The sequence below is a fragment of the Serinus canaria genome, chromosome 4 (assembly GCF_022539315.1).
Source record: "Serinus canaria isolate serCan28SL12 chromosome 4, serCan2020, whole genome shotgun sequence".
NCBI lineage: Eukaryota > Metazoa > Chordata > Aves > Passeriformes > Fringillidae > Serinus > Serinus canaria.
In genome coordinates, this window is record NC_066317.1 from 38,602,033 (window position 1) to 38,674,121 (window position 72,089).

The following is a 72,089-nucleotide window of genomic DNA, read 5'->3' on the forward strand; positions in this document are numbered from 1 at the left end:
AGCTTGTGAAGGTATGTCCGGTGTTTTGACAGCATTCCTGAGGGGCTATTCTTTTATTCTGTTAATTTTCTTTCATAGAATGTGATAAACCAAACCATTAGTGTGGTTTTAGCAGATTAGACTGTGATTTGCCCCTTGATTTTCCAAATACATTTAAGATTCAATGTGAATATTTTGCAGTACACAAAAGATGAATTGATGTCTAATTTATGTTACTGGATGGATAATTCAATTTTAAACCAGCATCATCTCACACTCTAAGAGTCAATAAACTATAAAGACTGTTCAAAATAGGATTATGTACAAATTTATGATAGTGAAAATATCCCTGTATTACTTTAAAGTAGTACAAATATGGAGTGTTGTAAAGGTTTCTGGGCTTCTTCAGAAATTAAAACTTGGCTTTTGATAGCAATTCTTCAAAAAAAGCACAGAATTCAGTGATAAAAAATACTAAACAGTGAAGAATCAATCCCTGATTCAAAGGATTTGGTTGAAAATAAGAAATTTCAACTTTACTTTGGATATTCTTAAAATAACTTGATCTTACTTCTCATTCTTAGGCATTTACTTGAAGAATGCCATAGAATGCGATCTGTTTTTAAAGTAGTTTATCAGTTATGTATCACAATATCAAGTTGATATATATGGTCTAAATTATTTTATGTCATGGAATGAAATTATATTCAAAGTGATTGCAAGGAATTCTAAAATATTTTCCTGAAGGGAATCTTAAAGAATACAGAAACATATTTTTTTATCCTTATTATAGTAGTGTATTGGTAACATATTGCATTAACATAATTATTCATAATTCATCCAGAGTATTTTCTTTCATTGAGTCTATGCCTTCTCCTACAGGAAACAAGTTAATTAGGTTTCAGACTACTGAATTATAAACCTATCCTACATGTCGTTTTTCAGAAGGTATTTTTACTTTGCTGTCCTGAGTTGAACTTTGCTTGAAAAATTTGTCACTTTCTTGGAGGAAAAAATAATTAATCATATTGAGAATACTCAATAACTTGTTGATCAACATAAAAAACCATAAATATTGAATTGGAGACACATTTTATGTTCTTATATTAATAACAAAAATCAGCAGAACTTCAGCTGGTAATTTTCATGGCTGAAGTTCTTTCTTTCTAATGAAATTGAAGTCGAAACATTGTTGAACTGAAGGTGAAAAAACTTTTAACATAGAGTAAGTCAGGATAAAACCATCCTATATACTGTGCATGCATTTCTGTGTATGTGTGAGTTTTCATTGTGCTATAAAAATCTGGTATTAAACTCTATAATACATGTACTTTTGGAATTCTGCTTTGAAGGTATTTTTCAATGTAACTATTTTTGGTAATAATGGATAAGAAGAAATATAAATTAATACACTTACCCTAAAACCATAAGTGTAAGACTGACAGTTCAGACAGTTCAGATTTGCCATGATGAATTTGGTGTCTGATTTTGCAGAAATACCTTTCCAAAACCACTCTCTGTAGAAATTGTATAGTAAGAATACAAGAACAGAGCAAGTGTGTACAGCCAATTCCATGAAATAAATCAGAATTTTTGAGAGTAGCACCTGAGCCCTCCCTTGTTCTCGCAAAAAGTTTTGGGGAGACTTTCACAATTTGTAGGTAACAGGCAAATGACATACCAATTTTATGTCTTCTGTCTCTCAGTGATCTGTAATTCATTTAGACTTCTGCATCTAATATTTATTGAATAAAATCACTTGTCTTAATGGAATCAATAGTTGAAAGGGATGATATTGAAAAACAAATTATTGTTAGAAAATAAGTCTTGGGACTTCCTCATGAAAGCAAAAGCATTCCAAGGCAAATGGCATAAGGAGCCGTAAGTATTCCAGATGGTAAATTATTTCCTATATGACATTCAGATTTATCTCTAAAAGATCAGCATGTTTTATACATTCATAAGATCTGCCTTGTCTTTAGATTTTCAGTATTGAAAAATACTTTTTTCAGGGACAGAAGTGTGTTACGACCTAAGAAATATTTCTCAGATTTGTATGCTGATTATATGAGCAAAGGGTACCTGGGTTATTGATGACATTAGAGGTCATGATTTTGCAATTTAAATTTAGAAAATTTCAGGATAAAACAGAGAACTGAAAGTATAAGTCAAAAAGATGAAGAATTTATTAGCCTTTACTGTTCTATTAGCTTTTACTGTGTTACAGCAAGGTGTATGGTTGTCTTGAAATCAACCATTATAATTGATTTTTCTCAGTTGTTTCCAGATGTTAAGCTTCCAGTTCTTAATAGAAATATTGTCCTTATTGGTAAACTTCATCCCATTCCTACTACTCCAGTATTCAAGGTCATTCACTCTTTCCTGTATGATCTGACACTCATCTTCTTTCTGTATTGGAGCACCTCTGCTTACATTGTATCATCCATAAATGCCATCAACATGCTCCTACAATTTTTCCTAGCAAGACCACTAATGAAAATATTAAATAAATGAAAAATCAGGCTCTGAGAAACTCATCCATGTCTGGCTTTCACCACTTTGTCAGCTATCTTGCCTTCAGACAATTCCTTACCTATCCAACCTCTATTACGATGAACTCAGTTAATGTGGCATCCTATCAGTTTACTAATGGTGATGAATGAGGGCTACTGCATTTCCTATTTCCAGAAAGAAAACAGGTATTTTATTAAATAGAGGGGCAGGTTAGTCTAGCTTTTGATGCATGAGATACAAACACATTGGGTAGAAAAAGAGACTTCTAAAGAAAGAGTACATAAACATATCCAGGCAGGCAGTGGCTTGGAGCTCTGTTGTGTCAGAGGTCAGACTCAGGTTGTGCTCAATACGTATTAATGACTCCACTAGACCTTTTGAGTTGTTATTCATGCTTTTGAAATGTGTTGTCTTGTGATGGTGACTTGCACAATTTAATTATGTTTTCTCTTTAGGAAACCATTGTTTTTGTTTGTCAGAACCTCTCTAGTAGTATTAGAATTGAAAGATTCCAATATCATAGTAATGTTTCATTTTATGTTGTTATATAGGCCTTTATAAAATGCTTCTTGAATTATCTCTCTTTCAAGCTGATGAACTCTGGTCCATCTACTTATATGGAATGACTTCAAAATCCCTCTATATTCTTCCTGCTTTTTCTTTTTTGCCTCTTTCCTAAACCTTATGGGGTTTTTTAGTTTGCTTGTTTTGGGCTTTTTTGAGATATAGTGATCAGAAATTCAGTGTTGAATGTTAAGACAAAGTATGTAGATTTAGTGCATTAAAAAAAAAAAGTTTCCTGCTCTGTTTTTTGGTTGAGTTGGTTTTTTGCCCCTAATAATTTCTGTTGTTCTAATTCAGCTTGCAACCCCAGTCAAAAAAGCCGGTGTTTTCAGAGAACAAGCCATAATTAGTCTTTTATTGTTTTTCTTGGAGCAGAATTTAGAATCCACTGTTTTGAATGTCTAGAAAGGGGTATTTATTCTCACATAGACTGTGTTGTATTTATTGACACCATTTCACTCCTTCTTCTGTGTACCATTCACATCTGTTTCAAACAAATAGCTGTCCCTCATGAAACAGCTTATCAAAGAGGACTCTTGAATTATGTGGTCCCAGAGAAATCCTGAATACCTCTTTTAATAAAGGAGGGTGCAGTACAGTAATGATGGGCCTTTTAAAGTACCCTTAATCAGTCATGTTGAGGTAAGAAATGGTAAATTGCAGTGATGTAAAATTGCCACCCTGATACTGCCACGCTATGCAGCTGAAATAAGTAACCTTTAATTTCTTGTTCTTTATGAGAGGAAAAGAAAATATCCTTTAAAATCATCATGGTAAGGAAGGATGTGTTTGAGGCTGGGTTGGATGGTGTCCTAAGCAACCTGATCTAGTGAGTGACATCCCTGCCCATGGCAGGGGGTTTGAATTAGTCTTTGAGATCCCTTCCAACCCAAACCATTCTATAATTATGGAATGTAGTTGGGCCCTGGACAGTTAGATAAAATTTTTCCATATTACTATATAGCTGAATGAAAACTTGCCTACAAAATAAACACCTAAACAAAATACAGGAGTGCTCAAATTGAATTGTCTTCATTTTGATCATTCAATTTTTATTCATTCTACTTTCTAGTGTCACCTGTTTCCTAAATCCAAATTTTCAGACTGCAAGTGATATGAGGCAGTATTGGTTTTCTGGGGGTTTTGTTTGGGTTTTAAATTTGGTGAAGTTGTGACGTTTTCAGAACACCTCTGTTAGTCCTACATATTATTATATAGTTATGTCTAAGCAATTAGTTCAGATTAGCAGGAAAAATGTCATTAATATCAATGGACAATCAAACTGATAATGAAAGATATTTTATCTTTCAACATGAAGAAATGAAATCAAGTGCCATGCCAGTTATGCCATGACATAATAATTTTGTTTTCTTTTGAAGATATCGCAAATGCACATGAAAGAATCACCCAGAAATCAAGCTCTATTTCTTCAAATACCCTTCTTTTGGTAGGGTATATATACCTTCTTTTGGGTATATATAGGGTATATATACCCTTCTTTTTGGTATTTTCTTCAAATACCGTATTTTTGGTAAGACTAAAATATAAAGATCAAAAAGTATACTTAATTATGTACCTTTAGTTACAGAAATCTCTATATTGTCTGTAGGAAGATAAAATATATATAAAATATATTATAATATATACTACAAATATATAGTATATGAGATCTTCTGACAGCACTTGACTGTATCCTCCACCAATAGTTCAGTGATGATGAAAGAGTTCTATTTAATTTAGTAGAGATTGCCTCACTGACTGTAATTTCTTTGTTGACAGTGTAGTTTCTGTATACCTCAGTGCACAGACACCTGTATTGGGTTTCTAATGCTGGATGTACACGTAACAAGAAATCTCATCTAAAAATCCTTTGAAACATACTTGTTTTCCTACATTCCAGCTGAACATGCTCATTTTTGCCTGTATTAATTAAATCTGTATTTAAAAAGAGTAATCAGACTTTGCTTTGTTTATAGGAAACATGAATGTTTTTTTAATATTTCAGACCAATAAAAAGACAATTTTGATATAGTCCGTGAGAAGTTTTTCAGAATAGATGAAATTTTGCACTGAAACAGCACTATATTTTTGCTTTATTTTCTGTTGGTATTTTACTCATAAAAATGTGATTTGCCCTAGAGATGTACACAAGGTATATATGCCATTAGGAGAATAGAAATTCTGGCACTAAAAATCATAATTCATAAGCAGAAGCATTAGTACTTTTGTGTAAACAATGAAAGTTGGTCTTCGATGTTCCTGTCACTGCAAACTGCAGGAGGAAGGTGAAGACTCCAGCCTGCTTAATGTGGCAGTGAATGTTGATTTTTTTTACACATAATCTTGTTTTCTGATGAATCACACGCATGCATAACTTGCTGTCAGTTTGCTCTAATTATTGTAGATCATCCTCATGATCTGACACTTGCAACCTAATATATTATGATAGTTGAAGTAATATGTTCTGGTTATAATTGGTTGCCCACTATTGATATGGGTAATAGATCTCTCCTGTGAAATACAAACAGTAACTAGATGCACAGCATGCAGGTGAGTTAAGTACCTACACTACCTAGGAATCAGCAGGTATTCTTCATGACTTAGTCTCCAGACATATTTTTTCTGGAAGCTCAGCATATCTCTAATTGCAATTATATTTTGTGTCCATCTTGTCTCAGATCTTGGAAAAGGGATTTCTGTGTATAAATATTTAAGTATGAAAGTAAAAGGCAATATCAAGCACTTTTCTACAGACTTATAGAAATATAACTGGCATAGGTCTCTTCACAGAATTCCAATTTATAGTGGTAGAGTTGGTCTCAAGGCTCAAGAAAAGAAAGATAAAGAGGAAAATCAAATCTTTAACCTGGAAACTGTGAGCTACATTTTGACGTGGCAGGTCTTCATGTTGCATATTTAGTTCAGTGTAATCAATAGCATTAATAAATGAGTGAATTGGCTGAATTCTGAAAGGATTGTATCTCTCACACAAATAATTGATTTTTGTGTTCTCCATGTGAACACAGAAACACCATAGTTAAGTGCACAGAGAGTGTAATATTGACTTTTTTTTGATATTTAGTCACTAAGTGTCCAAGGTTGACAAAAGCAGTTACATTCCACCGTTTTCTATCAGTAAGCCTATTTGCCTAGAGTATTAGTTTCCTCCAAAGCACTTATTGGATTTAAAGGCCTACCCTCTTTTACATATTTTATTCAAAACTTCCAAAATAATCTGGAGACAATATTTACATCCTTGCAAAGTACTGTTAGAAAGTTTGACTTTAAAAATGTATGCTTGAGGTGTGTGTTATGTCTGGTTTAGACACAGGAGCTGGTGAAATCAATGTACCTCTGAGTAATGCTGGAAGCTGGATTGAGGGGTCATAAAACACTTCATGTTGCATACTTGGGATGGGATCAGCATTGGGGTCTAACCAGGGGTTCTGGTATTGCAAAACATGATTTTCTGCTTCTTGTTGTCTCTTAATAGCACTACTTTTGCTGGGCCAGAATTTAATCTCAAAATTTACTGAAAAAGTAATTATTAATCAGTTGTGGAGTTCCTTTAAAAGCCAGACCCCATTTCATTGACAATTATTTTTGATTTTAGACATTTTCAAGTACTAAAATTCTCTTACAACTGGCTTTCAAATATATTGTCTCAAAACTGCCAAAATTTATTCTGCTAAACATTTGGTGGTAATCTATCATCATATATGCTCATCATATAAATCATTCTATGCCCATTGACTGTTCTTAGCTTCATGTGAATATTCATTATGATCTATAGAATCACAATCAAGGGAAAGGCAGAAAATGTATTTTTACATGGAATAATTATAATTATAAAACTTTAAGTATAGTAAATGTCAAGATGCTACCTTTATATTCCTCAACATTTCCTTCTCATGTGCAGTCCTCTTTTCACTTTTCAAGAATATATATTGAGTTTTGCATGCACAACCTTGCCAGATATTGGCATCAGCAGCAAAAGTATTCGTATTCTATGTAAACAAAAAAAAACATTCTTTTGTTTAAGAAATAAATTTATGTAGAAAAGCTGAGGAACATTTTTGGTTTCTGTTTATTCAGAGCTTTGTTGAAAAGCTAATAAAAGCTTGTAGTCTTGTTCAGGGTAATTTAAGCAATTAAATATCCTCTGTGCTCTTAAATTCTTTTGCATTCATCCTCTTTTTTTCATGCTTTACTCTTTATTTTCTAGTTTAAAAAATCCAGGATATATTTCATAGCAAAAGTATAGTCTGTTTTCCTGTTTGGTTTGGGTAATGGACTTAGTATGGGATAATATGAAAAATTTGCATGGTATGGGTGAACATATAATTGAAGAAAGAGGTCTTACGTTCAAAAGAGCCAGTATTGTTGCATGAACTTCATACTTACAAATAGTTTCAGCTGTGGCAGGTTTGATATGAAGACAAATGCACAGTGCTCTAATTATTACACATTTTTTAACATATGTTTTGCATTATATCACAGAGAGACCTGTTCTTTAATGATGCTTCTTCTTGTGTTACTTTTCCTGTGATACCAATTATTTTAAGCATGTATGACAGGTACCTGGCATCTTCATAGCATCTCAGCAGGTTTTACTAGTAGCACTGTGAACATGAAAATAATATGTTAAGAATCTGTTCTGTGGAAAAGGATATCATAGACGTAGAAAAAGCACTAAACAACCTTTAAGAAAAAAAAACCAGCAGTCATTCAGGAGTGAAGTACATCATTTCTAAGTAATTACGTGTTGAGGTTAAAATGTTGCATATTCCAAGGCTCTGTTTCAAAACTGTTCAAATTTAGTGTCATGAGCTCTAGTGAATGCACATCACTGTTAATAACCAAATTAATTAACAGCATGTTGAAGTTCCATAGAGATCATTCAGATATACTTCTGTTGCAATTAAATAAAAAATGTGGTTTTGTGTAGAAGGTGGTAAATCATAATTAGTAATATACTGCTCTGTTATTGGATTTTTCTATGACAAGGTTATAAAAAAATATGTGGCTACAGAGTGTTTGGTTTTCTTCACACAAACATCAGTTTAAGAATTTTGTACAGAACAATCCTATACATTGTTATATATAATTGAAGACATATAAAACTAGATTTATACAAAATAGACATAAATATCTAGTTATACATAACTGTAGTATTTTGTACATATTTTTCCCTTTATGTTTGTTGTATAAACTATATGGATGATTAAGGTCTTATATATCCATGGATGCATAGATGGGGTGGATAGATATCACAGGCTCCCAGGCTGGAAGAAGCTGCAGTGAGCCATCCGTCCCTGTTTAAGCAGGGTCACCCTAGAGCACCTTGCACAGAACTCTAACTATGTTTTTTAATTTTTGATGTATTTTTTTGTAATTTCTACATTAATTTTACCTGGGCGAATTTTCCTAGATCTCAGGTTACCACTCAGCCTTTCAGTTTTATCAGAGCCTTTCTCACCACTGTGGTCCCTGGTTCCTGGCACCACTGGGATTATGGCAACAGATTATTGCTTACCACAACAGGCTCTTTGGACCATCCAGTCATACTGCATGAGGCTGGTTCTGAGAACCTAGTGTTATTTATTCTCCACAGAACTGCAATTTTTTGGCTATTTATAATTAGTTTGTCACTAAGAACTTTGGATCAATTTGCCAATGATTCAACTCAATAAATTGGTAAATAAAAATGCTCCACATTATCTTTGGCTCAGGACTTTTCCCAGGTGCATCTAGGAATGTGGCTTAAATACAACTTAGAAAAGAGGTCTAGTCACAGATGTAGTCAGGGTGCTTCTTTGGTTTGGTGCTCAGGGTCTAGCCCTATCTATTCTGTTCTGTATAACTTGTTCTATGTGGAGGGCCCCATTTTGTGAGAAGGTACTTACCTGGTTAGTTTCTGTGCTATAGAGTGTTGTTGGTTAGATAACAACACCAAGTCTACATAATGCTAACTCCGCAATTTACAAAAATTTGAGTCATGGTTGCTTTGGGTTTTTAAGAGACCTTATCAACAAAGGCAGAGAAAGAATGTTGATATGGGAAAACTCACCACTCGTTTTTACCATCTAAACATATAACTGAGCAAAACAGAATGAAGTTGCAGTTCAGTGTCCTGAAACTGGAAACTATTTTTCCGATGTGCTAGGTATTCTTCCCCTGTTCAAAACAATATATCTTTCTCTTAGATGTTAGCATAGCAATATAATCACTCAAGTTCCAAGCTGGTAGATCTTTAAAGTTGATAGTCAAACAGATAGGATGTGCTGGACCATTTCAGTGTTTTATCTGACAGACAGCAGTAAAGTTTTATAAGCTTTTTTGAGTCATTTTTTTTACATGAAATAGAATTGATGTTTTCCATCTCTTCTATTTTCCGTTTTCTCCCTGGGATGAAAGGTTCCATCTGAGAATGTGTAATAAATATTCCACTGACGAGTGGTAAGCAAGAATCACTGCCTGGTTGTCTGCTAGAAACCAATGCCATTGCCACGTGTTCTATATGTATTGAGACCTGCTGCTTTCTGGAAAGGCATCTGAGGGGAGGCAACCATATTGCTGCCCTGTTGCTTGAACCAGTGTCATTGTACATTATTTTCTGTTGTCTTCTTCAAGAAACTAGTTAGGAACAATTGGATGCAATTTTAATTTCCTTGTTCAAGATTGGCCAGGTTTTGATAAATACAACTTTGCTTCTTGCCCACCAGTACCCTCTACAGTGCTGGGAGAATTTTCCCACCTCTGTGAGAGCTTGTGCATGAGCTGAGCTACTATGGATTAACTGCCAAAGAGTACATTTCCTTTTAAAAACACCACACTGCTTATTTGGACTGAATCAGGTGAAACTGATGAATTCCACATCTGAGCACCTTAGAGCTGATCAGGGATGAGCCTGTGTTGCTATTTGTTGCATTTTGGCTGCTATTTTAGTTTTCCTTCCCATGTTTCTGAGGGCAGCACTCTTTGATCACACTCCAGTAAATGAAGATCAGAGCATCAAAGGGAGTTAAATATGTTGGCAGTGAGTGTCACCAAGCTTCACTTTCAAGTGTGCAATGCTAAAAATATATTCAGAAATGCTCATTAAGTGAATCAGGACAGTTAAGCACCTAAGAAATGGAATGATGAAGGAAAGAATTTTGAATACAAGATCATCTAAATCTAGAAAAAGAAAATATTCAAGAGAGCAGAGAAAGTTTTCTGCATTTTCTTAAATTAAAATACTTTTATTGACAGTTGTAAAGCCATAGCTTAGAACTTATTCCTGCAAATGATAACATAAATAGAAAACACAAGGATGAGTATTTCAGGTTTGTTTGCCTTCAAGCTCTTTTCTGTCTGGGGTTCAAGTGCAGGCTTTTTTAAGGTCTATGATCCAGGTACTCTGATGACACAAATGCTTAGACACTCAGTTGGGAAATTTTTTTGTTTTGTAGTTGTGTAGTTGAATTTATACCAAACACAAAGTTTCTCACATGGTGTGACTCAATGATGTGGTAACTGTTCTCCACAAATTAGAACATTTTTAGTATTGAGCCTTTAGATTTTCAGTACCTTGCCCTTACATTGCTACAATTATATTTTTAGTATTTATCTTCTTGTATATTTATATTGTCTGTACAGTCAAGCTGTGTATTCATTTGTATGTATGCCTGCACATATATTTGGAAAAAATATATTTACAGTCTGGGATTTAAACTTTGGGAGACATATTTTGTGCCTCAATAACATGTTGGAGAGTTTTCACTGACTTTTATTACCCAGTTTTGTATTTATAGATATCATAGGAAACACTTTTCATGGTTCAGATAGAACTTGGATGCACACATGCAATACCCACCTACTTTTCAGACTGTAGAGAAAATCAGTCTTATGATCTGATGTAGTATTTACCCTGTTTTCCAGAAGTTAAGAATAGGATGCTAATCCTCATAATCTCTGCCTGCCAAAAGTTTGGAAACAATGTTTAGAATTGCTTTCCTGCTTGTTCTGGATTAACCCAGGTAGGCAGCCAAGTTCCATACAGCCACTCACTGTCCCAAGGTGAGACAGGAAGGAGAATCAGGAGGGTAAAAGTGAGACATCTCATGAGATAGAGACAGTTTAATAGGTTAAGCAGGAACTGTGAGCACAAACTAAGCCAACTAAGGGATTCATTCATTACTTCTCATCAGCAGATAGATGTTTAGCCATTTGCAAGAAATCCAGGCTTCATCATGCATAACACTTATCTGGGAAGAGAGTACCATAACTCCGATCATCCTTTCCTCCTTCTCCTTCCCCAGCTTTTTTGGCTGAGCACAATCTCATATGGTGTGGAATATCTCTTTGGTCAGCTGTCATCTTCCAAATCTTATGTACTGCCAGCTGGCTTGCTGCTAGCTACTATGAAGATTATTATTTCCAGAAAACTCTTCCAGACAAAACAGTAGACTACTGTTATTTGGATCGTATTGATACCCCTCCCTCTAATTCCTGGGTCAGTCCATTAAACACATACCTTTAAACAGAAATAAATTGCAGAAAACACCCAGCTTTTACACTTGACCTATTTTGCTTGAAATAAAAAAATTATAGGTGAAATGCACCTTCATACCACATTTTTGAAATGCTGACAGCACAATGAAATGAAAACATTTTGTCATAGGGGAAAAATATTTGCAGAAATATAGGAAGTGTGCATTTTTTTTCACATTCCAACAATTATTGTAACTTACTCTTATCACTTGCATAACCACAGCTTCATTATAGGCTCAAAGAAAAATTGTGTAGTCTGTTTTGATTCTTGTTTGAAGAGGAGTTCTAGAAACAAAAAATTGTAGCTGTTCATTTCAAGATATACTGTACCTTTTTCTCCTTCCCTTTTTGGCAGATGTTACAATGTGAACTTCATTGGAATGTGAGAAAGATAAGAATGAAACGAGATTTTGAGATACTTCTGTTACCAACAAGAGCTTTATTCCATGTATCCATTTAATTTACAAAAGCTCCACTCTTTATATATGAAATATTCCCATCTTCCTGATTATTAAAATCAAAAATCATTTTATAGTTTACTCCAGAACACTGTAAGCTTGCAATGCTTGTGAAAAATACTGTCTGAAAATAGCTCTTTGTATATATTCTAAGTGCTGTTATGTTTGTTTTTCTTTAAAAAATAATCATTATCTTTCCATATGTTTTATGTTTATTACTGTTAAATACGTTGCCTTTGCAAAGCTATAGCAGTGGGATTTATAGTACATTTGCTGTTTCATACAGCAAAAAAACTTGCAATTGAAAATTCATGTCAGCTCTGCAGAAGTTAGGTAGACCTTTCTCTTAATTCTCAGAATACATGATCTGTTTTTCACGGTGGAAGAAAGGAAAGAAAATTTTCATGTGTGACCTGAAGGAATCATATGTGAAAGTAAATGAGTTATAATGAACATGGATCTCCAAAATGCCATTTTTACTTTTAATATTCAACATGCAATCAACACTTATGGTTCAGAGAAATAAAATTGCATTTTACAAGTGTAATAACATCAGTCCAGCAGTAGCTATAATAAATATTTTATTACAGATAATCTGCATCTCATTTAGACTTTAGGAAAGACACACAGTCTATGACCATACCATATATCACAATGCAAAGAGGAAAATAATAATGAAGAATTAAAAAAATACCATCTATCATATCCTGTCTTGATTTTTTAATCTACTGAGGTATTCTGTAATGATCATTAAACAATTACAAAATAAAAATATTTGACCAAGATCTTCATAATCTGTTCTCATTGCAGATTCTTGGCTCATTAGAGATCCACTCACATGGAAAGCTGAAGGTAAGATCAAACATCCTATAGCCTCAAGCTCTGGTAGGACCTATATATTGCACTGGTGTTTTTAAAATGGCACATCATTGTCTAACTGATGGAAGTATATACAATTTTCTACTGGCTTGTCCATTATCAGTAGTTTATGCTGCTGCATCTAATTTATTGTTGCTGCACTAACAGTGTACACCAAAACTCGTAGCAGGGAGAAATTCACAGAGCACAAACTAGAGGAGAAATAAATGCCTTGTTCATGAAGGAATATCCAGGATGATAAATTCTCTCTCTTGTTACCAGACTCATCAAGGATAGAACATAATTGAATAAATTATAAAATTCTCAAAATTACTTATTAAATCTTTTGTGAGAATTCTTGAGTTTCCAGAAGAAACTACTGTTGCCTATGTGCACCGTATTTGGTGATGTTTTTTGGTGATAACTCTGTTTAGGTTAATAATTTGAAAATGTAATTTTTAGCCATGATCTCATCTCAGCTGAAAGCACATAAGGTCCCAGAACTCTGAAATGGTGTCCACTCAAAAATGTTTGAATTTGGCAGCAGTCTGGCTGTGAGAAAACCTTAATCTGTCTGATCAGTATGTACCTAGAAACTGCACTGTATTGAGCAAGTACATGGAATTTGAGTTTTCTTCCTCTGGTTTTAGCTCAGTGATTTTTCTCAATGGTAACCAAAGTCAAGTAATTTATAGCTTGTGAACCTCACAAAAAAGGGTTCATTTACAACCATATTCTGCATCTTGTGACACCAAATGGAGTGTGTGTTCTTCTATATGACTACAAAAGATTTTAGAACAGCGATCAGAAACGTGTTCTGCTCATTAATGTTTTTACAGTAGCTGCCTTAAAAGAGATACAGTTTCCTAGAGCAAGTCATTCAGAATTCAACTACGCTCTTCAAGTTTAATAGGTTGAGCTCTTTGAGTTCCCCTACCTCCTCCTGATTGATGGTTTGTTTCTTCTTTTAATACAAAATTCAGTAAAATTTCCCACAGTGAAAAGGGTCTTTTAATTATAAAACATCAGCGTGTGGGAATGATTCAATTTACACATCAGAAAAGCTCAGTTACTTGACCATAATTTATTTTTTGTGCTGATAATTTACAGACCACAGATTCTTCTTCCTCTGGCCCCCTCCCCTTCTCACTTTCTCTCATTCTATGTAAAAGAATGAAAATCTCAATACCCTGAAAAAGCTTTAGCTATTGTATCACATGGTCATCAGAACTAGAGGCTTCATTATCAGAATTTTTTCTACCAGCTTTTATCCCTTTCTCATTTCCTAGTTACGTTGTCATATTTAATTTAAGTGTGTTCTGTAATTGCTGAGTAATACAGTTTTTTCTTGTATCTGACAAAAGGGCAGCATTAGTAAGGAGGGGTATGGTATCTCACTCATGAAACTGTGAGATAAGAGACATTGCCAAGAAAAGATATTTGCAGTTCTAATGTTGCATATTAAGCAACCGACCGGCTTTTCGTTTTCTTTTTTTTTTTTAAGTATTAACTAAATAATGTTGAAATAAAGGTCTGGAAGGGATGGAGAATTTTTCATGTTTCCTTGTACTTCCTCTATCCAGTATTAGTCATCCTTGTTGTTTTATTGTCAGAATGTAGTTTAGGACATTGGTATTGGTAGGTAAAGCAACTTTTACTAAAAGAGCTTAGTAAGTTCTAAATGTGATTTTCCTACCAAAATCAGTAAAGTTAATCTTACTTTGTGCTTATTATGGCCATAAGAGATATAAGCACTAAAAATGTCCAGAATACCATTTATACAAATATTTTTAAATCTACTTACAGATATGTTCTTAAATTTGTTTTGGTTTGAATCAAATGTGGTTTGTGACCACATATTATTAGATTAGGTTATGCTCATTTCAGAATGAAAAGTACATGCAGAGAAATGCAGGTATGCACCATTTGTTCTAGGTTGTACATATAATTCTGGTTCAGCTGAGTACTTAAGAGTATTTATTGGTTGGTTATTTGTTACTGTACAATAGCTACACTACTGAAATGAAGTGTAGTGTAGCTACACTACACTACACTTGCTTTAACGTTGTTTTAATTGTTTGCTTTTTTTAGCATTTAATTTAGTCTGTTTTCCACTTTGGAAGGAATGTATGAATGGTACTCTATTAAAATATGTGGAACGTGGGAGCCGCAGTCATATCTTCTAATTCCTTTCAGATATTTGAAGGTGCTTCTCCTTTACCCTGGAATAAGTACTTAAACTAAAATAGCCAACACAAATTCATGTTATGTAATGTTCCTATGAGAGAGAAACTAAAAGACTATTTTTCTGATAACTGTACCTGCTGCTGTTTGGAATTGCCTTTATGTAGAAGCACAAATGTATCCTTGGATTAGACCTGAAAGCCAAAACTAGCATGTTTTTGTAAAATGGACCAATATAAGGTGTTCTCTTCCATTGTCCATTTGGCCATTACAGGTTAAAGGAATCCAGTTTGATTTTAAAAATCTAAATTTCCCCTACTGCAGCTTTCTCTAATTCACCTGTAACTTACTGTATCCTGCTCAGTAAAGGGAATAATCTTTTCCATATGAGGACAGCAATATAGGCATACATCTTAACACTAAGTAAACTCACTTTTTATTTCCAAAATATAATTAAAAAAATTTGTATGATCCCCAAGGAAATACCAGGCTATTGTAGCTTCTATCTGAATAGCATACTCTGCTGAGTGAATGCTCACATACAAGATCTCACAAATAGTCATATGGAAGACAGGTCGTACTTCTTTTACACAAAGCTAGCATCAGATATATACAGTTATGCTGTGATTCAGTTCATTCTTTTTTGTTGATGTTTGAATACATTTGCACTCCTTCTTCTTTACCAGTACACCTGAAGCCACAAATAGGTAATGGCTTCAAATGATTTCCAAGGCTGGTAAGCTGTTGAAACATTGTGTGTCCTAAATGATGTGACAAACCCCTCAGTACTCCTGCAGCTGGTGCAGCAGCTGTTCTGTGATGACACACCTGTCCCTTCTTGGGGTTCTTTTGGTACTCCCCATGATAACTTCCAGGTCTGTTTCATTGGCCAAGTAAGCCCTGTAGCATTATTCCCTGTAAGTCTGTGTTTCTGCTGTTGTCAGCAGTTCCTGATAGTGTAACTCCTCTAGGGATTAAAAAAGAGTCCTGAAATTTTTAATATGTATAAATCTGTTCTTCCAGATCATCATCTTATGAGCATTTACTATGGTAAATAGTAAGCTAAAATCAATAACTCTGTACAAAACATTACTTTCAATGAAAGCCTTTGCTCACAGTTTTTATGATCACTTTTTTTGTGATCATTTCTTTTTGGCTTCTCTTTGGCTTAAATACTAGCATTTTTTATTAATTTTATTCAGGATAGCCAAATGGTGTTGTATGTTGTGTCAAAGGTTGCATTTTTAGTAAAGATTTTGATATTTAATAGATGTTCTAATGATAAAGTTTTATGGCAGAAGTTGTTATTGGAACAACCTTTCTTTCTTTATTTTCCTTTCATGACAATGTACGTGAGTGTTGAGTCTCTGTTAAGACTGCAATGTTCTCACCCCAATACAAACAGCTTATGGTTTCCACTGTGTTGTATAAATTTTTGGACATCCATGGAATTTTTCCTTTAGTAGTTAAGGATTACAGTGACTTACTCTCTCCTGATGTAACTTAACTCTGTGCACTAAACATAACAGCATCCCAGATCCTTGCATTGTTGATAAGAGGACCAGAGGTGAATTCCCAGCTGATAGTAGGCCCATGTCCCTGGTGGTACTATTTTATGAATTTTGTTTTGTGGTTTGCTTTGGGTTTTTTTTGTACAGTTAACCATCTCCATGATTACTGTTAGAATGTAGGTATGATTCCTGAACATTGCTATCAAGTTTTTGCCAGGCTACCTACATTTATGAGCTGCAGAGAGGCATGCCCGGGGAAATAATTTTTTTCAAGTTGTCCTCAAAAAAAACCCCAGGTATCATATTCAGTCTTTTTAACTGTCATCTTCCCACAGCAATCAGTCACTCACCGTGTCACTGGATGGGTGTTGTTATACACCTTTATATAATCTTTGCACAAAACTCAGCTGTTTGGTATATTTGTTGCAAATGTGAGAAATTATTTGTCAAACAAGCAAAAAGTCTTAGCCGTTGTTAGGAAATGGTTGAAGAAGAGTTTGAAATCTCTGCCATCAAAGCTGAGATCCCCCTCTGAAGGCCTGAGATGCAAATCAAGTTCAGGCTGGGAGTCTCACAGCCCTGAATTCCTGGACATAATTGCCTTTCTGAACACACTACTTCTCATTCTCCTCATTCAAAAACCGAGATGGGATTAGTGATGGTGCTAGTTTCTATCTTTATAAAAGTATTTCCTTGAAAGTGGAAAAACTTCTATATCCTCAAATTCTGAGCTGTAGGAGGATCATGATTTAACCTAGGGCTTTGTGTAAATACTTTAGGAAATGTGGATTGGAGCCAGGATTCTCCTCTCCTGGTCAGATTCCACCATGTCAAGGGAAATTTTTCTGACATTCTTAGTCATGGGGAATTTTGTGTGGCTTCAGTGTACAGCCCTTGTTGAAAACCTCTCCTTGAGATGTATTAATTTATTAATTCAATCTCTCAAGGCAAAGAAGATATTAAAGCTATTAAATTTCAGTCTGTTATCATCACAATCAACATCATACTTTTAATCAGAGGTGGCCAGAGATGTTTGATCAAGCTTAATTTTTTCAGATTATTAAGCAGTCCCTGAGCATGTCTAGTTTCACCTGTTTAACAGCAGAATAAAGAGAGGCCTCCTTTGTAAAACTCAGGTGGAAACCAGCTGTTAAAACACATTTTGTCATAAAATCAAGATCCTGAACCTCTTGGGATTGGAGCAGAAAGTGCATATTAGCCCTTACTCTTGAGCCTCAGCACAACCTGCTGGCATAGCCACAAGCAAGAGACAGTAGCTGCAGAGATAGTGCTGTTTCACCAGGGCAGGGATGCCCTAATGCAGACAGGTCATCAAGTGACTCACTATGAAGTATTCTGGGAACTATATCCACTGCAGATGGGGTGCTTAAAGGCATTAGTGGTGGGCTTGGCAGTGCTGGGGTAACAGCTTGACTTGATGATCTTAAAGGTCTTTTTCAGCCTAAATGATGCTGTACTTCTCTTGGTTGTTTTTTTTTTTTTTTTGCCTCCTCTTAAAACATCAAAACTTGCTTTTTTCCTGAGGAACCATTTCTGTCTTTATTGGTAGGATTCTCCTTTGATGCATTAGCAGATATAACAGGCTAACAGGCAAAGGAAGCTCTGAAGGTTCTATACTCTGAAGAGTATAGAGCAGTGGGGAAAAGCACTGTGCCTAGAGAAGTGGTGCATCAGCACAATCCAGGACTTTCAGTACTGTCTTTTAGGACCTTTTACTGTTTGGCAAAACTTGATTTTAATTCTGTGGCTTGTTGGCATTAATAGAGATGTTATTCAGTCCAGGATCAGAGAGTAAATATCCCAGGTGCAAAAATATAGAAGAAGAAAACACTGTCATTGCCCTTCTGTAAAAAATTTATACTAACTGGATAGTAGAATAATAACGTTTTACTTTTCATTTATAAAATTCTGCATTTTTTTCAGGAAAAATGTTTACAGTTAAATAGAACTTGGGGTTTGTCATATATTATGAATGCAGTTGAACTAATTAGGGCATGGGTGTTTTGTGTAGTGTACTAGTTAAAAAAGAACAATTCTTTTCAAGCCAATGAGCTATTGTTTCAAAAAAGCATTTTGTTATTTTCCTTCAAGGGACTAAAATCTTTCTTGTGGTTTGTTATGGCTCTTTGAGCAACTTTTAAGGCTAATTTGTGATAGATTCTGTACTGTGATTTTTTTTGTTTAGTCTATTGAAACCATCTAACTTGAATAGCCCAAGGGAGCTAAGTCAGGAAGCATAGAAATCAAGAAAATCTGAAGTTAGTACTTCAAGCTGAACCAGAAGCTAGTAGAATTCAATTTTTGTTGAAAGAATAAAGTGATTATTTTTCTTGAAAGAACAAAAGACTTTATGTTTTCCCCCAAAATTCTGATTCCCTCCTGATAAATTATGATTTTTGTATATTTTGTGTAAAATACAAAACGACATTTGAATTTTTGATTTTTCAATGTAGTTTAATAATTCCTATAGGAAGGGGTAGAGTTTTCTGAAAGGGAAATTTGACCTCCAGATTAACTCTGAATAAGTTTGAGCCATATTCTTCATTTAACAGTGATAGGGAAGGACATTTCTATGCATGCTATACTTTAGAGTTGATGGCAAACTGGTCTCAGGTTCAGATATCAGTTCAGGTATTAAGAGGCTTTGTGTTGGCTCAGTGTGCTTGAGGCTACTGCACAAATTATGTTGTTCACAAAATTCATTTTAACATTATAGTCAGACCAGCAGAAAGGTGAACAGAAGCTTTATGGGTGTCAGTATGGTGGTGACTGATCTGATTTTCCCTTTAATAGAGAAAAACAAATAAGGAGAGATCATCTGAGTGATGCAAATCAAATGAACCAGGTGAAACTTGCTAGAAATTAGGGAAATGGTTGGTTGTATTGAGACTACTCAAGAATTTTTCAGCAGTATATAAATTAAGTACCAAAATCCAGGTGTACAAAACCCCATGTTAAAATTGTAATGCACTTGATAATAGCTGTGTCAGACACTACAAAGCAGTGTACAATATATGCTAATTTATTAATTTGTTATGAACCAGTCACATAGGTAATGTTTTATTATATAAAATTAGGGATCTTCAACAGGGTCCTTCCGAGTTTTGGGGAAGTCCCCAAAAATTGCAATTCCAGCATATGTGAAGCTCAGTGTGACCGCACAGTTTGCTTACATTTGGGGTTTTTTAAGTGGAACTTCCATACATAGTATTTCACACCCCAATTGTCAACAATTGATGTTAACTATGCTGTTTTTGAAAGAAAAATAAATAAAGTGAAGGATTGTGTTCCCCTGCTCTGCTCACTGTGCAGCTGATGAAAGCAGTTATGAATTTAGTGATTGAGGCTGAATGTGCTGTAAGAGGCAATACAATCTACCTTCCACAAATATCTAAAGATAGGGTAACCATGCCTGAGTATGGAAGCTCCAGGTGTGATTTTGGAGACTTCACAAGTATTTCCGTTACTGATACATGTCTGTCATGTGGAAAAATGGTCTAATCTCAGCTGTAAATGCTGAGAATTACATGTCCCTTCCCTTCTAGCAATAAATGCTCTTTTGTCTATCTAGATTTTGTTGTATGTTTTTCACAATAATTCCTAACAGTGCGCTATGTCATTAAAATATCAAAATCCAGTAAGTCAGCTGGCAATAAATGAAAAAATAGAGATTCATAGCAAAGATTAGTGATATCTAAAAGTGGTTTATGGGTCCTAGTGGGATTCCTCCTTTTTTAACAACAAAGTGCAGAGTGAAAGAATATGCACAGCTTACTTTGTCTTCCTATTTCTTTTGATCTGAAAGAACAATCAGATAGGGCTGATTTCTGAAGACAGTTCAGAATGAACAGATCTCAGTTGCCCCCAGTGATAACCATCATTGTCAACAGGAGGCATTCCAGGTACTGACACTGGAGCCTTAAATGTTCAGATACTGAACATTTTATCTTTTATTTTAAAAACTACTGCTGGGAACTCTCTTTATAGAATGCAATGGATGATGAGTATTTAGAAGAAGAATGAACCCTGAAGGAGAATAAAGCTCAAGCCTCAGAGACTGTCACTGAACACCAGAAGGACAGAATAATTTAAGGTTACGGTGGGGAATTTCATGCACACAGAAAACCTGAAGCTGTGAAAAATGGAATTATAGAACTCAGGAGTTACAGTGTACAAAATGAAAATAAAAATTATTTAAAGGGCCTGGCCCTAATGGGCTTTTGTCCAGGTTAGTGAATGTTCTGTCAGAGTTCAGCAACACTAAGTGCCTTTTCATAGGCAAGGCTCAGAACTGTAATATTTTGCAATGATGATAATAAAATTTGAGGAGTCTGGATTACACCAGTATGCAGAAATGCTAATAGGTGCCTTAATAAGTGCTATCAGTCCCTGTACACAAAATCTTCAGCTCTCAATCTTTGAAGAAAATATTGATTTTTGACAGGGTGTGACAACTTGGTTGTGACAACTTTTACATGACTCAAGTACGTTGTACAAAGCTCACTGAGCAAGGCACAATGCCAGGCAGTTGCTATGAAAACTGATTGTTTACAAATGTAAAAATTATAAAATTTTTCTAGTTTAAGGGTAATAACACCTCACTTGCTATACAATGCTGCTGATTTTTTTTTTAATTAGTAGTTAACTTCTTTTTAATCATCTAAGTTAGTAGTGATAGCTTAAAAAACATCAAAAATATAAAAAAATATATGCTATTATCATTAATCAAGGATAACTAACTTTGAATGAGCAGATGCTCATGAATTAGTGGTAAGAGGGTTTTTTTATGTGCTTATCACTACTACTGCAAAATACTTGTGATTACTCATCTATTCCTCTTTCAAATAATTTGCTCTGCCTACTAAACCTGGATACTGAATCTGAACACATTGGCTCCTGTTCCCCTGCCAGTGCCATTGTTGCTTTTATGGGTTTTGGATGAAGGCCTTTGTCTGTTTTTACTCTCATAACTGGAGAAGAGTTAAATTTTGGAGAGTTTCCAAATAGGAGCTCTATGAGCATAGGTATCCCCCTGGCAGAGAAGAGAAATATGGAGCTATATAGATTGAGTCAAACCATACTGTTATTTTTGAGCATGTGGGCCACATTTCTTTGTTTAAATCTAAGGAAGCCTTAAAACTATATAACTTTTACAAGTATCTGGCCAGACTTGAGGGGAAGGTAGTGAATCTTGTAGTCCAGTAGATTTTATCAGTTTTGACAGACCAAATTCAGATGCTGATGAGTTGATGACCAGGTTTGTTATTATGTATATCTGTGAGTAATAAAGAAGATAAATTCAAACATATATTTGAAAGTCACAGTCATTGAGAAGTAGAACTCTTCTTCTTCCTCCCTCCAGTACCTGGGTTTGCTCCTTCATCCTTACACCAGTTTCTACCTGTGTGAGAAGTGCATGGCTTTTAGGACACATTCAGTGTGTCTCCTTGGATTGGTTCTACGTATAGCCACTCTTGAGGCCCCTCTGCCCAGTTTCCTAAGCACACAGGAATGCCTGTTTTTCCCCCAGATTTCCTTAGTTAGTAAGTTACTGATGGTTCTGACCTGCAAGGAAAATGCAGTTCCATAATTTTCACATATATCCCTCAAAGCTGACGGGAGTCTTTCTGCAGGAAGATCAGGGCAAGTCAAGTTAGGAAGCATCAGATTACTTTTGGGAATTCCATGGGTGTCTCTCTGGCATTTGTTTTTTTTATCACCCAGCAGTGATATCTGTCAGGTAGTGTTCCAGGAACACAGGTGTAAACAAAGAGTTGTATGGAATGGGAACATAATTACTTGGCACTCTGCACAAAAAAGGTTGCAATGATGGCAGGTGTGGAATATGATTTCTCATTTATGTATCTTGAAACAATTTTTTCAAATGCAAATGTAATGTACCAGGTGCAAAAGCAAAACAAATAATCGCTTTGGCTCATTGTGTTTTACAGAACAGTTTCTAAATAGATGTGCATGAAGGCAATTGAAAATACTGTATAGAAAACATGTTGGGAATACCTGTGCACTTTAAGACAGGTTCTAGGTTATATAGAATTCAATTTGTGATGGTGAAACACGTTTTAAAGAGAAGCACCTAAACTGTATACCTGAAGAGACTGTTCTCTTTAAATAAGCATAATCCAAATTTAAACCAGCTGGGACTTTTTGAATTTTGACAAGATTTGTGTTTATTGAGCAGATAAACCATTATGCTGGTATTCTCTACTGCTAGCAAACGTGCACCATTAGGTAACTGGAGACTGAAACTGCACTGGGGGCTTATATAAAGCCAGAGAGCATCTTTCACTTAAAATACGTAGTGCAAAACCTGCTGCAAAAATAGTGCCGTATTTCCCCCCACCCAAAATGCCAAAGCTCTCTTCATGTAGTGAGTTTATATCAATGGCACTGATCTGAAAGCCCCCCTTGCTGATCTTTTTTCATAACTGCAAAGCCTGTATATTGCTTTAATTTTTATGTTAAGTTATACAGTGTTGACATATTCTGTAGCCCTTCTATGACAGGACAATATGAAAACCTTTCTTTCCATGCTTACCAAAGAAATAACTGGGGTTAAATGACAGGGCTCTCCCAGTGATTTGCCTGTCACAGAGAACTGTAAATTGCAGCCTGTCTCCAGGATAGTGTTTAGACATTCTGAGATTAATGGTTTTGCATAGACACTTTGGACTTCACATGATTTTGAGATAAGCTCCATCAAGAAGATTCTTCCAGTTAGAGCTCAACTGAAAGTTCTTTGAATTTCAGCTATATTTTTATGTAACTTTGTTGGTACAGAACAGACAGAATCTGATGTAAAACTGAAATGGTGTCTCATATGTTCCAGACTACATAAAAATTTTCAACTCCAGTTTAACTCTTTGTGACAGATTTCTTTTTTATGGTAGTTCGTAACACTTTCAGATAACAGCACTGAGACATCTGATTTACTTGACTGAGCAAATCATATCTTTTCTCTTGAAGGAGCACAGCTAGGAAGGAAGGTCTGTATCCTAAATTTAGGTAAGAGGAAACTAAGGTGTATTAATCTCCTGGGAAATCCATTTAAGAATGTGATAATTCATTCACTTTTCAGAATCTGAATTAGTAATTGACCTGTGTTCTGCTGCAAATGAGATATTATAATTCAGGAACTCTAACTTTAGGCAAAGGTAATAAGGTTTCTTTTTTGTTTAATGGGGAAATGAGAAAATGTTTGTCAGAAAAATGTAATGAAAGCAGGCATGCCTTTTTCATGTGTTCTATAGTCTCCTGATTAAAAAACAAAAAGAAAACCCCTCAACTTTTTTTATTTTTAATTGGTTTTCAGCTCTTCTAATAGCTACTAAAAGTTGTATGGTTTCAGTAGAATAGTATAGAGTTAGATGCCACAGCAGTGGTGGAGCTATGTCAGAATAAGCATTATGAACTAAATATTTCTGTCTTAAGTAACCTGAAGTTCCTCTATGCTACCTCTCCCCCGGTCTAAGAAAGACAATCCTGTACTACTGAAGCAGGCTTTTTTAAAAGATATATTGTATTATTGGGCAGATATACACCACCAAGCCCTGACATTGTGCAGACCCCTTGTGTTACCTGGAGTAGGAATTTTCCTGTTGAATGGCACCCTGTGTCTGCCCTGTTCACCTTAGGATCAGTGCAGTTACATAGCACCAGGTTTCTTAGTCATATCATGTGATTAGAGAAGAATTAAAAGGTCTTTTCAGGGAAAAAAAAATTAAAAGCTCTTCTTTGCAAAATGGTATGCAGATTTGTTCAAACATTTATAGAAAAGTCTTCATGATTTTTTCATTTCAGTGTTTAAGTTTTTACGTATCTGAAGAATCTGTGATTCTTGTTTAAAATAATTGTGATTGAAGCATTGATTAAGACATACAGAAGACTAAGATAAAAACAGATGGATTTGAATAGCAGGTTGGAAGTTTATTAATTTAATATACCAAATATTAAATGGGGTCTGTGCAGGAAGTTGCAGGACTCCTTCTATAACATCTCACAGTAGATGCATAGTGTCTTCATCCAGCCTGCCAGTGATTTTGGATGCTCCTTCTCTCTTTTTGTGTCAGGTAAATAACATAGAACCTGGTTGCTACAGGTAGCAAAGACCTCACATTGCTGAAGGTCCAGTATCCACTAGGAGAATGCATGAAAATTCCCATGTATGGGAGCAAAACAACTGGAATTTTTTTGCAGTGGGCACAGGCCCCAGCCTCCAAGTGACTGTTTAGCAGCCATACTCTTTAAAAGCCATTAAAAAAAAATTCTTCCATGACTATGTAAGACAGCTTAGATCCAAACCCCACCAAACTGAAACCAATTTGGGTGTGACAACTGGATAGAGCTACAAGGCTCAGGGACAGAGCTCCTGTAGCAGCAATATAGTTCAGAGTTTATCTAACAACTATAAGTGAGAGGCTCCTGAAACCCTAGGGTGAAGTTTAGAAGATGAATGCAGGAAATTAATGTATAAGCCTCTATTTCCTTTTCTCAGAGAGGAAAAGCCATCTTTCAGGAGAAGTCAATTTTGTGTTACTTGGTAACATGCATGATCTTCTCCTTTAGATATTGAGTTGCTCACATAATGAGGTAACCTGTAATGCTGAAAACTGGATAGCCAATTAAATATTTCAGTTAAAAAAAAAAGCCAAAGAAACAGCCTAGAACTCCAACACAATATATTAGTGTCAAAATAATTCAGTTGTAATAGCTTAACTTATTTGTTTTAATATGCTATGGAATGTCTTTACAACTTTGTTTTTTTTAACAACCAGAGCTGAAGTTCACAAAAATTATGAAGCACTAATAAGTGTATGTAAAAAATCCTATTCTGAATGTGATTAGAGCATGCCCCTTGCTAATGTCAGCAGTTATTTTTAGTGGAGAGCATTTGTAAGATCTGGCAGAGAACTCCTGAAATGTCAGGAGGGTAAGAGGAAGCATAGCAGAAGCCAAATACATAGATAAATATGTTAGAGGATTTTAATATTAAGTCCATCATTTTTTAAAAGACAAGATGCAGCTGTCTTGAAACTGACATGGTAGATCATAGTTCCCCTCCCATGTCACAGGTATTGTGCAGACATGATGTAATTCCTTGAATTCTAGAAAGAAGCTTGATTTCCTTATAAAAGAGCTTGTTCTCCCTTTCCTATCTTGTTTGCAGACAGGTGACTGTTAAGCAGCATATTTCACTCTACTTCTAACTGTGTGTTACAATTATGTGATTTCTTTCTGACAGAAAGATCATCAAGACTGGCCTCAAAAGCTTAAGATTTATATTCTATCTTACATACCAAAAAATTTACCCATTCAAACCCTCCTGGAAGCTGCAAAGGGAAGGGCAGTTTTTTTATAACATTGTTTCAGATCTCAGGAACATTTAATAATTTTATTTGATACAGTAATACCTGCTATTTGCAAGGTATACTTTATGAACAATATTTTCACAGTGAAATATGGGTCAGATTTGTATGCAGCAGTATTTCAAGCACATCTTTCATCTCATGAGGATTCTCATTTTCTGGGCTGTTTCTAATAACTGATTATATATTTTTATTTGCATAAAGCCAGGAAAGCTGCTGAGTTGTTATTGGTGCAAAACTTGATACCTCTTAAGATGAAATAATTTAGCTTTTCAGTAGGGCAGGAATAGCACTTGCCTCTTTGATAAATATTGTGCTCATAGATTTCATGTCATCCAAGCTCCTTTTCAATTAAATATTATGCAGAGTTTCGTAGTTTACTGGATGGTTGTTTTCTAAAAGTCTCCTAGGTAGTTCCCATTGTAAAGTCAGTCCTGTGTCCTTTACAATTAATCCATTCTGGTGTCTTTGCATCAGAACTCTGTCCTCAGAAATTACTCTGAATCCCTACAATTATTAAGGTCTCTTTAGACAGACTCCAGACATCAGGGTCACCAGGAACAGAAAGCCTCCAAACACCTTCCTGGTATCCTTTTCTCATTGGCTATGGAAAACCTGCAGAACTAGACCATTTTACAGATGTTACACGCTTCATTAGTTTGCAGGAAAGGTAATTTTCATCCTTTGAAAGCAGATCAGGTTATGGAAAATAACACTCAGAGTTGAAGATAGAATGGACCATCCAGGTGAACAAATGACATTCTAATGGCCAAAAACAAAACCCAACTCTAAGTCCTCTTCAATTGCAGTGCATGTTCTGAGAATTAAAACATAGGATTTATTGATAGTTCGATTTATTTCTGCTTGAAATAGAAATGACAGGACCGTGGTGGAAAATGAAAAATAATAGCTTAAGTTTATGAATGCAGTCAGCAATTTTAAATGTGATGCATTTTTATTGTTTTAGAGCAATTTTTAGAGTGATTTTTTAAGTTCCCTTAAAAATATATAGCAATTAAAAATTCTGCTTGCTGCCAAAACATGGAGAATTTGAATAAAAATAAATAGACAAGTAAGGTCAGTAAAAAATCTAAAAGGACACTATCAAGTTTTAGCACATCCAGAATTTGACCTAATATATTTTAAAATATCTATTTTTATATATGTTCTGAGCCTGATAATCCTGCCAAAATTAAAATTCCAATGGAAATAAAAATTATCAGTTTTGCAGCCAGATCACATTAATACAATTTCTTTTTTGTGTTTGCCGGTAAATTGCCTTTTTCTGTTACTTCCTCCTTGTGCTAAATACTTCAATACATAAATACAATGTTCTGAAGCCTTTCTCAAGTCTGACTTTCTTTTGCTCTACTACAGTAATACAGCAGGCAGACATCTAGAAGACTTGTATGTTCCCAAAGTCCATTATGAAAATTTATGTGCAAATTCCATTCGATGTTTTCAATTTATTTTAGAAATTTATTTCAAAATAGTGCTTCTTTTGTTTATATAATTACTCTGTGAGATTTCAGCTACTTAATATCAAAATCTTTGCATAAATGCTGGTTTGGGTTTAAAGCTGTATGAGCTAAAAAGAGGGGGACAAACAAAACACAAGAGCATTTCTTTTTGTTGCATTTTATTCATACAGAATATTACAATTTTTATTGTTGATGAAGCTAAGAATGAGAGAAGATAGATGTCAGAAGGCAGATCCTTTTGTATTGGTGTGAAAGAAAAATGGCTCACATAAAAATAAATAAGCTTGGAACTATAAAAATATTGAATATAAAAACATATTTTGTGAGAGAATAGGAATTTATATTTTTTAATGGGGAATGGATAATGGTATAAGAGTGATTGAGAAATTGCTGATGTCAAAGTACTTTTTCAAGAGAAATTACCATGAGGCAAAACTAGGGCAGGGTTCTGAAAAATTTTTTTTTAAAAGGCAACCTGAGTTTAGGCTCTGAGTCCAGATGGAAACCTCTTTTATAGTTGTGCTGACATTTGAAAATTGCTTAACACTCAAGTTTCCCATTGAGGTCAGTGTTTTAGAACAATAGGGTCCTAGAAACCAAGTCTGAATATAGGCACTGGAGGCTCCTTTTTTTGTGATGCTTCATTAATATCTTGATAAATAGCACAGTACAAAAGAAGCTAAGACAAACTATAGAGGAAGGATTTGTTGCAGGGGAGAGCTGTGTCCTTCATCTGAATCCGTGGAGAACCCAGAACAGGAAGCTTAAGAAGATTTCAAGTTGGCATTAGCATGATCTAGTTACCAGGAAGGAAAGACAAAAGACTGTCACTTTTCAAAATTAGTTGTCTTGAAAAATAAATTAGAGATTAATTGAGAGGACCACAACTGTTGAAACGAGGCAGGAAACCAGATCAAGGTGTGCTGGAGTCTGGAGAAAGAAGGATAAAGAGAGGGAGCCAAAATAGTATGAAAGAAAAAGTCATAGTGGGAAAAACCTCACCAGTATGCACCCTTCATAGGAAGGCAGAATTAGTTCTCAAAAAATGCTGATTTAGCACATTACTATTTGCCTACACATTTTGAGTGTTCTGTGGGCCACGATTGCAAAATACAGATATTTTTGTGGTACATGTCTGTGATATGAATATGTAGTATTATAAGGATGTGAGAGACTTAGGGCTGTGAATTTCCTCTTCTTCTGTTCCATACGGCATTCCTGATCTTTACTTGACCAAGGAAGTAATAAATATATCTTACAATAACTTGAATAAATTTTAAAAAGACAGAAAAGCCTTTGGAAATTTTTATACACAAATTTGCTGAAGTTGTCGCATGCCATTTTGAGTTCAGCAGATTGGCTTTCAAGGCACTTGGCCCACACTAATTTCTGAACCCAACAGAAAAAGAACATGGTTGTATTGCAGAACAGTGAATTATTGCTATCAAGCTGGATATTTTGATTTTTCTGAAGGAGTTCAGAAACTACTAATAACTTGGTAACAAAACAAATACTATTATAATGTTGTATAGCTTGTCAAACAAAAGGCATGCCATATCATTTTAATTTCCCAAAAGAATCAAAATTATGAGACTCTGAGAATGTACCTGTCCACCTCATCTACCTGCTTTTCTACTCATTACAATCTTTAGTGTAACAAAGCTTCTGTTGATTTTGTGGAACTAGAACAATATGCTTCAAGAAAATGTAATAGGCAGTAGTCAGGTTCCTTCTGAGATGTCAAATACCTACTTTATTATAGCGAGAAAGTGACAGTCAATTTAAACCAGAATTTATTGAGAACATTAAGAGCTGGAAGAGCTTTGGCTAATCACTGTAATGTCCTCAACAAATGGTAAATGAAAGCATGAGGAAATTGAGTTAACACAAGTTAAAAGTTCACATACTTACTGAATTATATTAAAAACCCTATAACCTAATTAAATTATCTAAAACTACTCATTTCAGTCTGTCCTGTTATTTTAGTGAATGCATATGATATTTTCTTAAATGTGCAACAGTTGACAGCTTCAGCATGAGTCAGATAAAAAGCCAATGAACAAGATCAAAGGATTAATTATTTACAAATCTGCAATATTCTGAATAGTTATATTAATGATGAAAAGAATTTTACATTGATGGTTCTTTATATAATGCATATTTTAACAATAAAGATTGGTATTGTTCATAGGTAAAAAGCATCCATTTATCCTCCTCTATGGAATTTTCTGGGGGAAATGCACGAGAGGGTAACAGTAGTTTGCAGGATGTATTTGTTTATAGTCGTGTATTTCAGGTATGCTGACTGCAAAAGCTGGTTTTTGGCTGGTTTGTGTACCATCCCAATGCTTAACAAAGATCCTCTAAATGCCTAGATTTTACAGTAAGATACAACATTAAAGATCATGTTTTCTGAGTTTTTATGTTAACTTACTGGAGGAAAACCTTTCAATTCCTTTGCTTTGGTTTTAAAATAAAGGAAGAAAATTCCTTTACTAGTAGACCTAGCAAATTTTCTGCAATTCCTCTCACAGATTCAAGTTTTATTGAAAATAACGGGCAAATAAACTTTTTCTTTGTGTTTTCAGCTTATGGCTTAGGAATTTGTACTTGAAAACAATAGGCAGATCTTTGTCTATGAGAAATTTGACTCAGTAGTCAGACAACAGCATGTACATGAAGTATCACTCTCAATTCTAGCAGCACAGAGGACTGTTTCAAGAGAAAAAATATGGATAGTGAATAGCAGATTTTTTTTCAATTTGTAGAGTTTTTCGCTGTATATATTTGCTGGCTCTTTTTCCCTGAAATGAAGAAAATCCTTCAGGATACAGCTCATCCTTTGGCTAACCCCAAAGAACAGAACCACCGTTTGAATACCTTTTCCTTGTACAACTCAGGTGCTACAGAGGAGTCATCTCTGTCACCTAACACACAAGTGTGTAAGGGCAGTCACCGAAGATAGCACAAGAAAAGGACAGTTCTCACCTCTAGGGGAAAAAATAAGAGCTAGTGTGCCTGTAATAAAATATCAAGGTGGCATTCCAACAACATTCAAATTGAATGTATCCCGTGGGAAGTTCCACATTTTATTTTTCCTTGAGATATGTTCTTCTCAGAGAAGAATGTTTGCTAAAAAAGAAAAGCAAATGTGCAAATGAGATTGTTCTCCCACCATTAGATAAAAATTTTTTTTATTAAGTGAGAGGAGCTGTCCACTCCTATTCTATTAATAGATATTTGAAACAGAACAAATCCCATCAATTTATCAGTCAGAAGTGAATGAAGGCTCAGAAAGCCTGCTACAGTCTGAGATGATGACCAAACCTGGAGCAACTTTCCAATCGGTAGTGTCATCTAGAAGCACGAAGAATTATTTCAGTGAAGAATCACTTTGGAGTGCTTTTTTTTTCTTTCAATATGAAATGCAACGAGTTGTTTTTAACAAATGAGAAGGAAAGGATAATATGTTATGGCTCTGAAGTGCTTTCTGAAATTCCAACATTTGTAATAGGTAATCAAATTTCCTTCACTTTGGTGGTGAGCTGCCCACCCCTGGTGATGAATGCCGTGTATCTTTTGGTCCTGAGCTGTCTTTGTGCTAGGGTTCAGGATCCCAGTGAAATCAATGTGCTTATACTGATATAAAGCTGGGCTAATGGCTAATGCCATGAAGGAAAATTCAAAAACTCAAAATTCCTTATGTGGCTCTCATAGAAACTGCTTTTAAAGCTGTTTCAGAAAAGACATATGTAGATATATTTTAATGGGATTTCCCAAGGTCTTTTATCGTTGTACATTTTCTTTAGATTGTCCAAGTGTAGGTCAAAAATCCTTTCACTTTGCCCACGGTGGCATGTGTGCTGTACCTCTTTGTGCTTTTACAATGTTATGCAACTCCTTTTGCTGCTGCAAATACCATGTAACACAGAGAAAAACATATTTTCTAATACATAGCTTATATTAAAGCAATAGGACATAGTATGTCAGACATCTTTGAAGTAAATTCTAATAATGGCTTACATAAAAATGAGAGTATTTGTTTCTCTTAGCTCTGAATTTAAGTGTTGCAGGATCTATAAGTATTTCTGATTGCTGCACAGGATTCATCATGCTCAAATGATTTGCCGTGCCCAAACAAGCTTAAACAATATGAAATTTTAAAGATACTTCTGTAAGCTCATTCTTTAATTTTAGTAAAATAATGAAAAACATATATTACTTTAGTTTGCAAAGCACTGAAGTGCAATTCATATGAAATGTTTATTTTCCACACATGTGTGGTAAGGCTGTACATGGAATTAAAAGCTGTTCTTTTTTTTTTTTTTGGCATAGTTTTTTTCCAATTTTATATATTTTGCAATAAGATGCATGAGGCTGTTAAAATTTGACCAAACTTTCTAGCCTTTGTCAACATTTTAGGCCATCTAATGTACGAATATTGAATACTGCCCATACTCAATGTGAGTTAAATACAAATATTTGGTGTCAACAGGCAACAGTGAAACAAGTAAAAATTTGAATATACCTCTGTGTGTGTTCAGATAACAGATGAAATTAAAATAACAAACAAGGGAGAAGCCCAAAATTTTAGTAGTTGAATATAAATTTTTAGCATAATGAGAACAGAGTAAACATAAATTAATCTTTTTAATGGCTATACTCTAACAAAGGAAAACTATTCCATCATTATTTATTAAAATCAAGTTACACCAAACTGAATTTTATTTGTTATTTTTCTAACTGCCTTTTAGGCACCTTTTTATTATCCAAAACTAAACATTCAGTCATGTCTTAATTTTTTCTCAGAAATGAAATATTTTCTTTTAGTAAAGGACTATCCAGAACCACTTCTATAATACTGAGTACTGCAATGAGTTTGATGTGACAATTTCTTTTTTTATATATTAGATTACATTTCTCTGCTAATAGAACCTGTTTTGGAGGCACTGTCAGGTTGCTCTTGGTGGGTTTCCATTCAGATAACAAGTGGCTTCCAAAGTCATGTGGCCATCTCATCAAATGTCTTTTTCTTTATATTTTTTAATTAATATAATTTTTTTTTAATCCTTTTTTTTTTCTCCAGCACTTCTCTCATCCATAGAGTTCTCTTTTCATCCCACTTGCCTCTATACATTTACTAGGATTAAGAGTTTATTCTCTGTTGTTGTAGAATTATTCAGGTATATGAGATCCCTGATATTTTTTCTTTTTTTAATTAATAGATATTCAAGGAAAAGTGTTTTGGGTCTGAGGAGTTTTTGGATTTTTTTTTTTCCTAAACATACATCTTGCATTGAAACACATAATTTATATGTATTTACACTGGGAATTAAATGATGAACTACCACTTCTGCTTTGGGAATTTCTGTAAGAACATTCTAGGGGTTTGGCTAGTAAATTCAATTACCTAGCTGTAGTGACAGGAATGCAGAGCACTGCATATGCAAAGATTCTTCTGATTTATAAAAATAAGTATTCAGTCTGAGATGTTTATCTGCACAGATTTATCTGACAGATCTATGTATTTCTGCTGCTCATAATGGGTCTTCTTGTGGGACTCAGGATTCTGCAGCGCTTAGGTAACAAACTGGAAGCTTTTTAAGCATAGGGACTGCATTATTGATATCTAAACATATTTTCTTTTTGTTCTAAATATACCACTGCTTTTTAAAATAAACCAATTTTGTGTGTAGTAAACATCTGGCCTTCTGTTCTCACTTTGAGATGATGGAGACTGAAGAGATGTTACTGAAAAAAGTTCTTTGTTAACATAGAATGCCACAGCTGAGATCTGTGAGCAGTAACACATTGCAGAGTGTGTTTGGTTCTCAAAATAAATGTGTGGGCCTGTTAAGCACTGGAGCCCTTTGTCCTGCAAGTTCTGAGTGTGTACTGTAGCAGTGTGCTGTAGCTGCAGACGATATTAATGAAGAATGAAACTGAGAAATAGCGACTCTCATTCTTTGCCCAGCCCCCTACAAGCTAAATCCATTAGTATGGATAGATCAGCATTAATAAACAAGGAGGACAAAACAGCTCTCAGTGCAGGGACAGTTTTGTGTGACCTTGGCTACAATGAACTTGTACTTGGTCATTGTGATGCTCTGAGCTGACCTCTGCAGCACTCTTCAATCTGATGGAACCAGAGAGAAATATCACCAGTGCTCCACGCACAACTCCAGCAGCTGAGCTGTAGGGGAAAGAAATGTTGAGTTTCTCTGTTTGTATATTGTTATGCTGATTGCAAGAGTTTCATTCAAGGATCTTAAGTTTAAATCTATAGAAAATTACTTGTCAGGGTCATTAGGGAAAAGGTGCAGTTTATTACTTTGTAATAAAAATGAGTACTTTTGAGCTGTGATATGCATCAAGACGATACTGAATCAGGATCCAAATTGTTTCTGGACATCCACCAGAAGAATTATTTTTAATTCTTAAGGCTCAATGTAGTCCCAGCAGATTTCAGCATCTAAAGAATTATTCATCTCCTGATCAAGTTTATACTCCAAGACACTGAGAAATTGCTTGGAGATTGAACACTATACTCCTGATGCATTGCAGGTCTGCTGAGAACAGTATATTCATGAGTTTTGAGAGCTGCAAAACTTTCAAAACTCTTTTTCTTTCCCCAGTCTGTGGTTGGGGGAAAAAAAAAAAAAGGGCATAGAAAGTATTATTGGTTTAATTAATTCCTAAGATTGAACAAATGAAGCTTTAAATGTAGCTTCCACATCTACCATTTTATTTTGTGTTTGATACTCCACAGCCAGACAGAGGGATTCTGAATGTCCCAGAAAAGTGGCAGAAGCATTTTTGCATTTAGGTGTGTGTACAGCAGTAGAAATGACCATAGTTACAGTATCTTAATTCTTCAAGTCACAGATGTGATTGCCTCCTATAATGGAGGCAAGAACTAATTTTTAAGTGATGTTTAAATAAGCTTCGTGCAAAGGTGCAGGCAGTGTATAGTGAGCCTAAGAACTGAGCTGAGGGTGATCCTCTAAGGCTGAAATTCAAGTGCTAGTCTCACTTCTTCCCCAAAACTGTTTCATATATAGAGCTACACTAGCAATTTTAAAACCCTAAATTTCTAGCTATGCTTCTCTGAGTATATCCTTTTTGTGTACAGCCTAAGAGAGCTTGTTTGTGGTTAAAGAGTCTTTGACAGCCCTGTACTTCACATATGTCCAAGTTTTCCAAGAATTGCATTTCCAGTTTCACCCAAGTCCTAGACTACTTTTTTTTTTCTTTTCCCCCACAACAGCTGAATTTACCTTTGGTTTTGCTACAACCCCTCCATGTTCCCAGTGTTGCTATTGTTGGCTGATGTGGGGAAAATGGACTTAGTTCTACTTCAGATTGCAGTGAAAACTTAAACTATGACCTTCTTGGAGAAGGGGGAAATCCTGCTGTATTGGTAACAATGAGTCTGTCACTAGGCAATATAGCTGGGCTCTGAAGAAATTTCCCTGTGCCCTGTGTGTATTTTCCCTCTTATGCATTATTAATACTGCTTTTTAGATCCAATCTAGTTTCCCCTAGTTTTTTTTCTCTTTTTTTTTTTTCCTCCAGTACTTCTGTTTACTTTTTTATCTGGACTCTAGCTATCTGCTTTGGCTAGCTAATGGAGACTTCTGTTCAGAAACTCATCACCTCAGCAGGATAATTCACTCTTCCTGAAACACCATCTCTGCTGCAGGAAGAAGGGCAGTGCCCTTCCCTGGGTTGAGTCAGCAACAGCTGAGATAAATACTTTTCAAATGAAAATATTTTTTATATATCTTCAAGTGCTAAAATGAATCTAAATTACAAAAGACAAATTCAGGTCTAAAGGAAAGAAGTGAAATGTCATTAACATTGATGAAGTGAGACTCAGATAAATTTGGGTATTCTGTATCTTTTTCATTCCTTTCCAATCTGCTGAAAAATCTTAGTCGTGCTGTGGAGGTAAATATATATCTCAAACCACAAATGAATCAAACCAAAACAAAACACTTCACTTTGTCAATTTTGATCCATTTTTGATTAAAACCATGTTAACTTCATGAATACTACCTCAAGAGAATTTCTCAATATTTCTCTCTTCACTGTTTCAACTATATGATCACTGTTTCTATTATATGAGCAAAAAAATGATCAGCAAATCACTTGATCACATCTAGGCAGGAATGTGACTGAAAAGATACCTTCTGGATGCCTTGAGAAAGATCCTCATTCACAAAATGAGTTGTAATTTATGCTTACCCCAACCACTGTTGTGTTCTGAATGATACTAGATGTTACCTTAGTAAGTCTGAGGCCTGAAATATTTTAAGTAAATACTGCCAAAAACAAGAGGGAAACTGGAAACCATCAAGGAAGAAACATAGGTGAATTCTATCTCATCTCATTTATCTGATTGCTATTTCCTTGAGTGTGCAAACCTGGAACCTCTACTTAACCATATATTTATAGATAACCAAGCACTTCTGTTAATGGAATGCAACAGATAAAATTTAAAAACACTATTATAAGCAAGAGAGTAGAGATTGGTGTAATGTATGTTGATCAGCTGGAGTGCAGCCCTTGGCTCTCTTATTTGTAACTGAAGTCTCCCAGTGCCTATGTCCAGCCTCCCAGCTCTTCAGGAATAAATCTTCTGCCTTACAGATGATAAACTGCTGATCTCCCTTTCTTTGGGTAATCCCTATGACTAAAGCTTTCATGCCTCTCTGAAAACACTCTCCCTCTTGAAGGTGGAACCTTAGCACTAAGAACTTCATAAGTATTTTTTTTATAATTAGGTATATAATGATATAACAGTACAAGGTTAGCTTGTTTATAATATAAGCAAGGCATAAAAATGTTATTCTATTTCATAATTTTTTTTGCATCCTTATCCTAATTCCTTATTGTGTAAAACACAAATCCTTTTCTGCCCATTGTGTTGTTTCTGTTAGCAATTACATTAACTTAGTGTCTGTCAGGTGGGGAAGGCTCATTGTCCTTTGAGCAGCAGCACACCATAGGTTGTTTGAATTATGATATTTCAATAATAGTACAGCTGTGCCACCAAGCTGAAGTTTGTCACCTTGGTAACATGCTTAGTTTTCATCAGCCTTAGATCCTTGATTCACTCCTGAGCCCAGTTTTAGCTGATTTTTGAACACAGTCCACTATGGCACAAGACCAACTGTTCCTGCTCTCATTTAGGTGAAATCCATATTTCTCCTCAAGCTTCAAATAACCTGTGTTCTTACCTGTGTGACCTAAATTAGTCATGCAGGTACCACAGTGTCCACATTATAATAGGATATTATTCTAGAATTATTCTCTTTTTTAAGCCCATAAATTCAGTGGCATTTCCTGAAGGATTTATTAACACTAATAGAGGTCTTCTGCATTCAGAAGGAATTTCCAGTATTTTTTTCATGGTACACACTTGTACGAAAAATTGCTTCAGTCTTTCCAATACTACAATGAAAAGAGATTGCAGACAGATGAGATAATATGTGTATCTTTAGCTATCACTTTCGTAGCTTTTCTTTTTAAAAAAATGTACAAATTGTATACAGGATATTTTTTAAATATCACCATTTTGTTCAGAGGAAAATTAATAAGAAATTTTAAAGTCATCACTGCATCACTAAGAAAGATCAAACCTTTTTTTAAAAGTAAATATGCAATTTTTAATTAATCTCTATTCTTTAAATGATACTTTGCCAATCAGTCTTTTTGTGTGAGAACTTTGAACATTATCAGTGCCATCAGATAAAGCATTTATATTTCCACATGGTTGTATTAATACAAGGATATAGGAGGTATATATGATGTAAAAGTAGGATTTCTTTATGTAAAATGTCTGCATTAGTGCACATATCTAGAGTAAAGGAATATAGTATTTCTTAATTTGGAAATTATTATGTAGAATTCTGGCATTAAAAGAGATTTGATTAAAAGAAAGAATATAATGCAATTTTTAGTTTTCTTGTGATACCGAGCAAATAATTTCAATTAGATGTTAGCATTTCACAAAACTAGGGAACATGTGGGAGCTGCCAAGTCCAAGCTCTCTTGTTTTACTGTGGGAATTAGATGTTACTATATGTAAATCACCAAAGAGTTTTGACCCTCCATTTTCAGTATTCTGAAAGAAAGGCTGGAACTACAGAAGTAATTTTTAAGAAAAACTGTACTAATGGTTTTATGTGATAGGGAAACTACAGTGTTGGTTTCTAACCTCAATCAAGGGTGATATTAGTTCTTGGCAAGTACTGACATTTTGTAAGAAGAGATTTAAAACTGCATATACAAAAAGTTCTGTTCAGGTTGGCATCATTGTGGGAGAAAAGGGGCTGTATGTCACACTCTGTGAAAGTTGTTTTCTGATCCTGAGAGATAACATGGGCTCTGAAATTTGAATCTCTTGCATCTAACTTACAAATACACTAATGTCATCCATTTTACAAAGAGAAAGAATTATAAATATATGAGTGCATGGTTATAACAAAAAAGTAGTAATACCAGAAAGGCAAATACATCTGGCAGACCCAAATATTAGCAGAAGATAAAGATGAAAACAATTAGATGCTTTTGGTGCCTATGCTGCTGTATGCTTTGATTTATGTAATGATTTACATTTGATGCATAGAATAATGACTGATATTTTTAGCCTTCTTTTTTATTTGAAAAATAATTTTATTCACAATGTGCTGAAAGGATGCTGACGACTACAATACAATTAATCTGAGATGTGCATTGAATTGTTTTTCTTATCTCCAATCTTAAAAAACATAAGGTGTATGAATAATAATCTTATAGAAAAAGGGGGTTTTATCTTTGCATAATTATACCTTAAACTTTAATGGTTAATAAAAACTTCAAATTGCATGAATGTGAAGTATTCCTATAAACAAAAAGTAAATTAGCTTTTACATTGGTAAAACTAATAGCAATCCCATTTATCCATAAAATTCAGCGTAAAAACCCCTAATTTTTTCAGGGATCAGTGACTGAATCAAAATCTTTAAATCCTGAATTTATACTACACCTCCATTCCCTAAAAAATAAGTAAATAAATGGAAAAAGTGGGAAAGGACAGAGAGAGAAACTTACCTAAATCTCCTAGGATTAGTTTAGGATTATTACTGCTCTGTCATTTAGGAACTGGTAAACAAATTTAAAGGTATAAATCCCCTGAAAAAAAAAAAGTTAGTCCTTTGTAATTTTTTTCTAAATTCAGGCTCAAGTTTCAGTTTTGCCTGGTTTCAAATAATAATAAAAAGGATTGGTTTCCCTATTTTGAAGTGGGCAATCCAATAAAAAGGGAATTGAAAAGGCTCATTAGAACAGTCTAAATTCTTATTTTAAAATGACAGAATTCCCCAGGCCATGTTTTCATTAAAACCCAAGTATTTTATTAAAACCCATGGATTTTATTCTGCTTCCTCCCAAAAAAAAGAAAAAAGTCCTTCTTTGTTTCCTTTCATGCTTTTTTTTTCACTTCAGAGTGGCCAATGTGAAACTAAGAATGTGCTTTGAGTGACTGAACTACTGAACTACTTAAACATTAAGAACTACCAAGCCCAGGTAGTTCTTAAAAAGCAATCACCTTTCACTTCCTCCCTTAGGATCTGCTGGCTCTCCTGGGTGAATGACTTAAACCCAAATGTTTCCAGATTTTCAAAATATTGCTAATCTAATCTGAATCATTAGACTGATATTCAGCTGTCATGCACAGATTATGTGCATTTCTTAATAAGCCTTTAAAAGTAACCACTCTGGGAAGACATTGGGTTTGTGTGACAGCAGCACTGGACATGGTCTCACTGCAGTCCATGCTTCCAGGTGCTGCCTGGCTGAGCTAGGCACCTTTTGTCCCCCAGTCTGAGTGAGTCTTTTGCCTACACTGTACCTTGATTGGCTCCTCAGTGAAATAAAGATAGTAATATTCTAGCTGTTAAGCCTGTTTTTAAAAGCCTATTTTCTCAAACAATTCTAAAATGGGCTTTGCTACATTCACACTTGATAATGGTGCTGGTAATGATCATAAGGAACAGAATGTTATTGTGTGAAGATGCTTATTTTGATTTTATTTTTCTGGTCTAATAAAGGATATTCACAGTGTATAGTATTCCAGTGAGTGGTTTTACTGAGTCTGTATTTATTATGATCTTTGAAAAGTAAGTAAGGGGAAGAAGTCTTCCTATGTGTTTGAATCCATATATTAAAAAAGAGGCACAACTCATTGTTCAGGTCAGGTGAAGTCTTCATTGTAAATGATAATCAGCATCATTTAGCCTTGGGCGGGAATCTAAAAACTTGAAAGAATTTTTCTGGGACATCATCTCTTTTGCACATGTGCTAAGCACAGCTGCAAAACCTTCAGTCTTGTCTCTTGGAGAAACATGATTAATTTTGTGGTCTTGGCTCAAAATTTTATTTCCTGTCACTGCAATGGTAGGGAAGCAATGATAATAAAAAGCACTTGAAATTCCTAGCAACTGATCAAATTTGATTATGATGAAATGTATTCTACTTTTTTTTATGTTTAGGTGTGAATCTAACTTTTATAGAATGATTTTTAAGCCAGAAAAATTAAAATTTTTCCTGGAAATAATGGCAGACCTTTAATCATAATAGCATAAATGCAGGATGATAAAAGATAAACCAAAGGAGTTTGCAAATTCCTGTGAGTGTTATGCTATGCACAGGACAGAGGAATAAATGGATAGACAGACAGATAGGTAGCTAGATGCATATCAGACATTATAAAGTGTAATTGCCATAGAGCAAAGGAATGTGTGATATGAAATTAGATGCATGTGGTAATGAAGTAGGCAAATCATATACATTTAAGAGTTGTTCATCTTTCATTCACACAGATGTGTAAACACACAGAAAATAGTACCTGACAAAGAGCTAAGGGGAGGGTTAACATCCAGTGTGAGGTGGAGTGTTTAATGGATGAACTTAAAAGCAGATAACAATATAGCATCCCATGTATACTTTCATAATTGCCGTTCCCCCAGAGATAATGGATATCATTATCAGCGGCGCCTGTCCTAAGAAACTTGGCAAGGTTATGATTGTTTGTTACAGCTTTGGTTATATTAACATACACATTAATATTTATAAATATTTGATGTCATGTTAATTTTTCATATAAGATGATTTATGTAATGCTGCTGTGCCCTGTTAGAGGGCATTTGCAGTGTGCTTCACAAGGGAAGAGAATTGATGCATGTTCTTTAAAAGGACTTGCCTGTGTATTACAGTGCTCACAGTGCATTATTCTGGAGAACAGTGATTTAAGGATAAATTATCTGAATTGCAGATACACTCCATTAACATTTTAAATAAAACATAAAGAAAAGACCACTATAGGAAATAAAATTATAATATCATCATGGGGTTTGGGGGGAAGGGGGGGATGTGTTCTCCTAAATAGTGAGACTCCTTGGTTTGACCTATATTCCAAGACCTTTTGTTGTATATTGAGAAAAATTAATAATTCTATTCATTACATAGTTGTAGACATTTGGGCAGAAATTCTGCATCAACTGTACAAATAATTGTTGAAGAAATAATAATTATAGATTGTGTAGATATAGCTATCTCCATCTTTTGGTGACAGAGATAGGTTACTATAAATCCAACTGCTAGGAAACGCAAAATTTAGCTATGTCTAAAGCAGTAAGTACTAGCTCAGAAGTGACAGAGATGTAAGTAATAGTGCTGTTCAACTGGACTATTTCTCACCAATAAGTGGAAGCACACTCACAAATTCTTGAATCTGTGAATTAGCTGATATACAAACAAGTGCAATGAAAGGACAATGTATCACAAAATGTAGGGGGGGTTGGTTCTTTTGGCAAATGTAGCTTCATTTGGTAAATATAGCTCAGTTTGTCTTGTTTGTAATACTTCACACTTCCAGAAAAGTCTTACAGGGTATTTATATAAACAATTAAATGTGCCTAACAGGAAACCTCACTGCAGCACATTACCTGCTAAGCCTTTGGGAAATGGACAAAATCCTTTTTTGTGCATTCCCACAGACTTGCAAGTTTAGTGCAGTAGTATCACAGAAATGTATTTGTTCATATGTGTATTCTTCTGCAGCAAGCCACATTTTTGATCAATTTATTTTACTTTTTAATACCTGGATTATAAAACAAAAAGAATAAGCAAAGGGTTAAAAAGAAATAAAGCTCACAAGAGTTGTTTATATTTTTTTATTAATTTTTAACCATGTATTCAAAGTCACTTGCAACTTCCAGACTGCTTTATGTGTTATTGTTTAAGGTTGTAGATTATTAAAAAAACCCCTAAGAATTACTCCCAAAATATACATGGAATATATTATTGAGTTCTCTTTTCAGAAGTTGAGCTGATAAGGAACTTACAACCATCTTTGATTTGATAATTCCATCACAATGGCAGTCATTACTTGTTTTAAACTTAAAGTATTTTGATTTTGTCTTTGGAGTGGTAGTATGTGCAGTTACAATGTGGTTGGTAGGGATCAGTGACTCCAGATTTTGGCTCTGCCTCTCAGATTTTCTGTGTTGTGTCAGGCCAGTTGTTTAGGCTGGCTGTCTCTAACTTCATGTCCTGTTTTACATATGTCTACTCATAATTCATCTGCTTCAATCTAGTTGTGTGAACAACTTCTGTAGCTTTTACAGAGGCAGCAGTCACAGAAAGCAGCTTATCCCTTCTGAAACAACTAACAGTGCTGGGACATTTCTTTCTAGTCCTTGAGGGGAAGTTCAGTAAAAAAAATTCCAGCTTCACTATGAAGTTATTTTGTGATAATAAAAATGAACTTTCAGAAGTCAGGATATGCAGAGAATCCCTTAGCTCTGACATCACTGGATACCAATTCATTATTTTCAGGTACAATGATCCCACAAAAGTATCATCTTTTTTCCTGCTGCTTCTGAGGGGCTTCCTGACTGAGGAGGTTTTTTCTCAATATCTATTATCAGGACACTTTCAAATCATGGTACAAACAATTGGGAAAATATAAAGAAAGTATTATTTCAGAACTCAGAAATTAAAAAACTGGACCTTTCAGAAATTGGACATGATCAATGAATAATTTGTTTCTCAGACATGACCTACAGTTTTTCTTACTAGATTTTTTTTTACATTATGATTTCTATTATCAATCTTTATTATTACATTTGTAAAGTAGTTTTTTAACACAGATGGTGCTGTTTTAGTTGTGTGTTAGCACTAAACAGTTGGTAATCTGTTTCAGGTTAGTTAATCTGGAACCAACAAAAATGCTTTGTATCTTGTAGTCAGCACCTGATCAAAGTAACAGCAGTATACAGGACTGCTTGCCCAGGGGGAAAGAAGAAAACCTATCGATTTTATCTCAGTATGGATGTTTCAAAAACCATGTCTTTATAGCTTCAGATTGAGTTGTTAAAATATGCTATCTGAGGAACTTCTCTGGAAGGTATTTTACAAGTAGTATCAAAAGAAAGGCTTGTTATCAGTCTTAACAACAGAAAGCCAATGCATTTTTTTCACACCAATCTGACTGCACGTCTGTGTCCGTTCTTTGGTGTAAATCTCTGCAATCTCCATAACCTGCACCACAATTACCCAAACATCCACCTTGGTAACTGCAAAGTCTTTTGGCTTTTGAAGTCAGATGACAGGATTTCACTTTCAATCATAGATTTGAATGAACAGTATCTCTTGATTTTGGGGGCATCTGTTTTTAAAGAATTGCCTGTGCTTGTGCTCCATGAAATATGAGCACATCTTCAAAACCCCATCTATACTCTTACATAGAGATTTGCCTTTGAGAATAGTATTGGGTTAATTTGTGATTGGATTTGGTCAACAAAATCTATAATCTTTTAAAATAAAAGTACAATAAAAATCTGGCAGCACTTTGACCCAGACCTGGATTAGACAATGCAGTGAGGAGTGTTGTGTGAGACCCTATGCTGAGAATACTGGATTTAGGCTACAATTTCTTAAGTTCTCTTTTCAATACTAAAAGAGAATTTCATCAGAGTTAACTACCGTGGAAGGGGAGGGTGAGAAGAAATTATAGAGAATCTCTGGGCTGGAACATGATTAAGTAGTCGTGCAATACAATAACTGAAATGACAGTGGACATTAATTGGTCTTCTCTGTGGGAAATGCCAGTGTGGGCAGAGGATGCTGACAGTGAGAAGAAACTGCACATTTGTACAAAATATAAGCACATATTGTCTAATGGAAGTCTTAGAATAAATTTGATCATTTTTAATGTTAAGATTGATTTATGCAGGGTTTAAAAATATATTTCTATTAGGACAAATGTTGATAGTATTATTAGAAGAGGATTTCACAAAAAGGCAAGTGTAAGGAAAAATTAACAAAAATATTGTCACGGGGTTTTTTTGACCACTAAATACTCTTGTTCTTAATCACATGTTTTATTGATGAAATCCTAATGTTGGCTACAAAGAATGTGCAAGGGCAATGCTTTATTAATTTTCATTACCCAAATTGTGAGAAATTCAAACAATAAACAAAAATCATATATAATAACAAGTACATTGAACAATTGGAGGGGGAAAATTGTAAGTAGATCTTGAGTTTTGCTAATACCAAGGCATGGCATTTGCAATATATGTTTGCATGGCTTCTGGTCTTTTCAGTTCCTAAGTGCTGAAAGCCTGCCTGATGGGTGATAGTAGCTGTGTTGTCAGTAAGAGGAGCCAAGGAGGCACATTCCATATTTTAGCTATGAGCATGGGAGCAAGCATCCTATGTTCGGTGTCATGTGAAGTACAACAGTATCATTTCAGTTAGCAGCTAATTTCAGATCTTAAAAATTCACACATGTCAAGAGAAGTGATTCAGTAAGACTTTCTTGTGTGTATCATTTTTCTTTTTTTCTTTATTTTCAGTTGTGATTATGGGTAGGAGGTAGAATTTAAGATATCCAGGTGAGAACAGATGTAGTAGAGTGCACTGGAGAAAAGAATGCAATAATACTATTGTTGAGAAGTTACTGTCAAAGTGGTTATTCTGTAAGGGAGAAGTTCACCAGCTGTTGATAGAATGGAGATGATTTCCACCAAAGAAAGGTCTGGAATCTAATGGATAGTGAATCACATGGATAGTGAATGGATAGTGTATAATACACTATCCATGTGATTCACTATCACATGGATAGTGAATCACATGGATAGTGTAGGAATTTAATCTACCTTTTATTTTTACAAAATAAAAGGTAGATTAAATTCCTACACTATCCATGATATTACACTAAATGTGGCCACAGTAATGAAAGGAAGACAATAAGTATACAAAATAGCAATACTGTTTTTAAGCAATGGGTGATTTTAAAAATTCATTTAAATAAAATATTTTAGTGAATAGAAACACTTCAAGTGCTCAGTACTCAGTACAAATCACAGTAAAATACAAATACCAGTAAAATATTTAACATTTCATTATAAAATGGTAATATATACTGTAAAAATACACAAGCATGAGTTATTAATGCATTGATGGAAAGGCATGCAGCTGTAACTGACATTTCTTTATAATGGCAACAAAGGTAACTAATTCCTTCCCATAAACTTAGGAAAAATGTTTTGAAGTAGGAAAAATAGTCAATGGGCTCATGGCAAGGTAAAATTAAAAATTGGTTCTTTCCACAGCATAACTTTTGGATAGGTTTTTATTAAGTATTTTCTAAAGCTGCTGCTAGTACATGTGAAGTGACTAGTTACTGGTACAAAGTGAGCTTAGTAAAGCCATGCTATTATATTCTAACCTAAGTGTTTGAAATTCTCAACTAACTTATATTAGTTTTCTCTAAGGCTGAATTCATTAATTAATTAATTTATTTATTCTAGATTTTTTTTCTTCTTAGGAAGGGTTTGGTTTGGGGTTGTCTTTTGACGGTTTTTTGTAAAAAAAATTAAATATTAAGATCCATGCTTGTTCTCCTGGTATCTATTTGTTTTACTATAAGCTATACCACAAATAATGTGAACATTCAGACATAAGTGGGGGGAGGCCAAATTAAAGCAGCATTCAATCTAGTGTGAAAATCAGCCTGCCTGATGGTTATGACAAGGAATATTTCCTCTAATTTCATCAGTGATTGTGCTCAGACTCACAAGTCAGCGCAGCTAATCAAAGAAAGCCCCATAATAAAACTTTCATTTTTCTCCCTCAACAAGCACTGTGCGAAGCAACAATCTGGCCAAACAAAACTAGGAAGGAGGATCAGGAGAATAAAAAGCAGAGAGAAGGGTAGAGCATTTTGAACACTAGCATTTTGAACATGTGGTTAGATACATTGTTTTCAGGACTGTACGCACTGCTGACACTTTTCCTCCTGTTCATTCAGGTCTTCCTCTAGACATATTCACAACTATACAGAATATATATTTTTCTATTTTTAATTTTCTACCACTTGTAGAAATGTAGCTAGGAGTATTGTATCTCTCTATAATGTACAATATATTCTACTGAAAGTTTGTGTCAGAATAATGAGAGATTATACATAAAATATTCAAAAGAGTAACTTATTTATCCTTTGGTGAGCTAAGTTACAAAGCATCCTCTAGAAAATGTGTAAAATGCACCAAACTAAGCAGTCTCAAATCTATCAGCTCAGTACTAAATGTTTGGCACAGCTGAATGAGAAAAGATTTTGTAACATTCAGAGTTAGTGTAGAAGAGAAAGCTTTTTAGCCACTTCTGTGTAGCTAAGGGAAGGCTAAAATGGTCCGAGAAAATCTTCCACTCATTTTCTGGTTATTTTGAATTAAATGGGTTAGAATGATGCCACAAGGGCTACTCAAGGAGCCAAGGTTAAATTGAATCCCTTCACTGATACTGGTACGCTGTAGAAGCTTCTTTTAATGCAAACTTAACCAGCTGACAACCAGCAGCAGTGAAGAGGTACAGTGGAGCTAAGGACTGGATAATGTCCCCTGCTGGGAAGGAAATGTCTTCTTTGGAAGGTGAGGTTTCTGAAGATACTGTGTGAACTAAGTATTTCTTACTTGAAAAACTGAAAAAATTTCATCTCAGGCATTCTGTCTAGTTTCTGAAAGGACACTTGATGATGAGCAGTGGAACTTAAAATAAAAAGAGATTTCTTTTTCAACTGCAGTCTGTCTGCTGGTCCCAGCACAGTCATATTTTAGTGAGCCAGTGCCCACACATCTCCTGTGGTCAATTAAAGTGTAAAACTGAAGAGAAAGCATTGTAAGTATGAGAGAGCATTAAGAGGAATTTGAGGTGGACAAAGCTGTGGAAAAAAGTCCAGAGCTTAAGTAATGTGGATTTGTGTCTGACATGTGTGAACTGGAGGGGATGTACTTGGGGAGACCTAGTGAATGTCCTCAGGGAAGCTGACTGAGTGATCACTGATTTAGTCTGATGTCCAAACAGAAAAAATGAAGAGAGAAGAGTGCTGTTTCAAGTAGAACTGAAACAGAATAATGGAGAGGTTTAAAGTTACTAGGGAAAGAGAGTGTGACTCAGTTTGCTAATGCAAACTTTTCTTTCCCCCAAGTCAAAAATGAAAAGTCATCCTTCAATTTGATTAATTTTGGTTAGCATTTTACTTTCAGATTTGTTTCTTTTTTTCCCCCAAAGAATGGTATTTCAAAATGAAATTTGGTATTTGTTTTGTTGTAACATATTCCAAAGCTAAACATTTAAAAGAAACTGATAGCTAAGACTGAATAGAAAGAGAATAGAGAGATGGTTCTTTTCATTAGTCTACCATCATATAAATTTCTTCATTGATAAAGATTTGTTGACCAAAGACTAACATTTCTTAGTACTTGCTGTGAGAGCTAATGTTTATCCATCAAATAAGTTTTCATTTTTATGGATTTTTTCATAAGTTATAAGCATAAAATAAATTATTTTAAAGTTTGCAAATCTATATTCTACAAGTAAGAAACAGCAAACAGTGGATGCCTGTGAAATATTATTTCTGTGGTGGTTTCCATGATTTAATTAAATAATTGCCTCATGCACAGAGTGAGGCAATTATTTAATTAAATAATTAATAATTAAGCACTCAGACTGTGCTACAGAAATGAAGCACCAGTTTGTCCCAAATGGGTTTTCCTTTTGGCTTAGAATCTTTTCTCATGAAGTTGAAAAGTATTACTGTATGTTTGTGATGGATTGCAAGGCAAAAGGTGATTTCCTGGTTAGGGAACATAACGTGTCACCTGAAGAACACAGCAATCAGTTTGCATCTGCTAAAGGTTTTCATGTGGTTAGGGGTGAGTAGCTCAAGCCCGCTGTTCCCAGGTGGTTCTACTGGGCTAAGTATTTCCTAGAAACATTGCCAATGACATGCAGCCCACTGCTTTTTTTCTCAGGCCTACTTGTGGCTTTCAAATTAGGCCCACAAAATTTCTATGCTATTCAAACAATTCTAGAGTTTGAATTCTGGGCCCCAGTATTTCTTTTCTACATAGAATACTGAAACATTGTGTCCACAGTAGCACAGAACTTCCTGTGACAGAACTGATAATGTTTCCATAGAATTATAGAATGCCCTGAGTTGGAAGGAACCCACAAGGATCATCAAAGTCCAATTCCTTTTTATTCAGTGCATAATTCTGGTGGCATGTAATAAGGAAGATCTGGCAAAATCTATTGATTGTAGGAGATAAAACTAAATAGTGATTAACTATCTTTCCTCTAAATAAGACTGGGCTCTACAAAGCCAAGTATTTGATCATTAGAGTATCCTTATATCTAAAAGCAGGATACAGAGTTACAGTTACATGGGCAGCCTTGATTATTAATTTCATTGGTTGATTATTGATGGATATAGAAATCTCATTGCTCTTCGAATATCACATCTTATTTTAGGGTGTGCTAAGTATATATGTCAAAATAGATTGGAATTTACATAAGAATTAAGACATCCCAGATGCACTTCCTGAAGCCAAAGTAGTCCTTACACATATAGAAAGCAGAAAAATGAGGAATATTATCAGCAGAGACACAGAACCTATTATCAAATTACCAAAGGAAGTGGTGTGTGAATTTGATTATTGGCAGTGTTGTTACTTATTTGTATTGCCATGGCTTCGATGAGCACTCAGACTGTGAGAGCTCTCAGACACACTGCATTAGATGCAGCATAAATGGAAAAAGACTTTTCCTGCTTCCAGGGAACTTTACTATCTAAGCATTAAACAAAAGCAACAAGGCAGTGCAGCTAATGGCAGCGCAGCAGCACGAGGAGTACTGGTCAGCACAATCACAAACACTGCCCAAGCTTTTTGAACTTTGAATTTTTTACCCTGGGAAAGAAAATCCCTAAGAACAATTTCTCCCAAGTATGAGAGGAATCATCGGGGGGAAAAAAAGAAAACCAGAGAGATGCATTTCAAATTTTAGGAGTTGGCAACAGCTACTGGTATCATATGCCAGGTTGACATGGGTGTTGAGCTCTTGACAGGAAGAAAGCGGTGACTGGCAGAATGGAAAAGGGCAATTGGAGGATTCTTAAAATGAAGATCAGCTTAAGTTTGGTACTGGAGAAGAAGCTGCCAGAGGAAGAAAGTGCTATTACCACAGTACTCAAAATGGCCAAAGTGGCAGGCTGTAGAAATACGGCCTTTGCAGCTATACTCAAGAAAGTCATAAGCCCCATAAAAACTGAATCAATAGGTGGTTTTATCTATTTTTTTTTAAATTTCCATTAAATGATTCTTTCTGACAGATACTACGTATCTATTGTTCTGAGATTATTTTGAGCACTATTTATTTTATAATGGAAAAATATAAATGGAGAGCTCAAGTGTTGCCAGCACATGAGCTATAGATTTCTTCTGCTGCTTCTTTAGCATGTTCCATTTCTTTATGACTGGTGTAAGAACAGAAAAGCTGTATTTTTATAATGTGCATATGCAAAGGGTTTCACTAGTTTTCTACAAGTACTGAATATTTAAGAAACTATAGCTGTGTGGAACTATAGCTGTGTGCTTTAGAAAGCTTCCAAGAAGATTTATGTTGTGAAATGAAGCTATTTAGAAATATTTCCTTTTCCATTATGCTTTGTTGCAAGTCCTGTTCACAGAATGATGGTACAGCTTTTCTCTGAGTTGGCAAATGTTAGGATTGGCATTAGTGCTGAACTGGGATTTAGGTTTTGTAAGATTCAACCCTTTTGTCTGGATTCAGGGACTTGCTGTGATATCATCCACACATCATAGGTGTTCAGTGGTCTGTTCAAAATTTTGGCCTTTAAAAGATCCTGCCATTTTGTCTTCTATTGAAAGCCTTGATGAATGGACTATTGTGGATGTGATCTCGATCCAATATAATTTAGGAGAAGTAATGTAGAATCACACATGCTCTGTGCAATTCCACTGCCATGAAATCAGCAGCACAAATATTGCTCTGCTATGATAGGAACTGAGAGCTGAAAACATGAAGCTAGAGAAAGAAAAATTGTGGTTTCTGTTGTCACCCTCCATTCTACTTTATTCCTCTATATTTAAATTCTGGAGAAAAAGGAACTCATACATACATACATTTCTTTCAAAATAAAGAAGAACTTATACATCCAGAAGTTGTTGGTGTTTCAACATCACCTCAGCTAATATAGGTTGTGTTTGACAACTGAAAGAAAACACAAACAGAAGGTTGAAAGCATATGAGGGGAGGGACTACAGAAGTCAACATTTGTATCAGTCTCAAAAGTGTATCAACTGTTGGTGGTTCTCTAATGCTGAGGTGACATATGTAAAAGACTACAGAGACCTACTCAAACTGTGGTATTTGTGAATATGGAAGTCATGTTCTGAATCTGAGACGAATATCATGGAACCAGGTTTACATCACTAAGTGGCTGAAGTCAATTCTGTTCTGAACTGCTGCTTGAGGTCTGAATTATGCTGTAGACAATTTTTGTTTAATTTTTGTATTACTGAAGACATTTGGAGTTTCCTTATTTAGTTTCTAGTATTTTAAGAACTCTATATATTCAATTCCATTTATTTCAGTTTTTAACGCAAACAAGCAAAACAAAACTGTATTTTTAATGTGTTGTGAACTTTTCTCAAGCCGTAAAAATAAACACATTCTGGATTTCCAAATCCTAAACAAAAAGTATTTGGAAATCCAGAATGAGGATAATTTGTACATCCTGATCTAGCGTAAATATTTAAAAATTGACTTCTGGTCTAGCAAAGTTGGTACAAAGGCATCAATATTGACATCTGTGCCGAAGTTTTTGATTGCAGTCTGTATTTATCAGTGCTTTTCTGGGTCACTTCCTTGGTTTTCCTAAAAGGAAATCTCTCTTGAGAGGATTGTCTTTCTGCATTGTATTTCTTGTAACTTGTTAAAAGGTAAGGCTGATAGGCTGTGATGCAGTTAAATGTGCCATATTAACAGAACTCTTGGTTATAGCTGCCATAATGTCACTGGTCTGAAACAGAGGGAAGGATTGAAACAAGATCTCTGCCTAGTAAATGGGGAGTTACCATCTCTGCCATCTTCACACGTGGTACCTGGACGGGGCTGTGGTTCTAGAGCTGACCTACTCTTTATCTGTGCCCTTGCTCCACAAAATTGTAGGTAAGAGGGAGCCATGAAACCTAGAGGAAGGGCAGCTTACATCTTGTTTTCTGACTAGCACTTCTCCTTTTCCTAAGTTCCTCCATCATCAGATTGCCCAGCTTTTCACAAATGGGAGACCCCATCATTGCTAACAGCCTGTGAGGCACTACAGGTGGTTATACCAGCACGTGTAGCATAATACCATATCAACACTTTCAGCTCATTCTCTTTTCTTTCCCACAAGAATCTTGTTTTGAATTCCTAGAGGTATAAGCCATTTCAGCCACACAAATCATTTTTTAAAAAAAATTTTCAATAAGAAGCTACATTCCATTACCATGGAAATATATAATAAAACCTACAAACAGTGTTCAAATAGGAAATCATGCTGATGAACACAGATCCAAACTCAAGTGTACTTGCATGCATTAGTCAATAATAATAATAATAATAATAATAATCATAATAATAATAATAGCCATCAATGAGATGTTCTGAGAACATATGAGAAGTGGTTATGTAAAAAAACCACAGTTATTTTCTCTGATTAGCTCATACAGCTTGAAAAAGGACACAAGCTTTTAGAGTCCCTGCATCAGAATCCTCCATAAGCTGTGATAGGAAAGTGTTTCCATTAAAAAGTAAGATAACACTTGGCAGAGAAAGTGAATATAAATGTTTATATCATTTAATTTTATAAAGAAGCACTGAAACATCCAAAGGTTTTGTGAAATCAAGGGAAAAAAGGGTTCTGTCTTGAAGCTGAAAAGACCCAGAAAGTTGTGAACTTAACTGGTATTTTTTTATAGTATAATGTTCCATAGGGTCTGTGTGTACACAGAGAGGTTCTAGCCCCATGGTAAATGTGTGATGTGCCTGTGAAAGGCTCAATAATCCAGCTCTTCTGAGGCAACTCCTGTGATTCCAAACCTCTGAGCCACTTCAAAGAATCCTGTTTTAAAAAGTATCAAAGACATGCTGGGGAAAAAAAATAATTATCCTCTGAATAGAGGACGGTACCTGTCCAGTGGTCCCAAAGAAAAGTAACTGTCATTGTATGGAGTAAGCAATATTTGTAGGGCCACTACAAGTACTCAGTTTAGTATTTGCAGTCACATGACATTCCAAGGGCTTTGTACTATTAGAAAAAGACAGGAGAAATTCCCTGCCAGATACAAATCAGTGTTTATTTCTGGCGCTGATCATAAACGCTGCTATTCAAGAAACAAGAAAACCTCTTCCCAACAACCTATAAAACACAAGACTCCAACACAAAAGTATCTTTATTCTTTCAGACAAGTATTAGAAAACAAAACCAAAATTAAAAAGAATACATTATATTTAGGTTTGAGGGGCTTTTTTTATTGTGGAAGAGATATGCATGAGCCCTTTAGAAGCAGACAAACACCAAGAATAGTTTCACAAGCAGAGTACATGTAATAGTCCAAATACAATAGATGTTGTAACAGCACTCACTTGGAGCACTCTGCCCCACCTCCATCACAGCTATAATGTTTTGTGTGTATCAATAAAACCAATGAGCCATAGTATTGTATGCTTTTCTTTCTGGAAGACAAGGCACCAGCATGAGTTTTTAATATATGTACATGTTTTTTATAAACAACACATACATTAGTGAAGATATTTCCGGATCTTGTGGTGCAGCCTTTCTGAGCTAGGGCAAAATTATTAGACTTCAAATTTCCATTTGTAGGAAAGTCCTGTAAACACCTTCAGCTACTATTTATTTGTAGGCTGCTACAATTATGCCATAAATGATTTGATTATTAGGGTTAGCAGGACCATGGCTAATGGAATCAGTATCATGGCTACAGCAAGCTTTGTGAATTCTCCCTGCCAGTTTTCTGCATAACTACACTTGTGTCACTCACATGGCACAGGGGTACTCTAACAATTAATTGTAAACCAGAGGGAAACTTTTAATGGACCTCTTCTTGAGATCTCATGTTAAAAAAAGAAAAGTTCCCATGAGTGAAGTATAAGTTAGCTTTTCCAGGGGAAAAAAAAGGAATGAATTACATTTCTCTTCTTGTCCTTTAAATGAATAGCATAGTTTGGGTGAAATTATCAGGCAATTGCATGCCTTTTATGCAGATAATGCTATTTGATGAAAGCGGTGTTTTGATCTGCTGAGGATAATACAGATCCAGGGTTGGATTCATTGGTAAGAGTAAAGCTGTCTTCTGTGATAACTTCATCTCAGCATGAGGTCAGACGGGGAAAACTGGGATGGGGGATTAAAAAATGACACAGTCGGAGCAGTATTCAGTTCCCTGCTGTGCTCCTGGCTGCACACTATAGCTTATGTTTCTGATCTGTTATGGTATTGTCTGCTTTTCTCTCCCAGAGCAGAAAGAGATTGCTTAAAACTTTTCTTTTTTCAGCTAGAGGGATTAGTTCAGTGCAGCTTTTTTAATTAAAGAAACTGTATCTTTTTCAATGTAATTTAAGGCTGTACAAGAAGGCCATCAGCATTCATAACTTAGTAGTGTTACCTGCAACAAAGCCTAGCCATTCATTTTACATTCAGAAGAAGAAATCACTATTAAGATTTTTGAGGGTTAAAATACGATGATTGGCCCTGCGATTGAAAGAATCGCAGTTACCCATTGTCTCCTGAGAGTTTTCTGTGAAAGAATGTCAGTTTTCCTCTTATTTATCTGGGCTTTCCTAATTAAATCTCTGTGACATCAGAATGGTGGTTAAAAAATATTCTGATGTGCCAAAATAGATCTGAGCATATCTTTTTCTTTTTCACAAAAAAAAAAAAGAATGAAAAAATACTCCCAAATATTAAAATGGAATCTACGGAAAATGTAACATCAGCTGTGTCTGTATCAGAACAATATTTCCACTCAACATATTTTCTAAATATGTAACTAGTACCTTTATTAATAAGTAATAGCATGCAAATAACTGACACATGTTCATGATACCCAAAATGGTCAGTTTGTATGTATGGCTCTAGATGTAGGCGTGTGTTTATGCATATGTGTGTGTGTATGTATGCCTGTATTCATGTAGACACATATAGATTTATATATCGATAGATATACACACAGTTACATATATTTTTAAGCTCAGAGAGTTGAATTTACAGCACAATTTAAACAAGGTTAATAGCTAAAACCTTCAAATGTTTCAAATAAGGCCCATATGGTGATCACTTTACAAAGCATACAGGGACTGTGCTTAGGTTGCAACATACACATTTCCAACTAAATTCCATGCCAGATCAATTAGAAACAGTTCTCCTGAGCAGACAGGAACAAACACAGATTGTTACCACTCCACTGCCTGAACTCTTGTCTTCCAGGAATGAAAGCAGTCATCTTGAATGCAACATATTTTACTACTTACAGCCTAAGATTATTTTTTTAAACTAGTAGTATTTTAATAAAATCTCTGTTTCGGCACATCAGAGCAATTAACATCCAAATTATCACAATAAAATAGCAGATTGCTGTTAGAGCTTTTGGTAAGAGAGGTATTTTTCCCACACTGCATTTGTTAGTGATGTCTTCTGCTAGAAGGAGTACATGGCACAGAAGAAGAAAAGGAAAGAACCAGACAACAGAAAAGCACTTTGGTTTCTTTTTTTTCTTGTGCGGTGTGCTTTTCTTTAAATCATCTTTTCTGTACATTTCCTAAATCTGAACATTTTCCTGGTGGAGTTTCTTGTTATTTTTTTTAAATATGACTTTTAGCTAGAAAGCTGGAAAGGAAAACAAAAAAGTTAATTATGACTATGAAGCTTAGGTAAAACAAGGCCTCTTCCTTCTTGTAAATATCATAAATTCTGAATGTGACTTAATTACATAAACTTCTGTATGTGCATATAAGGTCTGTATGTTGACTTCCGAATTGCTATAAATACTCTGCATTCTTCCTGTTAAAGGATAATATGGATAGTTACTACCAGCTATAGTTGCTGGGAAAGTGTTATACCTGCAAACACAAATCTTACATTTTTCACGGCCTTGTGTACTAACTTACACAATGATGGCAATAACAGCACTTTGTGATGGCTCCTACTTATGAATACAAGGTGATTAAAATGATTATGTGCTTTGGTTTAGGGCCATAAGTTTAGCTCAGGCAGTAGTTCCTAATGCAGTGTTAACACAATATGAAAGGCATTTTTGTATTCCAAATCGTATGCAAACTCCTTCAGGTTCTTTCCTGAGGACCCAATGAAGAGGGTCAGCAGTTTTGTGCAGCTGAAGTGCATCATTTTCACCAGAGGTCAGCTTCCCATATAGCTTTATTTTATGCAGTGGAACACAAACTAATGTAGTGGAAAAGCATGACCCCCATTTAAAGGTTGATTTGTATGATAATCAGTACATTTAGTGGCTTCAAAATGAACGTGTGTAAGGCCCTATCTTGCTTTAATTAAGGTAATTAAGACATATTTCCCTCTGCAGACAGCTATTTAATTTTATGGCTTTGTCAGTGATCAGATTAGAATATTTGTTTTACAATTTTACCGCAACTCGATACTCGGGGAAAAAGTGCCTCTCGATCTGCTGCTGGCGGTGAGACGGGCGAGACAGCGCAGCCCTTCCCGCGGAGCGAGGAGCCCGGCGCAGCTCCGCGTGTCCGCAGCCGCTCCAGTCCGTCACTGGGGCTTCCCCCTGGCGCCGGGCCGGCACGGGCGGCCCCTTCTTCCCAAAGTTTCCCCGTTCCCACAGAGGAGCGATGAGGTTCTCTCCGGGGCTTAGGGCAGAGCGTGGTCACGGCGGGTTCGTCACCTTCTGACCTGGCCCCGCCGCGGTCCGCGCTCGGCGCGGCGCGGGGGCTGCGCGGTTCAGCCGTCCCGCCCGGGCAGCCGGGGAGGGAAGCGAGGCGGCTCCGCCGACAGCTCGAAAGCGGCCGCTCGAGCGGCTGCGAACTCGGTCCCTTCGCCGGGCTTGCACAGGAGCGGGAGCCGCGGAGCTGGCCGCGCCAACTAATGGGGACGGTTGTTTCCATGTGATGACCAACCAGCAAGACTGAGTCGAAAGGAGGACTTTTTTTTTTAATTGGAGTTGTGATTATGAAGTATCCTGACATAGGGCAATGCTTGCCAGTTGTTTCCGTTACGTAGAGGCAATCCCTACCTAGCTGCAGTAAAGCATCTTGAGTCTTACCCCGAAGGAAAATGGATGGTTAGAAACAATTTCTTCCTCCATGAGCTGTAGATCCGGGACCGTTAACAATGCAGAGATCTTGAGGTCTTTTTTTTTTTTAGACGTGCGAACATCCTAAAGAGCGTGGAGTCCTGGAACCAGAAAGTGCCGAAAAGCCTGGCAAAGCCCGAGTTACCGTTCAAGTAAGGAAGGACACGTTAAGAACAGTTTAGGGAGTTTGCAAAGAACTTGACAATGTCTTGAATATGTGTCGTCTTTCGGGGTTACCGGTGGATTAGTACAGGAGCCGACATGTCTCGCATCAGAGGACGTACTGCTCTTTCCTCTCAGTAGCACCTACCATCCAGAAAGATTTACTGATAGTCCCATCTGAAAAAAACCCAAACAACTCTAAGTCGATGCGGAAGGCATACCCTTTTGTTCTTTCAGTACTGAAATAGTGAGCTTACTGGAAAGCCAAAAAATCCAAATGAGTAAGGAATAGCTGCCGTGTGATTTTAGAAATTTAAGTTACATTTAATAGTTGACATTAGGAAGATAGTTTCCTACAAAGCTCTAACTCAGATGTGCCTGCACACTTTTCAAATTAACCTAAACTCTGAGGGCTGAAATTTAATTAAATTTTGGTAAGCCTGGTAATGCTGCTTCAGTGATGTCCAAATTAAGAGTGCCAAAATAACTTGTTCTTGCTCAAGAACTTAAAATGTGTATCAATAAGTAGTTGACTTTTGTTGTCTATCTAGTAGGCTTTGCACAAGGAAGGCATGATGTCACCTTTCCATTTATAATAAATCAGCATCTTAACTCAATGTATTTGAGGGCAGTAAAAAGTTCAAAATAGTAGCAAATAAATGGATTCAGCAAAGGTATTGCAAATGGATGAAGTAAATGCACAAAATACAGTGCTTTAAATTTGCATTTGCAAAACATAATTTTAAATATTGTGTTAGCACTGTAAACCAAAAGAAAAAAATTGTAAGTAAAACCCTGAGTCTACAAGATTGGCTTGTAGTTTAGCAGAAATGCCATTTTGTATAACATGCAACAACAATTACAGTATTTGGTGTAAGTTCAGGGTTGATTTTTCCTGTGTGCCTAGCTATAGGTGTATTGTTACAATGAATTTTGTGCAATTCACATTTTCACACTCCAAGTGCTTTATTGTAAGGACTAAACTCTTTGTAATATTTTTTATTTGAAAGACAAGGTCATGATGATTCCAGTTCTACCTGAATTGTCTGTGCACTTACCTGCACAGAACTCTCTCGAGGTTTCTGTGGCTCCTACTTCTTGAAATGAAATGCCACCACTTCAGAGCCACCCACAAAGTCAGTAGAGAGTATTCATTTAAATCTATTGGTTTAGTTGTTGTATCTTTAAAAATACTTTTGCAAACCTCTATTTAAAAGTAGTTACTTTTATTACAACTTTTCTGGGCATGAAGATGTGTCATTGCCATTATAAAATACTTTTTTTCTCTTCTATTCTGTATACTCAATATTATGAATTACACATTGACTGTTGACTTTAAAAGGCTTGAAACATTTGTGGTTTTCTATTGCACTTGCTGTATAACGGTGCTGTGTGATGCTGGCTCTGTGTGTGTGGTACCTGCTGTAATTCCCAAATGCTGACCTCAGCACTGTCCAATCAGTTTATATACCCAGGCATCTTGTCTCTCGGGTCGAGCCCAGCAAAGTACAAATGCATAGAAAAACACTGGAGTAAAACACGGGCATGTGAGAGAAAGCTGCTGGACTGGACTGATCAGACAGCTCCCTCGCAATGCCCGTTGGTTACATCTGCAGTAACGTTTCCATGATTAGGAGGCATTTCCAGTTATTTGAGGACGGAGGAATACAGGGAGTTTCCTTGGGAACGTTTAAGATAACAAAGTCGTGCATCTTTCATTATAGAGTCAGAGATGCGGTGGTTAAAGTTAAGAAAATCAAAGTACTGCAGCGGGTAGCCAGCTAAACGTTCAAAGCCGCTCATCTGTCTAACTTCTCCGCGTGTTCGCATCTCGCGTGTGAAACGTCTTTGAGTTTAAAAGCGAAGGATAAAGGCGTAAAAAGAGAGTGGTCCTAGATAGGTAGGTAACATCTCAGTGTGCGAAAAGTTACAGCTACTACTTTGAGCGGAAAGGTTGCTGAGGAGTCGGGGAGAAAAATAAGCAGAAGCGCCTTTGTACGCCACGGAGAAATGGCTTTAAAAGCAGATGTTTAAGCTGTAATCAGGTCACTCGGCACCCGCCTCCCGCCCAACTCCGAAAATTGCCGGGGTGCGGCGGAAAGGCCGGGCGGGGGGGCTGCGGGTACCCGTGCGAGGGGCGTGCTGCCGGGCCGGGGAGCGCCACCGGCACCTTCGGCCTTGCCGGGCGGCCCGCCGCGCCGCGCCGCTCCCCGGCTGCCGGCAGCGCCAAGGAGCGTCGGCGGGCGGGCTGCCCGCGGCGCCGGCTCTGCTTGGCCGGGCGCGGTGCGGTGCTACGGGGGAGCTGCGGATTATTTCCCCAAATTCTTTCCCTCCCCTGATAAAAATAAATAGGTCCGCGCGGTAAACAAAATGCAGCGGAGGGATGCTTCATGCCCTGCCGGGTGGAGGGAACGCGCAGCGGAGCTGTGTAAGTTCATTAGTGTTTGCAATCAGGAGCACGCAGACACCCTCATCAGGGCAGACAGCGGCCAAGAGCCATTCATCAGCCTGAAGTGCCGCTCGCGGATGACCCCTAAATCACCGCCGGCGTCGCGGATGCGCTGATTAGGCTCAGCGTGGGAGCCGCGCCACGGCACTCCATGAGAGCGGCAGGGGCGGGGGGGCAGCAGGCTGAGGGTCCGCAGCCCGGTGGGTCGTGTCCCCGCCTGGGGCGGCGCAGGGAAGCACCGGGGCCCTCGGCCGGGTCCCCCGCGTTACGGCGAAAGTAGGTGCTGGTGGCGGCGGCGGCTCCTCCCCGCGCTCCTCCCCCCGGGGCACGTCGCTGTGCGCGTACCTTTGCCCTCCCCTCCCGTAAAAAGAGGGGCCAAACTCCCTGCCCGCCCGGCGGGGGAGGAGGCGGGGAAAGTGAGCTCCGCGGGACGCGTAAGCTCCCGCGGCGCGGGGCGCGGGCAGCAACTCGTGGCCCTCCCCCCGCCCGGCCCCCGGCCCTCCCCTCGCTCCCGCCCGCCCTCCGCTCCCGCCCGCCCGGCCTGACAAAGTGCCGGCGTGCGCCGCTCTCCCCCGCGCTGCTGCCGGGGCGCGGAGGCGGCGAGGCTCGCGGCGTGCCCGCGGTAAGTGGCGCGCTGCGCTCCGCGGCTGTCCGGCCGGCAGCGGGGAGCCGGGGCCGCTGCCCTCCGCCTGGACAAGAGCGGGCTGGGGGCCGATGCGCGGGGGTCGGCCGAGGTTTTTGCGGCCCTCCGTCCCTCCCTTCCCCACCTCCCCCACGGTGGCACCGTTGGCGGCGGGACTTTCGCCGGGCGGTGGGCGGGAGTCGCGGGGCGTCCCGGGACGCGCGGCTGCGGCCGCAGCGCGGCCCCAGGTAGGGCTGCGCGGGCGCTGGGGAGCAGGAGGATGGGGCCGGGGACGCAACTTAATGTGGAAACTCCGCGGTGCCGGGCGGAAAACTGAGCGGGGGGTTGGGATGGGAAGGGTCTGGGTCTGGGAGCAGCGCTGCGCGGCCTCGGGGGCCTCGGAGCGGGGTCTGGGGCTGCTGGTGTGCGCGTTCCCGGGGGGCCTGAGCGCGCTCCCGGCTGCGCGGGGCGGCGGTGGGACTGGGCATCACCGCAGTTTCGGTGCTTTCCCTAGTCGGCATCCTCACTTTTGGAAGATAAACGGAAGTGTCCGCGCTCCTGTCCGGCGAGCGTAGCGGCGCAGGCGAAGGCGCGAAAGCTCGTCCGAGCAAGTTTATGGTGGGTTCGGAACTTGGTGTTTGTTACCTCCGGTGTGCGGGCGCCGGGCGCTCCCGCCGGGTCCGGCGTCCTCCTGAACAGCGTTTGTCAAGCGGCGGCGGGCGGTGACAGGCTGCCGGGTGGTCTGTGCTTCAGAGCTGCTACCGGGGCTCTACCTGCTCTCCTGCTAAAGGACGAGGTTTCTAGGCTTTGAGGCTCGCATCTGTAATGGTCTAGTCAGTAACTGTAATGAAAATCGTGTTACTGTGCAGCGAAAACACATGGGCGACCAAAGTAATCGTGAGTCACTGTGGTTTGGGGAGAGAAAGGGGTGGTCTCCCCTGCGAAATTCCAAACGTTGCTGGTGTCTGGTGGGGTTGTTCTTCACGTGTATGTAGGAAGCAGATCCACTGTTCTGTGGACTTAAAACTTTTATGTTATAAAGTTGCTTTTAAACAAAGTAATGTAAAAAGAGAACATACCCAAACTCTCATCTTGATGTGCTCACAGACTGTTTAAAGTTTTTTAATAGGAGCAGTTTCCATAAGGTATCACATAGATGTAACCACCTTAAATAGTTAGATTTAAAATATTTTTATAAGAAAACTTTGGCAGTTTTATTTTTCTACTTTCTAAATATCATATGTCTCTTAAGCTAAGCCTTAGTTCAATGCTTGTTTGGTTTTATTTGACTGTTACCCCTGCATTTTATATGTACTTCCTCAGGCAAAATATTTTGCTTCATACCACTGAAGAGTTGTAGTGATATTGTGTGGCTGTGTGGATCCTAAAATTCTGTCTAGTGAAGAAAAAATTGAAGTATTAATGTTGTTCATCTATGGTCTTAGAGAAAAGTTAATTGTAAAACACTTGAAGACACTCTCTGAAAAATACCACTGCTCTTCCCTTCTAAAATAATCCAAGTGCTGTTGTTATTGCATTCATATGTAGGAGATTAGTTTAATATTGTATGCGGGGAAAAATTTTCACAAAATGTACTTTTATATAATACAAGAATAGTTTGGAAGAAGGGCCACTATGTAAGTGTGAATATACATGAAAATTGTATCACTTAAATTTTGGAAAAATATAACAGGTTGAGAAAAATATTAGCTTACAATTCTAAGACTTTGCTTCTATGAACTTGCTGGTTTATTTTCAATGGTCTAGTAAATTAGGGGAAGGAAAAAAGCCAACAGTACAGAAATATTAGATGCATACATCTGATTAAAAATGGAGAAGGGTTCAGTGGAGTGAACACTGAGATAAAAGATGCTGTTTAGTATAAGCAAAATGTGACCCCGCTGAGGTTCTTTTGTTTAATGTGTTTTGAGGAAAAACAATCCAAAATAACATTCATAGTCCAGTTAGCAGGTTAAGACTGGTACTTCAGTCAAATCTCTTAGCGCTGGGTGTAATCTCTGTTTAAATGAAAAAAAAGAGAAGAAAAGGATATATTAATAAAAATTAGATTTAAAGTTACAAATGAGCCCACAATGGCTGCCATAATAAACATCTATTTTATAGAAGCCCCATAAAATATTAGAAAATGAAAAAATAACCTGGAAGTATTTTTTGCAATTAACAGGTTATAGTCTTGGCTCAGTGAGATACTCAGAACCTTTACCTTCAGTTAAAATCAGTGAGCATTGTGCAGACTGATGCCCCTGTAGATTGATGCAAAAGCTCCCACTAACTTGCATCAGTTTTGGATTAGGCCCAATAAAAGCTGAGAGTGCCCAGCAACTCGGAGGATCAGGTGCTGTTTGTGAAGTGGCATTGTGCATTATAGACATAAAAGACCAGAGATGCTAAGGCTTCAGGTCAGAACTGCTCTTATATTTATAGTGATACTGTACTTAATGCTCTGTTTCTATTATAGAAAACCCATCTCTCTGTCAGTGTGCAAGAGAAATGATAAAATTCTTATAGAGCAAAATTATTATAGAGAAATCTTAATTTTTAATTTTTTTTTCAAAATGTTATGTGAGTAAGTTGCGCCTTGTGTAAGATTTAGAGGCTGATTTGAGCTGTACTGGTACTGCATATTAGAGATTGTTAATAAGATTAATACATCTATATAGTATTTTCTTTTAAGAACTTTACTGTAGAAAATACATTCTATTAAATGAATACATGAAAACCTGTTAGGTTTACTGTTTTAGTAAATGTAGTGATAATGTGAGTATCACCTGCAAGTTTGTGCAGTATCAAGGGCAAAAAATATTATCAGAAATAATTTTAGAGTGTTTATTAGAAAATTCTTGGTTTGATTAAATAATTTTTTTACCCCAGGCTTACTAGTTAAATAAGTAAATTCTTTCAGGATACCTGCCTGCGATTCTTATTAGACTGAAGACTGTCTTAAAATAAAGCATCTATCTTTCTACCACAGTAGTATAATTAGCAGAGTTTTAGCTTGTAGAAAACGTTTCAGGGAGTTAGGGTTGGGGTTTACACTGTCAGATGAACAATTAAAAGAAAGCCCTAAACATTTAATTTTTTAGAGGTAACAGAGGCTTTAAAGAAGTTACCATTGTAAAAATGTGCCGCTTTAACAGCCTTTCCTTAGTTCTAAAACTGATTAATTGCTGTGTCTTATAAAACCTGATTTATTTCATACTTTTTTCATACCAAGCATTACCATTATGAAGCTCTCCTTATAAGTGAGATTAATGTTTCTGAGCAAAGAAGTGGTTTGGAGGGCTGCATTCATTTTGAGTGCTATTCTAATCAATTTTAGATACAGCATTTCACAATGTATCAGTCTGCATGAGAACCTGCCTTATTATGTGGAATTAACTTGTTAGTGATTGATAGGAAGCCTTCTCCATCTCTAGAAGTGATTTGTTAGGAAACAAGTGTTACAGGTTCCAGGAGTTTGAGTAAAGTGTCAGGCAGCTCTGGTACCCATTCTGTGGCCTGACTGAAGCTCGCCAGAGAAGTAAGAAAACAATGCTGCCCTTTTTTTTTTTTTTTTTTTTTTAAAGTTAAAATCCCCAACACACTCCAAAAATCCTAAAACAAAACCACTTATGTTAAATAGTGTTCCTTACTGTGGTATTGGGCTTCACAGACAGTCTGAAGTGACAGGCATGAGGCACAGACAGTGTTTGTGCATCACTACGTGCTGTTACAATGCGTGTCTCCTGGATTATTTGGAGGAAAAGCTTTAGCAATTGAAATCAAAACTCAGAAGGCTAGTTTCACATGACAAGGTGCACACCTACTGGATATTGCTTGCATAGTAATTGAAATGTATGCCAATGCTATTTTTTCTCTTTTCAAAGGAACAAGGATTGTACTTGTTTCAATAGCTAGTGAAACATTTGCACATTCTGTCTGTGCACCTTTTGGTCTCAGCTTTACCACTGTTTAATTCTTAACCACTAGGCTATGGTCGCACACTGCTGCTGAGTGTCATGCATAAACATTTAAAGTCCAGGGGAAAAAAAAATCTTCCTCAATATTAAGAGAAAAATAAGTTTTAAAAGGCCAAATTTAAAAAACATATATGAGAAACCTCTGAAAATTGTAAACAATTCTAAGAAAACATAGATGCATCTGATATGAGGATAGTAATTTAAATCTAAATTATGGTTATTTATGTGTTTCTTGCAAGATGTATTAATTGCACTCAGTAAATTTTTTAAGTTTGCATATTGGACTAATTGCATTTGTTTTTTAGTTCAAGTGTGCATGTAAACAGTGACAGAACATCGCAACTGAAGCATTGCATTAAAGTATTTCTGATCTTATGCAGATGAGAAGTAATAAAATTACAAAATGTTTATGAATACCAGGCTCTAAATGCTGCTCACCTTTTAGTTCAGCCTGGCTTTATGGAATAAACATTATTTGTACAGGTTCATTTTACTATTGCAACTGAAATAGCTGCTACTGAACAAGTATGAAGGGAATAGTATCTTAAACATAATAAGAGAGTGCAACACAAACTGTATCTCTGATTGCCTTCTTAGATGCAAGTCTGTCTGCGTGTTCCATACTTTTAACTTATGGGCAATTTACTCTTGTTTTAAAATACATTTTATGCAAAGCTGATACTTGGATGGCACAAGGTTGAGAAGTTAAGTCTGGAACTGTTTTGTGCTGATACATGCTGTGAGTCTTGCAAAGAAGTGGGCGTGCTTTTATAGTTTAGACTGAAATTCAACATATAAGTTCAAACCTAGGTGACCCAATTATTTTAAATTTTGCAACTTAAGTCTGTAACAGATTGAGGTTGTTGATACTTGATGTGTATGTTTGTGTCTACAAAAAAAGTTAATTGCAAACATTAGTGCCTAGCTGTATTGAAAGCAAAACAGTAAACTAGAAACTGCAAAGTGCTGTACTGAATTCAGCACTGATTAACATACTCTGCAAATCCACTGAAATCAGCGAATTACCTAGATTGTCACGTACTCGTGAACTGGGAGGTTGTTGTAGAACTTTGTGTTAAAATATCTTAATAAATAAAATTTGTATTAAAAGTTATAGGAACTTTGGTTCACTTATACATTAGGAGTTCATGAATGCAAATTCAATCTTCGTGTATGAAGGAAAACTTTTCAGCTTGAGAAAATATGTTTTAAATTATTACTGGTTACTTTCCTGACTTTTATGTTTTTATCACACTGCTAGTAAATCTTTAAAATGAAAATTTTAACATGACCTAGCTATGGATTATAATTATGTGATAATAGAGTCTCTACGCCTCTTTTTCTATTCTCCCCCAACATACCTCCATTCCATCCCTGGCAAAATCCTGGAATGTTTGCAGAAATTTTTACTGCAAAACAGGTTTGCCAACTTGGTTTACTCTTTCAGGTAATTTATTTTGAAAGAAAGGAGAATATATTTTATAATGATGGTCTAAAATCTGTATTCTGTAAACCTTTAAATTTCATGAGTTAAGATCTACATGTGTCTTTTGCATCTGAACTACAGAAGTGCAAAATTGGAGCTTGCAAAAATCTTAAGATATTATGGCTTCAATATTTCCTGTAACCACATAGAAAAACTTTCAGAAAAGCAGCAGTTATTATCGTAAAAGCTGTCTTGGTGTGGAACTTAGGATGTGTTGTGTTGAAATCAGTTGTGGTGGTGGTGGTGTTATATTTTGACATTGTATTGAATTTCTAATAGTAGTCTTGACAGCGGTTAAACCAACGTACAAAGGTACAAATGTGTCTAATTTCTTTATTTGAGGCATGACAATTTTTAGTGTCTTAAGAAAACTGTCAAGGGTAAAATTGGTAAAATACAGATTTAAAACATTTTTCTTGGCAGGAGTTGAATATGAAGTTGCATGTGAAAATTTTTAGAGGAGGGGAAAAGAAATTAATCACCTCCATGATTTATTATAATACAGCAATAGATTCCTAAATCATAGAAGCCCTTGATACACTTTGACTGGTTCCTGGAGGGGGGTGACTGTGTAGTGGTTGAAGAAATCATCATTGCTAATAAGTGTTACTTTAAATTAGCAAATGAAAGACTGCATAGTCCTTCAAAGGCCTCATCCATTCTCATTATAATCCTTTGAACATTTGTCTGACCTTTCTAAAGAAATTCTACAGAAACTTTATGCTTAGGATTCCATATAAATAAACTGACCAGTACTTGTCTCAAGAAGTTTGTACTCTAATGACAGGAGCAATAATACATCTTTTTAACAAAAATATATCAAATTTTACTTGCCACAGCAAATTGTTAATTTATTCTCAAATATCACAATGTAATGCTTGAGACTAAGGAGTGTAAAGCAGCTTATTAAAAACAAACAATATCACAGTTCTCTAACAAAAATCCAAACCCAAATCGTATTGCTAATATTTTTTCTTTCAGCTCTGTTATGGCTTATACCTATAGAAAGCTGGGGTAGGTGGGGTAATTTTGTTTTCAAGGCTGAGTGTGTGATGGTTTGTGAGTTAGGACATGACCAACTAAAGCAAACCAGCATAGCTCTACTGACCTCAGGGAAGACATTGCCATTTACCTTCTGGGTCATGACATGTAGGGCTATGCTCATGAAACACTTTCAATTTAGATTTTGCTTTTTTCAAAAGCAGTTTATTTATTTCCTTTTGTAAAATACATGGCTGATTTGAATAGGCTTTGGTGCCTCTCAAAAGCATCATGGGTCAGATGGGTTTTTTCCATTAAAAGAAAAAACCTTTTATTCTGATAGTAAACTTGGCAAAGCAGAAAATAATTCATTTTATTAAATCAGTTTTTTTAAGAAAGGCATTCTTTATTCATACTACTGAATTTATTCAAGTATCTGATGTCTCCCTATTCCTTTTAAGAGAGATTCTTGATTTCAGTGTCAAAAGGTTGAGTGGCAGCATCTGAACCTATGCAACTGGAACTGAGGAAAGATACTATATTCCAACAAATCAGCTGGTTGAAATCTTGGTTACAAGTTGGGAGTGTTTGTGTATTACTTTAGCAACAAAAGCAGAGTCACTAACATAGTGACTAACATAGTGACATAGTGACCAGTTACTAAATTACCATTTGTTTACCATTGTTTCCATGCTGGAAGGCAGAAATGTTGTATTTTTAAAGTAATGAAGGAACTGGAGAAATGCTGGACCTCTGCAAATGATTGAGCTTAGTCCAGGGAAATAAACAGGTAATTGAGAGTGCTGAGGAATTCTAGGTTGTGTTTGGTATATCAGACTGATAAATGTGAAATCCTTGAATTTGATTTCCCTTCATCCATAACTAGTTAGAAAATTAAAAAGTTAGGCAGAAAAGACCCCTTTCATGTTGTATGGTAGGAAATATTATTTTTCATTTCTTGCTGTGCTGGTAATATGCATACATGCACACATGTTTTGGATTGTCTAATCTTCAATACTATTACTTTGGGTTTAGTGTAAATTGATGGCAGATGAATGAAAAGCTTTCCTGGCAGATTTTTTAAAATACAGATGTGTATCTGCACGTGCTTGTACTTTGACCATTCAATACTGACCTAGTAAATGTACAGTACAAAATTGCAGGAGGCTTTGTCCTTTTCCCCTCATTTGTCTGTCAGTTGCTGAAATTTGTGATTTCAACACAGGCTGGTGTGTTGGGAGGTGTAAGAAAAGCTTAGGGTCTGAAGTCCACAGTGACATCTCAGTGAGTGCTGGGAGCAGAAATGCTCATCACCTATCAGGAAGTTTTCCAGTCATTTGTGTATTGATAGAGTATGAAAAAAGACTCACCTAGTAATCCAATCTGTCTAAAGCTATGGTAACTCAGAAATACAGCTATGAATGACTGTGCTCTACAGGAAACCTGGAAGTAATAAGTGATTAGAAAATCTGGGGTTTTATTTTCTTTCTTGAGTGAAGAGTTTCTTAGCATGAAAATAAAATATCAACTCTTACTTAGCATGAAATAGTTGTAATTATATTTTAAAATGTTTTAAGTAGCTTAAAAATGCTTAGCTGCTCTTATTATTCTTTTGATAATTTCATGTTAATTGTGGATTGATAAAGGGTTAATGATATAAAATGTTAGCACTTCTAATGATATGTTAAAGAACAGTGCAGACATTAAATTCAGTAAACTGAATATGCGGCCTCATAAATAAATGCTGAATTATAATACAAAGCACACCATGACCAAATTAATTAGTATGTTTAATCTAGTGAATTCCAGCTAGGCTGCATATAATATGGACATGTATTTAATTTCTAAATTTAATATTAGCTGCATAAGTCAGCTCTTACTTAATCAGTGCAGATCAGTAATAGAAATGTAATATATCTGGGGTTTTACATAATCTTTTCTCTTAAAATAAGATGTTTTAACATTGTTTGAGATTTAAAATATTTTAATTAAAAAACGTATGTGGGTAGGAATGTTTCCTGTGTTCTTCCCATAATTTGTCGTCATGAGGAGGTAGAATTCCTGAGGTCCAAAATAAAATATTCATTCAGTCAAAATGGTGGCACTCATTAAAATTCATTCAAGGATCTAGGGCAGAATATTTTGTATTTGCTTGTTTGATACAAAATTTACTGTTGGTTGCTTTGCTGTAATTATTGTTATATCAGATTTTTTTTTTTAATTTGGGTAGAGGTAAAATGCCAGTAGAATAATCTTGATTTTTTGTTTGAAAGCCTTACTTTTCAAAGAAGACTGTTTCATTTTTTAATAACTTGTGAGTACTTTAGATTTTTCCTCTTGTAAATTATAAGTATTAGATTTTTATCACATGAGCTATAGGGCATGCAGATTTTCTTGAACTCATCTTCTGAATGATTAAATGTGAGAAATAGAAAATTGGGTGGTATTGAGTCCAGTTTTGAAAACCTCTAAATAATCTGTTCAGTTGGTAGTTTCAGGGACTTCAATGAGATTGTGCAGTGAATAGGCATTGTTCCCATGATCAGTGCTCTATAGGCTTAGGCTCATTGCTGTCAGAGGAAAGTCTGAGAATAATCAGCATGTGTTTTCTTCTTTTTTTTTTCTTGATACGGGATTACACACTCTGCCTGTAACCTTTGATATAAATCTACCTTTGCTTTGTGTTCTTTTTCTGGTAAATACTTGACTAGAAATGAGTTGATGAACTGCTCAGTTTTTATGGAGAGCCCATAAAGAACAGAATGGGCTGACTGCACTTTGGTGCTCAGTCAAACCTTATTGTTAAATGTGTTTAGGATGATTTCCACCCCCATTCCCAGTATTTGGAACAAGCCAATCCAATAACTGTTTATTTGCTGAACCACACAGAGGAGCGCACTTGTCCGAAAGGGGGCACAGTGAGGTTACTGTCACACAGCGCTGTCACTTTCCCACGTGCTGGGACACCAGCGTCTTTGTGGCTCCATTCCTAAAGAGCTCCCATATGGCATTTTGAGCTGCACTCATTCATGGCGCTTCCAAACAATTCTTGGGCATGGTTTAGCAGTTAAGACCAGGGATGTATTTCTTCTAGGGACCTTTCCTATTAAGCACTTTGCTTCCAGCTTCCTAATTTAGAGGGTAAGACTTGTTAATAGCACAGACCTGATTTCATTATACTGGCCTTAAGCACGGTTTTGGACAAGATGGCCTCCAGAAGTCTTTTCCAACTAAATTATTGTCCAATTCCAGGCCCTTTGGTTGTACTCCTTGCAGTCCTTCTTAGGGGTGTTGAATTTATTATTTAGTTGTCACACCTGAACTCAGTGTTGTCAATGGTAATTCTATTACTACGCTTCCAAAAATAGTTGTTTATTAGGCTCAGAAGTAAAATCATAATATTTGTGTTTTAATCAGTTTAAATAAACATAAATGTTAGTGTTTTATAAACTGATGTATATTTTTTCCACCCTGCTTGTGTAAGATTGTTCCTATTAACTTAACAAGAGGATTTGTGGGAGTGCACAAGCATAAAGAGGACACTCCGTGTTAGAATCATAGAATCATTGTTGAGTGCAGTACGTTTTCCTGCACTAGAATTTTGATACAATTCATTTAGATATTAGGTGAAAGCTAGCTTATTTTAGTCTATACACCTGCTAGTTATTACATACTGCTTACCTGACAGAATTTAAGTTTACTGGTTTATAATAAGTGTAAAATAGCTATCTGTTTATGGGCAACATCATGCAAGAAAACCATATTAACAGCTTTTTTTGTTAAGGTTTTTATTTTGAAACTGGATAAAAGATGGTATTAACTGATTTATGATGGGAATCAAATCTGTAGGGGTTTTAAAAAGTTTTTATTTTTCCACTGTTGGTTAAATAATATACAAGAGTAACAAGTTACAATGCTAGATTTTTTAATATTAATGAAAAAAAAAAAAAGTCCACTAACCCATCACTTTTTGTCTGTGAGGAGGCATTGCTTACATCTAGCCTAAATGAAAGCTGTGTCACCAGATGTCACATTGAATTGTTGTAAACCCACTTACAAACCCATGTGGACTGTAGTTCAGTGAGCCCGAGAGGTTGAATGAAACCTAAAGGAGGTTTCTTTGCAGGACCTTCTTGGCAGTGCTTCAGTATCATACCCTCTCCATGGAGGGAGAGGAACAAGGCAGCCTGTAAGGGATCTGCTCTGCCTTGGATTGGGCACTGAAATGGGCCATCTTTGTGAAGGTCTCTAAGTCATGTCCTGACCTTCTCCCCACTGCTTTGAAAGCTGGACACTTCCTGCAGTAGCTCTGCTTTGAGGTGCCTGGAGCGTAGTCTCACTTTAGTGATTTAAGCTAAACAGACGGCATTTCATATGTGCTGCCTCGACCAAAACTGCATCAACAGCTATGAAAGCATGTAAAAACAGTGTGGAAGATAAGGGTTTCTTTGTCTGGAGCTAAAGTAATTATTTTCAGGTTTTCTTGTTCAATAATAATTTTTAATTAAGATTTTTAATATTATAACTGAAATCACCTTGTGGATGTTTGAAAACTGCTGTTTTATCGATGGTTTGTAGGTTGAATATTGTCTCTGGGTTAAAATAGGACCTTGACTTCTACATTAACATACAGGAACTGCATATTAGAAACAAATGTTACTTCAAATATGTAGAAGGTTTCATGTTTTTAATATGCATTGATGCTGTTTCAGGGAAAAACGTTTTATACATTATTTGCTTATAAACAGATAAGCACTGTATCTACTGGTATTTTAAATATTTTTGTTAAATGCAATTCAAATAATTTTAAATTAGAAAATGTGCAAAAATTAAGTTAACTGCATCTAACTGTTAAAACTGTTCTAGTTCACTGATATATTCAAAAATCTAAATAGACAGTAGGTGTGGACTTTTTCCCCTCTCATAATGTTACCAATATATTTAGTTCAATTTCATATCCTACAAATCAAAAGTACCAGGATTTCTAAAAGCTTGGTCTTAATATTTCTTTTTCTTGCTCTCCTGTGCCATTCACATAACTGCTTGACTCAGCCCTGTTACGTTTCTCCCTGATGGCTGGAAATGACTGTTAGATATCAATTTCAGCTTGCAGAAGATGGGTTATACAATTTTTGGGCGATGAGTGCAGGAGCTGCTTGTTCTTTCATCTCCTCTGTGGCGGTTCATAACTGTCTTAAGAAACAGTGAGGTGGTGGTTTGATTAACATTTGAAGCTTTTATAAGCTGTCAGTGCATCCTTTAGAAATAAAAAATTGCCATCTTGCATCCTGTCCTCTCTGTTGCCCTCTCCACTGTTGTAAACTCAGCTGTTTGCTTATCTGAATGCTTAATTGTCATTTTTTATAATTTTCATTTATTTTTTGCTAGGTTGGTAGTAGCACTGACTCAGTTTAACAGACAGCCACAGCATAGTGGTAGGTGTAGGGCTGGAATATAAGGATAGGACTGCATTTTTAGTTTGTTTTAAAAAGGGGAGTAGCACACCACCTACATTTTCCTTACTTATTAAATTAGAAACACCTACAGGAGGAAAGTAGGTCCTAGAAATGAGTTTGCAATGTCTGTTTTTTACTCTCTGTTTTGTGCCAGCATGACAGCAGAAAACCTTTGGGACTAACCTAACCAAGAGAAACCATAAATAAAAGAGAGAAATTTGAAATACAAGGCTGCCTTTTTTCTTCCCCCTGCAATAACTGTATGTGCATTCATATAGTAGGACCACATGGTTCCTTGGTGGGGTTGTTTTTTCCCAAATACACCATTTTATAAAAGGAAAAGCAAAGATACTGAGAGTCCACAGAGGAGGGCCACCAATATGATCAGAGAGATGGGCCACCTTTCCTATGAGGAAAGCTGAGAGAATTGGGAAGGAGAAGGCTTTGGTGTGACCTAATTGTTACCTTCCAGTACCTGAAGGGATCTTGCAGGACAGGTGGAGAGGGACTTTTTACAAGAGCATGTAGTGACAGAACAAGGAGGAATGGCTTCAAACTGAGAGAGAGTAGGTTTAGGATGTGAGGGTGGCGACACACCTGAACAGATTGGGAAGTTGTCTGTGCTCCATCCCTGGAAGTCTTTATGGCCAGTCAGGATGATACAGCTCTGAACAGCCAGGTACAGTGGAAGGTGTCCCTGTCAGTCACCAGTGG